The sequence below is a fragment of the Trachypithecus francoisi genome, unplaced genomic scaffold (genome assembly GCF_009764315.1).
Source record: "Trachypithecus francoisi isolate TF-2019V2 unplaced genomic scaffold, Tfra_2.0 Lachesis_group4, whole genome shotgun sequence".
Taxonomy (NCBI): domain Eukaryota; kingdom Metazoa; phylum Chordata; class Mammalia; order Primates; family Cercopithecidae; genus Trachypithecus; species Trachypithecus francoisi.
In genome coordinates, this window is record NW_022681469.1 from 61,463,484 (window position 1) to 61,535,572 (window position 72,089).

Sequence of the window (72,089 nt, forward strand, 5' to 3'; positions counted from 1 at the left end):
GCCATAAAGGACACTTGCTAATATTTAAACTCAATTTCACTATTGAAGTACTGATTCCTTTAAAATTAAGGCATTGTTAACCATATTTCCCAGGAAATGACACATCATTAGTCTCCCTCTCTCCTTCCAAGTATAGCTTAAAAAAGGGAAAGATAGCATCTGTTCATTCACAATATTTTTCACAGCTGCTGTAGTAATAGTACATAATGATAAAACAACTAATTATTGAATATCTACCTAAATTAATACATATACCACACAATAACCCCGTGTAAAATATACTGTAATAGAAAGTGAAAACAGGCAAAATAAAATGTTCAAGCTCAAATATAAATAAACTGAGAGAACCTGAACTCAAAACACATACCTCCACGGTCCAAATTTTAACCGGTGTGCCATACTGCCTCTCTACTTAATATTGCTTTCTATTTCACCATTATCAGAGTTTAAACTGTTACCAAATGTCCTGCTTCTGTTATGCGCTCTCAGAAAAAGTCTCTTTTATATCTTAAAAGATATTCTGAATTGTGTCAATTCATTGAAAGAGGGGCATTTCTCAGTCTTTTAAATGATAGATCAGTTTCCATGCTCTCAAAGCTGTTTCACATCTAACAAACTATGGTTTTTCTGTTTTATAATTTATGTTTAATTTTTTTTTTTGAGACAGAGTCTTACCCTGCCATCCAGGCTGGAGTGCAGTGGTGTGACCACGGCTTACGGCAATCTGGACCTCCTGGGCTCAAGTTGTTCTCCCCCCTCAGCCTCCCTCCCCCTCAGCCTCCCAAGCAGCTGGAAGCATGCTGTATACCCAATCAATTAAAAAAGCTAAAATTTGTAGAGATGAGGTCTATATTGCCCAGGCTAGTCTTGTACTCCTAGGCTCAAGTGATCCACCTCCCTTGGTCTTCCAAAGTCCTGGGATTACAGGCATGAGTCGCCATGCCAGGCCATAAGCGTACATTTTAAATAAAATTATAAACACTTTCCCCTTGCTGATCAAATATTTCTTAAATCAACCAGCCATACTTATAACATTTTAAACTGAAATGTTGGTTATAAAACACTTTCAAATCAAACACAGGTATCTAGGTTTGTCTATGAAAAGAAAAATTATTGCCCAGTATTTAAACTTTCATTTCTTCCTATTTGTTTCTTTCCATTTTATAAGAAAGGAAAAATATGTACATGTATCTTTCAAGAAAATGCCTGTATAAAACCAGATGTAGAAAAGTTATTGAAGGCACAAACAGAAAAACATTGCAGAAATCAATGATCAACAGCTATAAGAAGATGTAGGTGGAAGTTATTGTTAAAATACATTTGTTTGTTGTATGATCTTATACTGATTTTCCCTGGAGTAAAATAAAAATTTCAGAAACACTGTTTTCCTTTGAGTTAGAGAAAATTTCCTATTAATATGAACACACACTGAAATCCACTCCACTACTTAAATAACTCTCATGTCCTATAACACTGTTATTTAATTTTATATTATCCTTAAGATGCCCCTCCCCCTTAAGAAAATGATATTTCTTCCATGTAAGGAATGCTTAGTAACCTTTTTTGAAGTAAGCTGAGAGTTCTTCAGGGAACTATTTTTTTTTTATCTTATGATGTGATCTACACAGCTCTCTTGCTTTGCAGAGTGTGAGTGCTAAGTTATAGAGTTTTATGCTATAGATACGTTCATACAAACTACAGATACATTTCTCTCTCTCTCTCTCTCACACACACACAATCTATCTAATGGTTGAGATCCTATCATTACAGAATAATCAGGCTGTTTTAAATCCTCAAAACTGGACATTGGCAGAGTTCCTCACCTCTACAACTTTGCATGATGTGTCTCTTCACAGAAAATTCATTTTACCACTTATTTGCCCACTGGACTTACTCATTCCTTTACCTTTTCCTCTCTCCTCAAGTATTCATTTGTGAAATAAGGCAGATATACTGTATTAGTAAATACTACTGATTGGAATATGCAGCAGGTCTTCCATAAACAATATGTAAGACAATATATTATTTCAATTTCAATTGTCTCACACTAAAAAGTCATAGAATAGCACTTATGACCTCTAATGGCTTTATTACAGAGATTCTAGCATAATACCATCACTGTAAGCATAGTGTCAATTTATAAAGAAGCAATGGGAATTGTTTAAGAACAAGCACTTTATGGTTATAAGAACAAGAATTATTAAATGGGAAGAGCATGAGTTAGTTAATTGAATTGAAATTATCCATGGATTTTCTTATGAAGCTTGTTACCTTTAAAACTGAATGCATATCAATACTATGCAGACATAAAAAAGAATGAGTTCATGTCCTTTGCAGGAACACCGTTGTAGCTGGAAGCCATCATTCTCAGCAAACTAACACAGGAAGAGAAAACCAAACACTGCACGTTCTCACTCATAAGTGGAAGTTGAACAGTGAGAACACATGGACACAGGGAGGGCAACATCACACACCCGGGCCTGTTGGGGGTTGGGAAGCTAGGGGAGCGAGGGCATTAAGACAAATACCTAATGCATGCAGGGCTTAAAACCTAGATGACGAGTTGATAGATGCAGCAAACCACCATGGCACATATGTACCTATGTAACGAAACTGCATGTTCTGCACATGTATCCCAGACCTTAAAGTAAATTTTTTTAAAAAAGGGAATCCATATCTTTAATGAGGAATCAACAAGCCTAAATAGAGTAAAAACATTATTAAAAGGATATAGTATAAGGACAATATCCTTAGTGAGTATAATAATATTCATTATCCAGAAATTGTCAAAAGACTTCCAAAAATATTTATATGATTATTTATGGCTTTTATTTATTGGTAGCTTCCAAGTTCATCTCTTGACCTAATTTTCTAGAACTGTAATTTTTCAACAATCTTTTTGCCATCTCCTCTATATTTTTGGACTCTGAGAACATGTTGGAAGGAAGAATTATTCCTTTTCCAATATCATTATGACTAGCCTTTAAGCTAGTTCTTAACATTAAGCACTAGGAGACTGCCAATCTTGAATCCTCAGTTCCCATTTCTGAGGTGCTGTTTCTATGACATGGGTTTTAATATATTATGCCAGTGTTGCTTGCCAGAATTAATCTTGGTAAAAGACCGTGATTTCTCTAACTGAATCTCCAGTTACAACACAATATAGCACATCCACGTTTCTAATGTTCCCAAATAAAATATTAGAACTATTGGTCTATGTAAAATTGTTCGATACAAAATCTACGAGAGAGAGAGAAACTAAAGTTTTTTAGGTATTTACAACCTTTAAATAATTGGAATTATTAAACTTCTGGAATGCTCATACTCTATAATTTTGTTACATATATTTATTAAGTGAATTTCAATAACTAAAACAAACAGCCAGTTTATCTAGTACTTTTTAAAAATCTGTTCCCAATTAAAGAGAAATAAATTAAGTTGGAATTATCTTTAATAAGAAAAAGACATTGTAATTTCTGTATTGTTATATACTTAGATAATATAAAATTTTAAATATTTATAAATAAATCAAAGCTATATTTTCTGTATCTCAATATAGAAACTATAATTTTAACATTATTTCTTATTATTTTCTTCTTATATTCTGGAGATAGGATAGACCTTTTAAGTGTAAAATTTTTGTGTCAATTATTAGAATACAAATAAGAAACTTCTGGACAATTTGGATAGCTAAGAGCCATTTCCTTAATATAAATTTCATTTAAATGAATTATTTTACATGAACACTGAGTAAAGTTGAGCCAATTTTTAAATAATAACATGCCAAGTGAAAATGGACACTATATACTGTTTCTTATTACCTAAAGAAGAGAAGTAGTCATAAAATTATGAAGCTGAGAACTCACTCTACAAGAGGAAATTAGGAGCCTGAGTACCTGTAAACAAGGCATTCTCTTGCAGAAATGTTTAGAGAAAGTGTGAAATTTTTGTATCTCTTTTAACATGATAGCCAATTATTTGTATGAATATTAATGCCTATTGGGAATTCATGGACAAACAGGTTTATATATTACCCTTAGTGTTTTAAAATTTTGGTTCTCATAGATTAATAGACTAAATGGTGATAATTTTGGCAAAACCCTTTGAATGTAATATTCTTTTTTTATATCATATATAAGTTTGTGACAAGTTCTCGAAGTTTTTATTTTGGTCTCTACCTAAATATTTACCAACCATAAAAAACAAAATGGAATTCTAAATTTCCCAAATCAGGTAAAATTAGTAAATTTTTCATTTCATAAAATAATCAACTCTATTAAAGAATCCCATTGTATTTCATGTTATTTTTAATTATATTTGACACAAAATCTCTCAAAAACAAACCCATCTTCAAACGTGAAGAATACTTATTATATATTATAAAGATTACAAACACCATCACTTTTAAGTTTATACACTACTAATTTAACATAAAATGATTCTTTACATTCTTGTTAACATAAACTAGTTTGCTTATATTTTTGTTGAAATTAGTACTTAACCTGGGCAACTTCTATTATTTAGAGAGATACAATGTTTTAGTTTTAACTAGAACTTTAATAATCAACATTAGTGTATACCATAGTGGTTAAGCTCAAGGAGCTTGTTTCTATTTGATAAGATAGAACTGGAAACATGAAACAAAAACGATGTGCTAACCCCAATGTTACTGTTAAAGTTCAGAAGACACAGTGATAAAAGTTAAGAAACAGTTTATAGAAGACTAACAGGCAGGAACATTCAGAAATTTACTATAATCTCATATAAATATTTTTGGCCTGTTTACATTTTGAATAATCAGATAAAATTCTCTAAATTTAGGATTTTATTATACATATTTAAGAATAAATGTATATGTAGTTATTAATTAATGTAAACTCAAATTATTTTATTGACTTTAAAAGTTAGAAGAAATTTAGGGATTATCTAGATTAGAAGTCACCAACTGGTCTATACAACAAAATTTGAGGGGCTTTTAAAATGTAGCTACTCAAATCTTTTCTAACTATTCATGTCTTCTTCCCTACTAAATTTATATATATGGAATTAAAGCCTCATCATTTCCAAACACAGTTCAAGTAAATGTGTTTAACACCGAAAGACGTTTCTTTTTCTATTAGCATTTATGCTCTTGCACCTATAGATGTCTCTATTTTTTGGTATGTATATATGCATACATATGTATTTATATACGTATCTATGTGTATATACCTGTTATATTTAAATATATATTTGTATGTCTATATTTATATGTTTATTTATACTTATACAAATATATATTTGCACATATATAATTGTAGGTATTTATAATTGGGTGTGTGTTTGGGGTTATAGATTCATATGCACATAGGGGGATACTTGGGGATACCAGAGAATAAAATGCTAATTATAAAAACCTAATTATGTATTTTTAAGACATGGACAGAAGAGTGAGGGAGATGTCTTTGTGTAAAGGCAAGATAAGTGCTTTTTCTTGTTTCAAAACAAATGGATAACAATATAGTACATTGATTATTCCTATAAATGAGAATAGCGATGATCTCTGGTGAAGAGCATAAGCTATGACTTGGAAAGGAAGGAGATCCCAGAAGGCACTTCTGGTACAGTGGTGCACAATCAGTCAAACCAAAGAATTCCCAAGTTCCTAAACTGGACAATAGTAGCTTGATTGTTTTTGTTTGTAAATGTAACATGCTCTCTGCTAAATAAAAAAAACATATTTAAATATAATTGCAGTATTACATATGTAAGTAATTGTACATATAATCCATAATATAAAACTACTGTACATTAATAATGTGTTTGTACACTTTTTAAATATTGTTCTAGAAATTGTGGAAAAACAATACCATACGGCAATATGCCTGACTCCAAAAAATGAACATTCTGGTTGTGAGATAAAACATTTATATATTAAATCTTTAAAAAATTCTGTATGCTAAATCAATCACCTGAGTGTTTTCAGAGCACAGAAAGAGATAGCAGTTAGAAAAGAATTCTTACAGGAAGTAGGGGAGAAATACAGTACAGAAATTCATCTTCAGCTAGAAAAAAATTACAATTTATTATTATTTGCTTTGCCATTATAAATGGCCAAATGAGAAATCCCTGAATCCTTTCAATAATTATGTTTCTATTTTAATTTTACTAAATAAATATATGTCCAATTGTTGGTTAATGTAAGATCCAATTTATTTCACATAATTTGAGTATAAGAATTAAGTTAGAGATTATCTAGTCTACTGTTTTTGAATTGTCTGTTCTGGAATTTTCTTAAATTCTTAAAAATTAAAAATACCAGCTTTTCAAGGATTCTAATTTTATAGGCCTATGATGGGTTCCAACAATTTCTGTTTTGAGCAAGCTACTCATCTGATTGTGATGTGCAGGATGTGTAAGGTCACTGTTTCAATGAATTGTCCAATAAATACTAGAAAATATGGTTGAGGATTTGATGGAAAATTCTAAGTCTTTGCAGTAGAGTTCAAGATGTAAAATGATAGTTATGGATTCCTAAATTGTTCCAATTCCCCAATTAGATTTTTGTTCAAGTATTTCTATTTGTTATATGAATTTTGTATTTGCCTTTTGTAAAGTGACAGATTTTCCACTCTAATATTTTGTGAGTGCTTTATGGCTTTATTTTTTCTAACACTAGTATGATGGATAATGTATGATACATATTATACAAGCCATGATTCAACTTTGCAGACTAATAATCTAAATCAACAAGAGCTATATTAGCACTACTATTCATATGATAAGTTTCGTTTAGTTTACATGAAATTTCAGTAGAGGTCTAAAGTCAACAATTTATTGTCCACATCAATGTAGCTCTTGGATTTGGGTTCCCATTTTTACTAAGTTAGTGAGAACAAAATTTTTTTATATGCATGGAGAAAATATTTAGGTAGCAATTAAAACAAATCATCTGGAATATGTACTCAAGTATATCTTTAAATTTTATATATCAATTTTTTTAAAAAAACCTTTAAAAATCTCAAATGGAAACTCAGAAAAAAATGATGATGCTCATCAGATGAAAAGTTAAGAAGAGTGGGGGATAATTCTTTAAAATTTGTAATCAAAATATATAATTTTCACTCTAAGATATTCTTAAGTACGTTGACTGTGTGCACCAATGATTTCCAAACAGCAGGTTGTAGTACTATCACCAGCATATATTAATTGGATTAAAGTATTCAAAAAGTCTATTTGAGAATTTTGCTTTTGATGGTAATCAGATCAGCAGCTCTGAATGGCTATACTGCTACAAATAAAGAGGTTCTAGATAAAATATTATGATTAATGCATACCACGGGATATATAGTGTTGATATTTTATGGTCAGGAGAAATTTTTTTAAAAAAAGAAAGAGAGAGAGAAATTGCAACTCAAATTTGTAAGTAAATGATAAAGCTGGCCAGTGACTTTATCAGCACTTCAATCCTGAGGTTCAGATTTGAAGCAGTAGGAAATGAGAGAGCTGAAAACCAGGTACAGAAGCCTCCTTGAAGAAGATTACAGTAGTCTTTAATGGGTAGTGAGACCTGTTTCAAAACAGAAGCAAAAAGTAAACTCTTTTTGGAAGAAAGCATCCTTAACTTTCACTCCAGGATTCCCATTAGATCACTCATATATGAATCAAAACCAAAGATCTCATAGAGGAAAATGCCCCCTTAAATGAGCATTTACTAACACAACCAATAGGATTTTAGGCCTCTAAGTGCTTCATATATTTAAATTATTAAGAGATAAATATAAAATGATTAAAAAGTAAAACATAGACTATCAGGAAAATGAAGCAGAGACTATAAAAAATGATCCAAGCATATTTAAAAAGAATTAAATGTAAATTTTGGAAATTTTAAAAAATGGTTTAACACAATGAATAGGTTAACAGTAGACAAAACATAGTCAATGAAATAATCATTAAATTGAAATGTAAATGCAAAGAAATTGCACAGAATGCAGTACAAAGGAAATACAAATAAAGAGGAATGATTAAGAGAAATGGAGAATCAAATGAGAGTGTCTCATATCTAACTGGTATCCAAGTTCTACAGAACAAAAAGGAAGGAAAATATGTACTGTTTGAAAGCATGGTGACCATATATTTCTAAGAACAGATACATTCACAGATCTAGAAAGCAGAAGGTAGTTGAAGCGGCATATCTAAAAAAGAATCGATATCAGGACACATCATAAAACTAACACTAAAGAAGAAAAGATATTCACAGAAGTAGTATTTGCAGACTTCTCAATGATTGCTACTATTAATTTGTGTTAATTACATTATCTTTCAAGAATATTTAAAATAAAATGTTAAATGAAATGAAAAAAGAGTTTATCTTTACTATTCCTACATTCTAAAGGCATTTATAAATATTGATTTGAAGAAAAGAAAAAATCACAGAAGGAATGTCTGAACTTGAAGAAAGAATGAAAAGCAAAGAAATGGGGCAATGTGTTGGTACCTCTAAACATACAACTTTCCATTTCTGCTTACAATCAATGATAATGAAAATAAGTAAATAGTGTTACTAAAACTACAAACATTGAAATACATATTAATCATATGTATGTCAAAGAGACAAAGCTAATTTAACTATTGTAAGATTTTGAAGTTGACCGGGAGAAGCTTTCAATATTTAATACGAATATTTGTTAAGCTTTTATACCAGTTTTCCAATTATTGTCTTTCAGCTTCAAATCACTCTTTTTGCCCTGATTGTGAAGCTGGAGCGCTCTAACTTTTGAACATTTCTCTTTACTAACTGATATAGTTCTAGGCTTTGTGAAAAGAGAGTTCTGGAGTTACAGTACCAAGAAAAACCCTCAGAAGTATGCCTCTCTTCCAAGTTAAAATCCTCCATTTATTATAATCATTATATATATATATATATATATATATTTGTTTATTTATTTTTGTCATGGGATTCCAGTAATCCTCAGACTGTGTCCTACCCACTATTAGCTCACATTCCCCACCTAGCAGCTTCCAAACAACTCCAGGAAATGACTTCCACTGGTAGTTTGACCTACAACCTCAGGCATGGTCTCAGAGCAGCATTGGTGGACTACTTTCCTGGCAATGCCAGCTGTGTCTTCAAGGTACTCTGTCTGTTTCTAAAGATCAGTTCGGGCCAGAACCTTCGGGCAGTTTTCTTTACCATGAAGAGGCTGCATGTTCTTGTAGTAGCTACACCCTCCTCCAGAGGTAATATTCTCAGCCTTAGAGAGGGAAGCCCTCTCCTAATCTTTTAGTGCTTTCACTGCCCTTTCTTCCTGAGCCTAGAGTTAGTAGCTATTCTTTTATACTTGCTATTTTTGAAACACTTAGTGTTTTCTTATAGCACCTTTGTAATTAACTACCATTTATTAGTTAAAACATATTTATATTGAATTTTAAACTGTATATTATTTTATGGTCTGCATTTTTAACTTGGCAAGTTGCATTTATTTACATTCATTGTGGTTCTCGATATATTTGAATTGACTTGTATAATCTTACTTGTACTTTTTATGTAAAATTCTTTATATTAAATTTTGCCTGTTCAAATGAGTAAGGTTTTTATCTATTTAATGGATTCATTCTGACTGGTTCAAGAAAAATTTTCAGGGTGGCCACTAACTGATAAAAATATAATGTATTATTTTGAAACCAGTGGAGGGAAAAAAAACAGAAAAGAATTCAGTGTACCAAAAAGGGGAAGAAAATAAGAAAAGGAACAAAAGACAAAGATTTTAGAAAGTACAACTAAGATCATAAAAGTCAAATTCGGATATATCCACAACTACAATAAATGTAAATGCACTCAGTTGCCAATGAAAAAAATACAGACCACAATATTGAGTTTAAAAATTATACTACAGAGTTACACAAAGAGCTTTTTACATAGCAAAAATATGAGGACATAGAGAGGTTGAAAGTTAAATGAAGAAGGACAGATAGGTTGATAAATACAAATGGCAGGTCAGTATTAGGTATAAACAGCATTCATATATTAAAGAATAAAAGAAATGTGGTCATTTAAGCAAATAAGCATAGTTTAAGCAAATAAGCATAGGAAGAGATGCTCAACATTTTATTAGTCACTAAGGAAATGCAAATTAAAACCATAATGAGATACCACTACACATTTATCAGAATGACTAAAATAAAAATAGTGACAACACCAAATGCAGGTGAGGATGTTATGGAACTGAATCACTCACACTTTGTTGATGGGTACGTAAAATGGTCTAGCAGATGGACCAAGCTTGACAGTCTTATTTTTAGTTTGTTTTTGGTTTTCTAGTTTCTTGACATAGTAATTTAGATCATTAATTTGAAACTTTACTCATTTTTAGCATTTACTGATATAAATTTAATTTTATGTACTGTTTTAGTTGTATTCCATACTCTGATACTTAATGTGTATTTATACATTGAAGTATATTGATGACAAATGTTTTAAAATCCTCCTCAGACAATTTCAAAATCTGATTCAACTCAGTGCTGAAGTCAATTGATTGCTTTTTCTCATTCCATTTGTGATTTTCTAACTTGTTTGTATTACAGGTGATTTTCTATTGTGTCTTGAATATTTTGTCTCTTATATAAAAAGATTCTGGGTCCTAGTTAAATTGTTTTGTAGCAACAGCTGTCATGTTTAGGTTTAACACACAGGACATTGCTCACTTTCGTGAGCTGTGTTCCCAATGACTAGTTTAATTATCAGACGCTTTGCAATGTTATTTCAGTCTAGTTTGTATATCTGGTGTCACTGGGACTTTTGCTGCTCACTTTTGGTTCTTTCTGAGGTAGTAAAAAGGATTTTCCCAATCCAGCCCACTGGGTGTCGCTCCATCAAGAGGTGAATCTGAAGCCCACAGGGACAAAGTGTCTTCCAAGTCTGATGCCTCTGCCTGCATCTTTCTAGTTACTCCCACTTGCCCCAGTGTTTGCTGGTGGAAGAGAGGAGTCACAGGCATACATGAAGATGCTTCTTTGACTGGCACTTTTTATGTTGAAAAGCATTGCTTTTGCCTTTAGGAGACATAGACCGTTTTCTGGGCCAGGTTCTTGTTGTACTAAGGATTCCCCCTTGCAGTGTCTTCTGCTGTACCAGTGTCCCTAGGTGGGGGAAGAGAGTCTCAGGCCTATGAGGTTGAAAGGTGTCCCAGGGCTTGCCACTTATAGTGGTTGGGTGTCTTTTGCTGGTTCAGTTTACCTACGTTGGTGTCTGTTTGTAAGAGATCTAGTCTCAAGAGAGCACTTCTAACAGCTGCTTATTGTTGGTGAAAATCCTGATTAATCCTCGATTTTTTTTGGACATCCCTGGCATTGTCAGAAGGATTCCCATTCCCTCCTGAGGAGAAATGAGTTTAAGTAGGCTGTCTTCTACTCCTAGGTTTGAGCTCAGGAAATAAAGTCTGGTTTACCTTCTCCTGTTGGGTGGGAAGACGTGAGATGCTATGCCAATTATTTAGGAACAATTATTGTTCCTCAAATCCTGGGGTTCCAAAAAAGAATATATTCTTCCTGTCTTTCAAAGTTCTTCCTAGTTGCTTCCTGTGTTATTTCCAGGGTTCACGGTTTCGTCTGGCAGGGAAGCAGGGAGAAAATGGACTATGTGATCTTGACTGGAAGTTAACCTGCTTTTATTGAAAAGGTATTTAATAATTAGTCTATTCCTAAAAACTCCAAGACCAGGGAGAAGGCAGAGGTCACAGAACATTCTGGACCTTAGGGAGAGAATATTAATTTGCAATTGGTTCCAGGGTTCTTTTTATCCATTTAACTATCTTACCTTTTACAGACATTCACCAAATATTAAATAATCTTTCCTTTCTCTGGAGAAAAGGAAATTAAAAAATCCTTGTTAATTATATTTTTCTTTAAAGTCACAATAAGATTTTCCTTCAAAAAGTTTAATTATCCATTATTGTGACAAATGGCATATGCTGTGGTTACGAAATTTTTGTGAGACATCTTTATCTCAATATTGTCAGTTTATTTTTGTATGATACCATAAAATATCTGCTCTAACCAGTGTATCTGTCTCAAATGAAATAATGGAGCTATGAATTAATCTCATCATTATTGGTTATCTCTGTCATAGGGAACCTATAAAAGGGACATTAATGCCTCCCGAGCTCGAAGCAGACACTTTCGTGTGCAATCCCACAAATGGTATATACTCCTGAACTGCTTGGGGCTGCAAAGTAAAAAGAACTTCCACGGAGGGCCGAAAGCAGTGTGGTAATATTTAAATTTTACATAATGTTGCTTGAGTTGAAACTAAAGAGGTTACGAAACACTGCTCAAAGAAATCGGAGATAACACAAACAAATGAAAAAAACATTCCATGCTCATGGATAGGAAGAATAATACTATTAAAATGCAAAAGCAATTTAAAGATTCAGTGCTATTCCTATTAAACTACCAATGACATTCTTCACAAAACTAGAAAAAAAAACTATTTAAAAATTTATATGGGACCAAAATAGAGCCCAAATAGCCAAGAAAACTAAGTAACACATGTCATCACTTATGAGTGAAAGCTGAACAATGAGAACACAATAATACTGGGAGAAGAAGAACAGACACTGGGGCTTACTTGAGGATGGAGCGTAGGAAGAGGGAGATGATCAGGAAAAAAATAAGCCATCAGTTACTATGCTTATTACTTGGGTGACAAAATTGTATGTGTGCCAAACCCCCATGACACACAGTTTACCTATTATAACAAATTTGCTCATATACCCTTAACCTAAAATAAAAGGTTAAAAAACAAAAGAGAAAAGAAACGAGTTTGAAAATAGTGTATGCCTAATTATGAGGTTTGTCCTGCCCCCATTGTTTCATTCTTCTACCTGCCTTCAAGATATCATTATCATACCCTAAAATCCTTGACTTACATACACTCCATACATTTGTACAAATTTAAAATACCATCATCAAATACAACCTTCATCCTGAAACCAGTATTCAATATTGTCTTGCTTTGTTTTAACTTTATAACTTTACAAAGTGTGTATAATGATGTTTGCAATCTTTTGGCGCTTGAATTATTAACCTAATCTTCCCCTTTAATTAAGTCATTAAAAAAAAAACAATAGCATATTGCTAGGTTCCATGCATATTGCTGGGTGTTACTACTGATCATTTCACCATAATTTCTTCATTTTGACAACTGCATTGCTGTTTACCATTGTTTTTACACAACATCAAGGTCTTGGGTATTATTTTGTATGGCAAGTACTAATTTTTAATAAAAATGACTTATCTAATGAAAGAAGGCCATAGCATAACAATGATGACAGTGAGTCATGAATGTCCAATTTTGTGTACTTGAAGTCAACTTTATGAATTAAATGAAAATGTCCTTTCGGGCTTTTGTTTCCAAAAATCCGACAGAAGCCTCTTTACATTATTCAGAATTTTACAGAGAAACAGAACCAATAGGAGATGGGTGGGTGATGAATGGATAAATAGATAGATAGATAGATAGACAGATAGATAGATAGGTAGGGAATTGGCTCACATAATTTTGAGAGGCTGAAAAGTCCCACCATCTGTTGCCTGTAAGCTGGAGAACTAGGAAAACCAGTGATACAAGTCAGCCCCCAACCAAAGGCATGAGAACCAGGGTTGAGGGGGTGGGGTGGAAATCTACTGGTACAAGTCTCAGAGTCTGAACGTCTAAGAATCAGGAGATGTGATGTCCGAGGTCAAGAGAAGATGGATGTCCCAGCTCAAGAAAAGAACAAGATTTACCCTTTCTCTACCTTTTTTTCTGCTCAGGCCCTCAGTGAATTAGATGACATTCACCCACATCAACAAAGGCAGACCTTTACTCAATCTACAGATTCAAATGCTAATCTATCCCAGAAACACCTTCACAAACACACCCAGAAATAATATTTTACCAGCTATCTGGGCATCTCTTAGACCAGTTAAGTTGACAGATAAAATTAATTATCACAATCTTCTATTACAAAATACCTGAAATGATAAATCTGAGCATATGGAATTGAATTTACAGGTTAGAAGGGGAAGCTTATAGATGTCACCCATGGAGAAGAAACTGAAAGCCAGAGCAAACTCACTTTGCATGGACACTGGAGGCTCAATTTGGGCAGTTTTGCACATGGCCCAAATGGTAAAAAGGCTTGGCATTTATGGTTTGCTCAGGGATCATGGGACACTAGGCACTGAGACTATGTGAGACAAGAAGTTAAAACTGGAAAGTCTGTGCAGAGTCAAAACTCATGAAAGCTGGTACTCTCACTGGGACTAGAACTACATACATTCCACAGCAAGAAAGATTTCTCAGCCCAGAGATCTACTAAGGAAAATCAAAAGTTCATTTAGATAAATTAAAGTCACAAACCTGTGTTTATTTTGGTACAGAGTTCAAATTTACCTTATTTTCATACTGTGGGAATCCTGATGAAAAGATTAATACAAAATCTGATTCAGAGTACGTGGTATTCACAGAGTACAAGACAGAAATAAAGGCAAATGTGTTCTAGAGGGATAATTTTATGAGCTAAAAACAATGGGCTTTTTATTTTTAAAAATCCCTGCAAAAGGTAAGTGCACAAAATGGTAAAATGCAAATAATTTTCCAGGAAATAATAGGACTACCTAAAATAGACAATAAATATAAGTATATTTGAATTACACTTATTTTATATTAAGTAAAATTTAAATATTATAAACCATAAGCAAAGCATAAGGCCATATGAAAAATATAAGATTTGATCAAATGTCATTATTCCTGCCTTATAATTTGGAAATTACAGTAAACACCATGTAACAAGTATTTTATGTAAGGACAGACTTTATGCTAATTATAGTTTATGATCTTACCATTGAACTCTATTCTGCCTTAATAATTATAAACAAATGCAATAAGTAATTTCCCAAATACAGACAACATGGCCTCTCAAGTATCCCTACATAGTAGGAAGCTCTCTACAACTTAGGCAAGATAAATTTGCACCATTCAACAGCTCTATTTGAAGGAAAACAAACACTAATCTGAACTACCATATAATACAGGAAACCAATGAAAGTAATGATCTCTTTCTCTCTGTTTTGAAAACGGATTTAGTTTGCAAGTAACAAGTCAGGGTAGCCATTTGTACAAAGGTTTGCTAAGAAAACCAGAAATGGTACTTGAATTATTACTCAAATCCTTCCTTTTAATTTGGTTGTACTTTTTGGAAATTAGGTTGAAAGACTGGAATATATCCCTTAACTGGCATAATGGGATTTAAAAATCATTCCTTTATTATGTTTTCTTCTTAGTTTATGGGATCAATTTTCCATATGGTATTTGTAGTACTTACAGGAAAGTTTGTATTTTGGCTTTCTCCCTTGTAAAACACATGTTCTTGAATTCTTGGAATCTGATTGAGCATCCTCTGTCTCAGAGGATGCCCAAAGGCTGTTTTTATGCTATCTCTGGGGTTTATACATACACAGCCTCCAGCTCGACTTTAATTATGTTAACTTAGGAGGGCTTTCCAGTTGAGGAACTGTGGGTGGGCATCCACATAATGTCCCTTTTGTCTCTTTTTCCCCCTCATACAGACTCTTTTAAAATAAAATAATATAAAATAACAACAAAGTAATAATAATGCTTCCCACCCTTGCTTTCATCCTGGCTTCTAAGATTTGCTGCATTAGAAAAACACAAGTAAAGTAGTAAGGATTAAGCAACATCATTAAAAATGGAAGCAAATTCATATTCAGGTTCAAACAAATCACAAAAATAAATCTAACATCCCTCTGGCTTTATTTCTACATTTTCTTGTTTGGGCCAAAGAAGAAAAGAGAAAACTGAGAAAGAAAACTTTCATGTGTATGTGTATCCAATGTTGTTGTCATCCTAATGTTCAGAATCTCATGAGAAATCTGTTTCCCTTGCAAGTGCAATTTGATGTCTGACACACACCACTAATATATTAAGATGGTATGAATGTTGACAGAAAGCAAAATGGCACTGAAGCTAACACAAAAGTCTCTGCTAAATCATAATCTGGAATTTCCTTTGTTATAGTCTGGCAAATTTCCCATTATTAAACTGGAGTAAAAATATAATACTACTGGGGATTATCCAGTATTAATTTGTCCAAATCTTTTCCATGCCCCTTAAGTTTCCAATACAATTTATTTATATTCAGCACATGGCCTTGTGTACTTTAATGAATTAATACAGGGCATTCCAGATTAAATCCCTTAATTTTTATCCCCTAACATAAAATTTCAATGACCGTTTGTCCATTTTTAACAAAAATACACCACATGTCTATCATACTTTACCTTTTACAGGCACAGTTTCTCAAGTAAGCCTCATAATAGCTCGAGAAGTTAGATGGGAAACAAAACATTGCTCCTATTTGATGAGTAAGGGAACAGAGACTCTGAATAGTAAATGGCTTGGCTAAGTCACCAGCCTGGTGAATGAGCAAACAGCTGCCAGCCACAGGCTTCTGCCTACCAGCCTACACATTCTTGAGTCAGAATTTGGGGTTCAAACTTTGTCTCCATGGCAGTTCCTAGACAAGGAAATCCCAGTTACTTTCTTGTAAAATAGAAATGAAACCTTTTTATCTTTTATATTTTTGTAAGAATTAAAGGACATGTTCTATACAAAGTATTTAGAACAGCAACTAGATGGTGTGTTGTTAATAATTGTTTTTATTTTTTCCTAAGAAATAATGTTTTTCATCCCTTTGTAACCTTAGTACCCCTACTTATATTCTTTTTCTCATTATAGTCTATAAATATCCTTCCTCCTTTAAATATTCTAACTTACTCTCTACCTCAGATCTTTTCCACCTACCAACATTTTCAGGATTCTTTCTTATACATGCAAAAATGAACATTATTACTCTAAGTAGCATCTTTTTTTTTTTTATCCTCTACTTACTCAATTTTTTTCTCTCAAAGAACCATGCATGAATCATGTAACTTTCCAGCTGGAAATGACCTTCCAATTCATCACCTTTGTTTCACTGATTAGGCACATAGATCACAGAGAAGTTACCTTTTTTCTTCGTGCAAGAAAAAAGGCACCACCTAAGAAGTAGAATGAAGCCTTGAAACCCAGGCAGGTCCCCTGATGGGAGGGAACAGTGCACTCTTTCACACTCCCACACTCGTTCTGCTTCCACTTATATACCAATTATCCATCAGTTTGTGCCTTTTGACTTTTAGCTTCACTACTCTTCTACAAAAAAGAAAAAAAAGTAACTTTTGGCTCACTCTCTTCAGAATACAAAACCCTTGACTCCCTTTTACACCTCCAGTTTGCAATAGAACACACAAAGTTGAATTTACCTTTTAGTTCTGGTATGCACAGGAGGCAAGAGGGTGGGGGTCCCTGGTGAGGGCTCCACCCTCAAGCCTGGAAACCCATGGCCCTAAATAAGAATAGGCATTCCTGTTTTCACGTCCAAATGTTGCCTTTTCCAAGACCACTCTGGCCCGCCACACCCCTATCCTGTACCCATATAAACCCCAAGTTCCACTGGCAGAGCAGCAGAGAGGCACAGCAGAGAAGGAGAGGAAAGGCAGACAACTGAAAGTGGAGAGAAGAGGCAAATGAGCGTCAGAGACTACGGATAGATGTGGCTTAACTTCAGACAGCATGATTTTGGACAGAAGCCCAGGCAGAGGCGCCCAGGCAGAGGCAACCAGGCTTCAGGAGAAGATTATCTTCCCACTCCATCCCCTTTCCTGCTCCCCATCCCACTGAGAACCACCTCCATCACTCAATAAAACCTCAGCATTCACTTTCCTTCAAGTCCGAGTGACCTGATTCATCCTGGATTGTGGACAAGGACCCAGGTACCAAGAGGGTAGGGTGAAAAAGGCTGTCACCTTGACTTTCCACTGAGCTGGTTAACACTTAGCTGTCCACGGACAGTAAATGCTAAAAGAGCACTGTATCACCCCTAGACACTGACATGGGGCTGGAGCCCAAAGGTGCTTGCCCTGGCTCCTGCACCTGCTGACCTGCGTGCTCTCCCTCCCATAAGGGGTTTGAGTTAGAAGCAGCTGAGCAAATGAGCCACACGCCTGTCACAAGTCCCGTGAGGGGTTTAGGGAACTCTTCCATTTCATTTCTTCTGTTAAAATATGCCAAATTTTTAATTCTTATCTTACCTACCAGAAATGCTCTACCAAACTCTCATTTCACCCTCTTTTCTCAAATGCACTTCCACCTTTGGTGACTAAGTTCTCTCATTTGGCTTCAATCATAACATCACTGTAAATCACTTTATAAAACTGATTAATCAATTTAACATACATTTCTGGACTCCAACTATGTGACAGGCCCTATGCCACAATAGAAACTTTAAAGGCTAGTGGGATTGATTCAGTGGTGTGTTCTTACTTAACAACTGACTCAACCCCCTCTCCAAAGAAAAAGAAGTCTCTAATTCATAGAGTTTGCCAAATTTCATGATGTAAATATTTGAAAAATATTTAAGCTACCAATGTGTTACTAAATGAAACGTTGGGAAGAGACACTAGTAACAAACACAATCCAATATGAGCTCATTCCAACATGTCAGTGAACTTGTGAATATTCAATGGAAAAATTCAAATAAACATATATTTATAAACTTCATAAATGCTAAGTCTAACTTTGACTTTTCACAAGTATTTGCAAAGAACCTACATTAATTTTCCATTACAGACCCCCAAATCCTCACAATATTCATCATACATTTGTTTTTTCCCTTTGCAGAAAAAAACGCACTAAAAGTATTACAGCAGATATTACTGAAAAGAAGCCATTCTTTGATCTGTGTGCACCTTTAAAAACATTATTAAACTTCATTCTTTAGAAAAGTTTTGGGTTCATTGAGCAGAAAGTAGAGAGTTACCATATACTTCCTCTTCCATACATGCACAACCTCCCCACTACAGATATACTGCACCACAATAGTACATTTGTTGTAATCAATGAACTACATTGACACATCATTACCAACTAAAGTCTATAATTTACATTAGGGTTTACTCTTGGTGTTGTATATTGTATGGTTTTGGGCAAAAATATGACATGTATCCACCACTGTAGTATCACACAAAATCCGCTGCCTAAAAAATCCCCTGTGTTCTCCCAAGCTAAATCATTCCTTCTTCTCTCAAACTCCAGAAACCACTGATATTTTTACTACATTTATAGTTTTGAATTTTTCAGAACATGATATAATTGGAATCATATAGTATGTGGCCTTTTCAGACAGGCTCTTTTCACTTAATAATATGCTTTTAGGTTTTCTCCTTGTCTTTTCATGACTTGACAACTCATTTTCTTTCAGCACTGAATAAAATTCCAATGTCTAGATGTACCACAGTATATTTATATATTCACCTACTTAAGGCCATTTTGGCTGTTTCCTCCTGTTGGCAGTTATGAATAAAGTGGAGCAAACATTTGTATACAGATGTTGTATTGACATACATTTTAAATACCAAGGAACACAATTGCCAGATCATACAGTAAGAGCATGTAAGAAACTACTGCACTCTTCCAAAGTGACTGCATTGGTTTGCATTTCCAGAGCAATGAATAAGGGTTCCGGCTGCTCCACATACTCATTAGCATTTGATGTTGTCAGTGTATTAGAATACTTTTCATCATTCTAATAGGTTTGTCATATTTTATTATTGCTTCAACTTGTAATTCCCTAAAGATACATGATATTGAACATCTTTGCATATGGTTACTTGCCATCTGTCTATCTTCTTTGGTGAATTATCTGTTCAGTCCTTTCCTCATTTTTTAATCTGGTTGCTTGTTTTCTTATTGTTGATTTTTAAAAGTTCTTTATTTATTTTGAATAACAGTCTTTTGTCAGGCATGTCTTTTAGAAATATTCTCTCTCAGTGTGAGTTTTCTTCACATACTCTTGATGTTGTAATTCCTAATAAAGGGAGATTTGATTTTAATGAAGTCCAGATGATCAATTCTTTATTTTCATGTATCATGCCTTTCATGTTGTATAATATCTAAAAGGTCATTCCCATCCCAAAGTCCTCTATTTCTATGTTATCTTCTAGGAGTTTTACAGTTTTGCATTATATATTTAGAGCTACGATCCATTCTTAGTTAATTCTTTGAGGAAAGGCATGAGGTCATCGTCTAGGTTCATTCCTTTGCATGTGAATTTCTGGTTGTTCCAGCATCATTTGTTAAAAAGGCTATCTTTGCATGACTTTTGTCAAACATCAGTTGACTATATTATGTGGGTCTATTTCTGGACTCTGTTCTGTTATTCTGTTTTATATTCTTTCAGCAGTACCACACTGTCCTGATTACTGTAGATTTATAGTAAATTTTGAAGTCCCATAGTAGTATCAGTCTTTTTTCTCCTCCAATAGTGTGTTGACAATTCTGGGCCTTTTTCCTCTCCAAATAAACTGTAGAATCAGTTTGTCAATATCCACAAGATAAATTGCTGGGCTTTTAACTGAGATAACATTGAATCTATAGATCAAGTTGAAAAGAATTGGCATCTTAAAAAATTGAGCTTTCTATCAATGAACATGGAATAACTCTCCATTTATTTAGTTTTTCTTTGACGTTTTAGAGTCAGTTTTGTAGTTTTCCTCAAATATATCTTATACATATTTTGATAGATTTATACCTAAGTATTTCATTTTTAAGGGTGCCAATGTAAATGGTATTGTAGTTTTAATGTCAATTTCTACCTGTTTGCTGCTGATACATAAAATAAAGCAATTGACTTTAATATATTAAACTAGTATCCTGCAATCTTGCTATAATGGCTTATTAGTTCCAAAAGTTTTTTGTCTATTCTTTGGGGTTTTTTTACATAGAAAAGCATGCTATCTGCAAACAAAGAGAGTTTTATTTCTTATTTCCCAATCAGTATACTTTTTAATTCTCTTTCTTGTCCTATTGCATTATCAATGATGTTGAAAGCAGTAGTATAAGAACAAATCCTTGCTTTATTCCTGATCTTAGCAGGAAATCCTAGTTTTCCACCATTAAATGTGATATTATTTGTAGTTTTTTGTAGATTTTAAAAATCAGTTCAAAGAAGCACTCCTCTATTCCTGGTTTGCTTAGAGATTTTATCATGAATTAGGGTGGATTTTATCAAATGCTTTTACTGCATCTATTGATATGCTCCTGGTATTTTTCTACTTCAGCCTGGGATATGATGGATTACATTCATTGATTTATATATTTTGAACTAGTGTTGTATACTTTGGATAAACACCAGGTCATGATGTATAATTATTTCTATAGATTTTTGGATTTGATTTGCGAATTTTTTTGAGGATATTTGCATCTACATTCATAAGAAATATTGGTCTGTAGTTTTCTGAATAGTGTCTTAGTCTAGTTTTGATATTAGACTAATTCTGGCCACATAACACCTTTTTAAAATAAATAGATAATTGTGCTTTTTCACAAATAGAACACAAAATTCTTACAAAGTACTTCTGATAACTTTGTCTAGAAATGGAACCAGCTTGTACTGTTTGTAGTTAAAAACAAGAGAGGTGACTGCATATTAACATGACTAAAAATAAGCAATACGTTTATGGTTCTATAGAATTACTGCCAATTATTTTTGCCACAGTGAGGTTTCAGCAAGGGTCAGAAAACTTCTATTTACAAGGAGGCATATGGTTGTGAGTACAATACTTTGGGACTATATCTTCAAAGTTTGACAAAAATTAGTTCTTATCATAAAAGAAAAAACTTTGTCATTTATTTTATCAGTAGATTCTGAATGTTTCATAATATTGTTTTGGGTAGAAAACAAAGAAATGCAAAGCAATCATTTGTTGTCTTTATTTTTTCCTCTTCTTTTTTGGTGGGGGGATAATTAAAATTTGGGGTGTTAAAAGTAAGACCATGTTCCTTACTTTAAAAGATCTTAATGTTAGTCCTGTATTAACAAGACATTCATCCTGATTTTGGTACCTAATTCATAAAGATCCAACCTATTTCTATTTCCCTTTATCTGTCTTCAAATGGGTTCCCTTTCAGTACTTGAAGCCTGAATCATAATTTCACCTAGGTCCTATTTGTACCTAGAATTTCAGTCTCTCTATGAAACCACTCAACGTCAAGTAAAACTCAACTAGTGATTGTAACAGCTAAAACAATAATAAATACTAAAATGTATTCACTATGTCTCTGGCACTGTGAGGGATTCACATTTTTATTTAATCATCTGCCAAACCCTTTGAGCAAGTATTGTTAGCAGATGTCACTTGTGAGTAAACTGAGGCCCACAGAGTTAAGTAACTTTCTTAAGATATCCAGTCCATAAGGAAAAAAATGGGAATGTCTGCCAGGTTTACATAATGCCAGAATCCATGCTTCTAACCATTATTTTAAACTGGCTTTCCAAAATAGAAATTGACTAAGATGACATACATGATTGCTATGATTTGAATTGCCCTTCAAAAATATATGTTCGAGTGTTATCCCTTGATACCTATGAATTTAATATTTTTTGGAAATATATTAGTTGTGTATGTAATCAAGTTAAGATGAATCATATTAGAGTAGTGTGTACTCTTAACCCAATACAATATCCTTATAAGAAGGGGAGAATCAACATAGACAGAGATACACAGGGAGGGCATCATATGACAACCAAGGCAGAGATGACAACAAAGACAGAGATGGTAGTAATGTGTGTGCAAGCTAAGGAATACCAAGTCCTTCTAGCAACAGCAGATGCTAAGAGGGAGGCATGGAACAGATTACTCCCTAGAGTGTTCAGAGAGAACATGGCTCTGCTGACACCTTAATTTTAGACTTCTAGCTTGCAGAACTAGAAGGGAATACATTTCTGCTGTTGTAAGCCACTCCTAGTCTGTGTTACTTTGTTATAGCAGCCCTAGGAAACAAATAAGAATAATCAAGTACACTCAGCATTTAAAGCTAATAGGATGCACATATTTCTCATATTTTCAGAAATGTTTATAGATCATTAGGAAAGTATTGTTATAGAATATAAATCCCATCCCCAAGATTATAATGCCACGTAAGTAATTAAAATTATTTTCAAGTTCACGCATCTAAAATAATAACAATAATACTATGTGAATTATTGTTTAGGAAATAAATATACATGTTTTTATTTAACGATGTGTTATATATGCTTACTTTTTACTAATTTTGCTAAAATTTAAATTAAATAAAAGATTCTGTATTTAGGGTTAATAATATATTATGGAGAATAAGTCCTGTGATTTATTTTTTTCCCCACTTAATAATGGAATAACTTACAGAAGAATTTGAAATTGTCAAAACAGGAAATGCCATTTTATGCCCATTTTTGTGTCTTGGTTTTGTTTAATTTCAAATTCTCTCTCTGTATATACATATATGTATATTATATATATAAATATGCACACATGCAGATACAAACATATATCTATATGTGAGTATATATTTGTGTGTGTTTTCCAAGAAATACACTGGTTTCTTATAATGATATATAATACCCTCATATAACATTAATTCATTAGCCCCAGGACAGTTGTATTCCAGTAAAAATAAAAGATGAGGACAAATCAGAGACAATGTTCATCTCAAGTAGTTGATTTAATAAATCACTTAATACTGGAATAAAAATGCCAATACAGATAAATTTCAGATTGCACAGATATCTCAATACCATTTTCTGTGATTTTCAAAACACAGTATTATCTTTTATTATTGTCAAAGCTGAAATAAATATTTGTTAAAATAAGTATTAAACTTTACCAAGAAGCCTCTGGGTTTCCTTATATTTTATCATTTACCAATACTGTAAAAAATATCAAACAATTGGAAAAGCACATAGTTTCAAAGAATATTAGCTGGTAAAATTGAAACCTATAATTTTTCCCCAAACCAGTTGCTTATATAATTTTTTACAAACTCTTATAACCTAAATAAAACCATGAGAGCGTTAAACAAGTGTCTTGATACTAGAAAAAGATTGCTGTTGCCAGGTGTGGTGGCTCAGGCCTATGATCCCAGCACTTTGGGAGGACAAGGCGGGCAGATCACAAGGTCAGGAGTTAGAAACCAGCCTCACCAATATGAAATCCCGTCTCTACTAAAAAAAATTAGCCAGGCATGGTGGTTTGTGCCTGTAATCCCAGCTACTTGGGAGGTTGAGGCAGGACAATTTGTTGAACCCGGGAGATGGAGGTTGCAGATCATACTACTGCACTCTAGCCTGGGCAACAGAGCAAGACTTTGTCTCAGAAAAAAAAAAAAAGATTGTTGTTTGCTATAAAAGCATGCAACATAAAGATGGGAAACTTGTGGAAATTCCAACTATTTGGGAAAATCTGACTATCCAGGAAATTCTGCATTAGGCAAAATAGATTATACCATGTTGCAGTAACAACTAAAACATGAAATCTGATTCACTTAACTTGGAACAAGGTTAATTCTTCCCTATCACAATAAGACATGTTAAGAAGCTCACCTTGGAAAATTTTTCTCAAGGAGTGACTTAGAGATCCAAGTTCCTTTCATCTCGTAATGTTTCTGTCTTTAAAAGATGACCTAAAATCACCTTGCAAAGGCAAAGTGGACTTTACACTTGGGTTTTTATTGCAGGCTTGGGAAAGAGCATCTGCTATATCTGAGTCACATGGCCCCAATCTCACTGAAAAGAAGTCAGAAAATGTAGTATCCCTCTGTCGCCATAAAATAAAACAGGATCTGATGAGCACAAAATAATTTATCTGTCATTAATTCAACTACATGACTGCAAAGCTGCACGTTTGAGAAACCATCAGTAGTCACATTGCTTTTGAAAATCAGTAAGGCAAGTCTAAGTTTCTTGTGTGTAAAATGATAGAGAAATATAAGTTTCTCTTAGGTTTTCTCCAGCTCTAGAATTCTCATACTCAGTGACAATAAGTACTTAGGCCATAATGCATTTTTTTCTGCTCAGAGTCCCTAAGAAATTTATAGATAGATAGACAGATGGATAGATTTACATACAGTAATTATGTACTTAATTATTTACTGATTATATATACATATATATGAAAGAAAGTCTATGCTTATTTCATAGAGGTAAAAGATAAGAAAGAATCCTGCCTTCAAGGACTTAACTACTTCATAAAATAATGTTTATTATTATATAAGCCAGAAAGATTTCTGTGACAAAATATAGATATAAAAAAATTGCTGGGACACTGAAAAAGAACAATTAATTTCCAATTTAAATATCTACTAGAACTGTGATGGGTTTTTCCTTCTTCTTTTGTTTCCTTCAGCTTGCATTTTTAAAAATTTTTTTCTCAAAGTGTGATCTCATATCTTATAAATAAAATCTGTAGAAGGTTAGTTCTTTACGCTATATTTTTAAAATTTTTAAGTTATGCCATATTTATTGCATGCAAGAAATTGACTTACAGTTTCAGTTTTATATTAATATAAACAAGCTAAGAAACATTATGCTTTTAAAAAATATCCAAGCTTAGTGATTTTTTATGCTGAGGCTTTTATTCCATAATCTCAAAAAAATAGAACATTTTTGAAGCGTTTATCAGTCACACTTAAGTGGTTTCTAGTTTTTGTTTTGATGAGGCAATGACAAAAATCCAATCTTAACTATGTACACACAAAAGAACAACAATTTTCATCACTTTCTTCTCCAGTTATGGAAATGTTTCTAGTTTATTCATTTGTAGGACACTTGTATAGTGCTTATTACTAGGAGCCACTCAGTACTTTATAAATATTTGCTTTTAAAAACCTCTTATCTACCTTCAGAGGTAGGCACTATTATTATCACCATTTTACAATGAGGAATCAAGTTAAGAAAGGTTCAATAACTTGCCTACCTTCACAAAAACCGTAAGTGGTGAACCTGGGATTCTTAACCAAGCATTCTGGCTGAAGAATCTGTGCTCTAAACATCATGCAATGGTATAAAAGAAATGTTGCAGTGTCATTGTCACTAAATACATATACATATAGTTAATAGCTCTTGTGGTGAGTAGGCATCCAGGTTAAAGATAAATAGATTCAGTATCCATTTATTTTTATTTTTATTTTTTGCCACAAAAAGCTTTCCAAGAGAAAAATAGCCACAGACAGACATTCAGCTCTTGGTAATGCCTTCAGGCTTCAGATGGTCATTTCTGAATTTTCTAACATCTCTCTGTTAGAAAGCAAAATTTTTAAAATTTCTTTTCCAAAGAGGCAATTTTCTTATAAAACTAGATAAATTTAATGTGGCTGTTGCCATGTACTTTCAGACTAGTTCCTTAAAACAGTAGTCAGTTTTAAGAGTTTGACTATTCATAAACACATTCAAAGAAAGACAAACAATAATTTATGTCATTGTATTAGTATTTTTAGAGGTAAAGGAAATAGCTTATATTTGTACATGTCCAGTTTAAAGTACTATACTCCAGTTCACAAATAAAGAGCATGTGTTTGGTAACAATTTCTTTAAAAGAATCACTGAAGAGACAGTGAGTATTTAGAAAATACGTTCTAAGGAAATTTGTCATGCTCTTTGCAGGAGACAAAAGAACCTTCAAATTTTTTTATCCAAATTCTTGTCAGCAAGTACATGATGGGGTAATAGACAATATATGATCATGCTATTTTTTATATATCAGTAAAAATATTCTTAATTTTTCTTCAGATCTAGGCAGGAGCATTATTGGTGAATATTGATTTATTTACCATGTGTGTTACAGATACAAAACTTTTGTCTCTGATCAGATAAATGTACATTTCCTTGTAGTTATCTGCTTTATTTTACAAGAAAGGCCTCCTTCTATGTGGTTTCCCTAATTTCCATAAGGTGCAACACTAATAGCCAAGAGAAGCCACCAAGGTCACACCCATTTAAAAGGACAAGTTTTCGTAACTTTATAAAAACTTGTTTCAGATATCAGGACTCAACTCATAAATTATGATTGGATAAGAAAATCTGTTGAAACTTCTTCAGCTTATCTGGTCTCAGAACTATTTTTCAATTTTCCAGTAAATTGTTTTTCTTCGCTTTTTATGAATGACGTGAGGCTCCTTGTCTTGTCACAATGCAACTTGGCTGGATGCTTCTAGTACAACTTCTCAACCAACACAATACTAAATGACCTACAGCTTATTTTATTACAATAAATAGTGCCCTTCTAAACATTAGGACCACATCTGATTTTCACTAATGAGCACTTTGTTGAAATATTCAGAATGCCTTGATGATTTGAAATTAGGTACGATGTAAACATTGTAGTCATTAATTTCTAACCATTGTCATTGCAAAAATGATCTATTAAAAATATAGTTATTTTTCCATATTTCTTTTACAAAAGGTATACTGAAATATGCCAATACTACCTAGAGCTGCTGTGCAGATTTTTGTGAAGTAAACACTATAACATATGTTGATAATTAGCATCTCAATAACAATTAGCAGCTCACTAATATAAAATAAAGCCACAACACTGTCATATCATCATCTATGCTGAAGTCAGAAACAAATCCCACAACAGGAGGAAGTAAACAATTCCTTTTCATGAAGTCAACTTGCAAAAGTACACCAGCCTGTGCATTGCACTCAGGTTTAAAGCCACTTATCCTCAGGCATTTCGGGTTACGGCCAGTGAAATGGGCGTGAAATAGCTGTGCACTGGTCTATAGGTTATGGCTGTTTTCTAAGAGTTCGTAATTTTAGATTCTGAGCCCATATTCAGCCAAATTTTTTTCTTTAGGAATTGTCTGCAGCTTAGGTGGATGTTAGGCCTCTCTAGGGAAGTTTTGCGTTTGTTTCTGCCAGGAATTCCTCAAAATAAAACACCAAGACCCCTTTTCTTCTAATGTCTTGTCTGGGTTTTCCAATACTTTGTAGTGTGCATAATTCAAACCCAATATATGAGGATGCTTTTTCTGCTTAATTCAGAGCCTAGTCCTAGATGGGCAAACTTTCTTATTGTCTTCCCAGGCTAGCATGTGAAGGTGTCCTTTCCAGGTTTTCATCCTAAAGGACCGCTTTATGAGGTTCCAACTGCCTGCCCTTATTACTCCCAAAGTTGTACTTCCTGTTTCCAAGTGGCTGTGAAAACCTAAGCCTCTTCTTTACAGAGAAGATGCTCTCAGGGCACATGGCAGCTTTGAGGAGGCTCTGTTTTTGGCCTCTGAAATGTGCCCTAAGTATTTTTTAGGTCAAATTTCCACATTAAAGGATAGTTATATTCCATCATACATTTCTAAGTGTTTTCTGCCAGGAAATTCTTTGGAATATTTACCTTCTACGTGAAAATGGAAATAAATTGTAAATTTTAATACTGCTGATTACGGTGCTCCTGGTGAGGCAGGAAAATAGGGTCTGGAGGCAGGGAACATAAGACCAATTCACGCTTCAGCTATGACAGGAAATATCCTCTCCATATAGCGAAGGCCAAGTAAATGACTTTGTAACTTTACTTCATCCTCTTCATTTACATAGGGTATACCCCAAGTAAAGGGTACTTAAACTCTCCAAAATTCTGTAACAAGGCCTTTGAGCCCCTATGCTCAGGCCCTCTCCCACACTGTGGAGTGTACTTTCTTTTTTTTTTTTTTTTTTGAGACGGAGTCTCACTTTGTCACCAGCCTAGAGTGCTGTGGTGCAATCTCGGCTCACTGCAACCTCCAACTACCTGGTTCAAGGGATTCTCCTACCTCTGCCTCCCGAGTAGCTGGGATTACAGGCATGTGCCACCATGCCTGGCTAATTTTTGTATTTTTAGTAGAGATGGGATTTCACTATGTTGGCCAGGATGGTCTCGATCTCCTGACCTTATGATCAGCCAGTGCTGGGATTACAGGCTTGAGCCACCACGCCCGGCCTGGAGTATACTTTCATTTTCAATAAAACCTTTCATTCCTTCCTTGCTCTGTTTGTGCATTCTGTTCAATTCTTTGCTTAAGAAACCAGGAATCTGGACACCCTCCACTGTTAAGGTATTTTGGAGAGCCAGCCAGGAGGAAGAGGTTAGCCCAAAGTTTGGGATTTTTCTCCTTTCTCCTTTTCCTTTCTGCTCCATACAGGGGAATTTCTCCCTCTCTCTCTCTCTCTCTCTCTCTCTCTGCTTGTCTCTCTCTCTCTCTTTGTGTGTGCGTGTGTGTCTTTCTCTCTCTCTTTTCCTTTCCAACCTGGGACTCTTGGTGGGCAGCGTGTAAACATGGAAGCAACTGCAGGTTTCTGGCCATGGCCAGTGAAACTAAGGGGTTTCCATGCGGAGATGCCTAACTGCCAACACCAGGTTTGTAGTCTGGGTCTTTTTGATTTTTGTTTCCTTTCATTCTTTTTCAGTCTTTCAGTGGCTGTTTATAATTGTTCTGCTGCAAAAGGGGAAGGACTTTTTAAAAAATATTTTCTGCAGGTGTTCCTTGATCCCTGCGTGTGGTACACCTTAGTGCAAACTCACACATGTTTCAGGGAACTTAAACCTTCTTGTCTTATGCTAAATTCTTCCCTTATCATGCTAAACTGGCTAAGGACAAAAAGGCCCACCTGGTATTCAGTTCTCATTATGAGAGGTGACTAGGTGCTAGCAGCCCTCTCTCGCACACGGTGCCACCTTGGCCTTGGCATCCACTCTGCCCACGCTTGAGGAGCTCTTCAGCCCGTGGCTGCACTGTGGGAGCCCCTCTCTGGGCTGGCCGAGGCTGGAGCCAACTCCCTCTGCTTGCAGGGAGGGGTGGAGGGAGAGGCACCAGTGGGAACCCTGGCTGCATCCGACCCTCGCGGGCCAGCGTGAGTTCCGGGTGGGCGCGGGCTGGGCAGGCCCCGCACTTGGAGTGGCCGGCCAACACCGCCAGCCCTGGGCAGTGAGGGGCTTAGCACCCAGGCCAGCAGCTGCCAAGGGTGCGCCAGATCCCCCAGCACTGACGGCCTGCCCTCACTGCACTGGAATTCTCTCCGGGCGTCAGCCTCCTCCCAGCAGGGCAGGGCTCAGGACCTGCAGCCCACCATGCCCAAGCAAGCCCCGCCCCCCCACCAGCTCCCACATGGCCCGAGCCTCCCTGATTGGGACCGCCCCCTTCTCCGCGGTGCCCAGTCCCATCAACTGCCCAAGGGCTGAGTGCGGGTGCCTGGTGCTTGCACAGGATCCACTAGGGGAAGCAAGCTGGGCTCCTGAGTCTGGTGGGGACTTGGACAACTTTTATGTCTAGCTAAAGGATTGTAAATGCACCAATCAGCACTCTGTGTCTAGCTTGGGATTCGTGGATGCACCAATCAGCACTCTGTGTCTAGCTCAAGGTTTGTAAACCCACCTATGGATGCTCTATGTCTAGCTAATCCAGTGGGGACTTGGAGAACTTTTGTGTCTAAAGGATTGTAAAGGCACCAACCAGCACTCTGTGTGTAGCTCAAGGTGTATAGATGCACCAATCAGCACCCTGTCAAAATGGACCAATCAGCAGGATGGGGGTGGGGTCAGAAAAGGGAATAAAAGCAGGCTGCCCCAGCCAGCAGCGGCAACCTGCTTGGGTCTCTTTCCAGGTTGTGGAAGGTTTGTTGTTTTGCTCTTTGCAATAAATCTTGCTGCTTCTCAGTCTTTGTGTCAGCGCTGCGTTTATGAGTTGTAACACTCACCAAGAAGGTCTGCAGCTTTGCTCCTGAGGCCAGCTAGACCATGAACCCACCAGGAGGGATGAACAACTCCGGGCAGGAAGAACGAACAACTCCAGAGGCGCCACCTTAAGAGCTCTAACACTCACCATGAAGGTCTGCAGCTTCACTCCTGAAGCCAGTGAGACCACAAACCCACCAGGAGGAAGAAACTCTGAACACGTTCAAATATCAGAAGGAACAAACTCGGGACACACCATTTTTAAAAACTGTAACACTCACTGTGAGGGTCCGTGGCTTCATTCTTGAAGTCAGTGAGACCAAGAACCCACCAATTCTGGACACAGTTACAGTTCATGGCTATTCTTAGGAAGCTCATAGTATGCTCTGGAGGGGAAAACCGGCATGCGCCACTGGTACCCACCTCAGGTCAGATTGGACCCCACAGGAGGACGCTCCAGGGTTCCTACAGACCTCAACCTGCCCCAAGGGGATGCTCTCTGTTCTCCGCAGAGTTTCTGAGGTCTAGTACTAAGCCCTTCTTAGAATTTTCTCTCACAGTTGCAATGCTGTTTGGCCCCAACATTGTTTGGAATCTGGAGTTTACTGTTGAATGGGGAAGCAGAATGGCATTGCATGTATCCAGGCTTTTGTTCTGAGGTTCTAAGCATGGGGACTGATTGTGTGACACCCTCCTTTGGTACTGTTTGGCACCAGGGCTCTTTGGAGTCTGGGGAGGTTTGGCCTTTAAAGATCAAACTGCCAGGCCGGGCGCAGTGGCTCACTCCTGTTATCCCAGCACTTTGGGAGGCCAAGGCGGGTGGATCATGAGGTCATGAGTTCAAGACCAGCCTGGTCAACATGGTGAAATCCCATCTCTACTACAAATTGAGGATCCCTTCGGTCTGCTGCTGCACTGTGAGACCCCCTCTCTGGGTTGGCCGAGGCCGGAGCCGTCTCCCTCTGCTTGCGGGGAAGTGTGGAGGGAGAGGAGCAGGCGGGAACTGGGGCTGCGCACGGTGCTCGCGGGCCAGCATGAGTTCTGGGTGTGCGCGGGCTCCGCAGGCCCTGCACTCGGAATTGTTTGAACCGGGACTGGGATGTGGAGGTTGCAGTGAGCCGAGATTGTGCCACTGCACTCCAGCCTGGGCTACTACAGTCCAGCCAGAGCAAGATTTCATCTCAAAAAAAAAAAAGAAAAAGAAAGAAACAGAAAAATCAAACTGCCATGGAGAATGCTTTACCCGAAAGTTTGGTTCACAGCCTTTATTGGATTATCTACTGGGGCAAAGTAAAACCAGCAAGCTTGTATTGCTATCCCATGGTTAAGGTTCGAAGCTACTAGATCTTCATTTGTGTGCATATACATGTCAAGATGTGTTTGTTTGTATGTACACTTATTATATGTTTTACCAAAATTATCTTATAATAAGTGTAAGCAATTTTCAAGTTCACGTGATGCAAAGTGTAACTTTACTAAACAAGCTAGCTTTGAAATTATTGGTGAAATAAAAATAGAAATGCCGTCAGAATTGTCAGCATACATTTTTGTCTGAATTTTATGTTCGTCTCTGCTAGATATTTTAAAATGTCAGTGTTAATTCAAGCTGGGAGCTGCTTGGGGAAGCCTGCCTCCCATTCTATTCAAACTCTCAATGAGATACATACATATCTGATTGTTTCCTCCAGAAAGGCTAATTAGAAACTCAGAAGAATGCAACAATTCCTCTCACACCTACCTGTGACCTGAAGCCCCAACTCCCCTCCCACTTTGAGTTGTCCTGCCTTTCAGGACCAAACCAAGGTTCATTTTACATATGTTGATTGATATTTCATGTCTCCCTTATTAAAATTAAAAAATTAAGTACAGTGATTGGGATAAATGTTTGAGGTAAACTTTTTGCGTAAATTAAAATCTTTAAGTTATGCTTAATGCTCATTTAATATCTGGGTCATTTCCAATTAAGAAAGTGTTGTAATATGGGCAAGTATGCTACTAAAATTGTGGAGTTCTTATCTATAAATGCCCATATCTAATAGTTCAGGATTTCTTGCTTTTTAGGGTTTCACTAAAGTTTTAGTTTACTAAGGATAAAATTCTGGTTAACACGTAATTCTGTATACAAAATGTGCCAGAAAGAGTTTTGTTATCAGTAGAAAAAGAATAATTTTGTCTAATTCAAAAGTTATCTAAAAGTTAAATTACAGATTTAAAAAGGTTATTTATGAAACAATGTAGTAAGGAATCATTAAGTAAGGGAGAAAGATGTGGAAAAAGTTTATATAATAAAATATTCTTAAGAACCTGATAAAGAATTGGGGACATTTTGCTAACTAACATGTTCATAGTTAAAGCTCTTGGTCTTGATTAAAGTCAAATAAGAAGTATCATTAAAAAATGCATCAGCAGTTTGGCAATTCTTTTTTTCATATAGTTAAGCATGAAGCTGGATTTAGCATAGAGCCAAATATCACATACATGCTTGCTTTGCTTCATGCTATGTTTACTGTTTTGCATGGATAGTGCTAGAGTACTTATTGGTCATGTGTCTAAAGTGGATTTCTTGATTGCACAGAATGTATAATGATATTGGTGAACTTAAGGATACTGAATTGTGTGTCAGGAATGAAATATTCATTATGTGGGTTTTGGGGGCCCTAGGTAACACTATAGCCTCCAGGGTAGATTAAGTAGGAAAATTTAGGGTTGGTTTCCTGTTTGTTTTTGCTTCTAGTTTTCATTTGTTTGCTGTTTATTCTCCTCTGGCTTTGCTTGTGTATCCTTATATATAAAAGCATGATGCTTTTTAGTTTCTAGTGGAAGGCTTGTATTTGGTTCTGTGAATAGTTATTTTGTTTCCTATGCATTTCTAGCGAGTCATCATTCATTCCATTTATCTGGAATTCCTAAGGTACCTTGGTCAGGCCGCAGTAATTAATGGAGCACACCAACTTTTTATCCTTACAAACTAACTTTTTGGATTTTAGGCTTTCTAATAATTTAAGCGTGTTGAATATACTTTCATAAATAGAATTGGAGTCATACTTCTCTCTCTCTGCTTAATTTCTCCAAAATTTGTAAACCATTTGTGAATATTCTTAATTCATGGCAATATATTTGTTTGCATACAGTCAAGCAGGGTCACTAAGGCTGTTCAGGGAGAGAGAACTCTGAAACCCGGCATGCCAGCAAAAAGATAAAAGTTTCTTACCAATCTCTGGTCTCTTTCTTTCTGTGCAAACTGGTTAATCTCCTCTGTAAAGTTTTAAATTAATTGATTTAATAATAGTAAGAGCTTAAATCAAATATTTTGCCAGAAGAGTAGAAAACGTATTGCCTCTTATTTTACATGACTTTAGCAGTCTTTGGGAAATAAAGACGGTTTTACAGATTATTGGTAAAATACAGTGTATTCAAAATATAAATATGTGGTCTAAATTATGTTCAAATATTAGGTTTTCTAAATGTTTTCAGGTCATAAACTGCTTCTTTGGCTTTTGAAAATTGTTTCACTTGCCTGCTTTTCAAGAGATAAGGCCAGGAGAAATGTGGAGTTGGCCACACCCCTAAACTATGCTGGAAATAGTCAAACCTTAGAACACAACTTACCAGGTTTTACACTAAAGTTAAAATTGCTAAGAGTTGCCACTGTAACTTGCAATTAAGACAACTAGAAACAGTTTTACATGCAAGATGTGTAAAAACAGTAGAATGTATTTTTTTGTAAAAGGTTATAAAAGATTTTTGCTTCTTTAAAATTTCCGCATCATCATTTTGACAAAATAAGTACTTTATGGTAATATGGAATTCCAAAATCAAACTTCAGTTTCAAATTTGTCTTTCTTAATGCCTGGTTTTCTGGATGGATCAGAGGGCCCCTGAAAAATCTAGAAATGAGGTAAGTAGGGGTATTTGTCATGTTTAGGTACATGGAATTGCCAAAATAATGTTCAGTCTTCTTTAGGTTATATTTTTGTGAATAATACTAATATATGTTCCGAAATAGTATGGGATTTCTAAAATAGTATATGCTATCAATTATAATTATGGTTATTATGCTAAGTTATTGTAAACCACAGATATAACCAAATTTCCTTGTATAAAGCTACTGACCCAAGGGCAACAAAAATTAACTAAACACCAAGAAAATACTTTGTCAGATTTTTATGTTAAACCAGCTGATACTGAAATTGTTTAAATAGTTTATAACCAGTGCTTGATCCCATATTCCTGGGCAGATAATTAAAGCTTCATGTACATTTGGTCACTTGGTGGGCCATTTAAACAGTTTGTAAAGGGATTTCATTCAATTGTCACTGTCAATGCATGTTTTCTGGTTGTATAAAAGTTTTCCCATGCAAGAGGGCTGATGTTATAATAGATTATTATGCTACACTGTATTTTCACCAGGTAAAAAAAACTTTTTATGGTTTGGATCCTCTAAGAACATCGGAGAAAGACTGTCCTTGCCATCCACACTACAACAAAACTTCAGGAACTTGGGCTTTGGGTTCATAGTTTCACAACTGAGATCCCACCACACTTTTGGAACTGTGTACCCATTGGATTGTATTTTACCAATAATCTGTAAAACCTTAACAAGGGTAAAGTTAACCAGGGACATTTCTCCCCAGAAGAACATGGCATCCTTGATGTGAACAGCCTTTCCCAAGTTCACAGGTTAAGACTTTTACTATCGTGAAACTCTTTTCTTTGAATTTTTTTTTTTCTTGCTTATGCCTCTACAAAGAAAAAAAAGCATTCTGTTATGTGCACTTATGGGATTATACTTTTATTTGTGAAGGAGTTGGTCACCAGCCTTATACATGGATAACCTTATCTTTGATAGATAAAGATGAAGGCCCAGTGTAGGTAAGAAACTTTAATGGTACATACATTGCCTCATAATCAGTCAAAAACAAAACATTAGTTTCCTCTTAATCCACATCATGGGTTAAAGAGTACACTGACAGGACTCCTTCACTCTTCTAGAAGGGCATCATTTGTTAGGTCCTTTTTCCATGGTTTAAAGTAAAAGAAGCAATGATTAGAAATGTATACCTCATGATAGGCTCTATAGCTAATTCTACTTTAAAGGTTATCGTCACACAACAGACTTTGAATTCTCTTGTGAAAATTATGCTAAATAACAGAATTTAGTAAACAGAAAAGTACCTGTGCAGCTGCTGACACTTGTTGCCTATGGAGAAATACATCAAATGCAGATTATAAAAATTCAGTTGTAGAGGATTAATGAAAAGACCACGTAGTCAAGAGAGTAGACTCTTCATTTAGCTCATTCTTTAATCTATTTAATTTTAGGTGGTTTGGTTTATGGGGACCCTGGGTAAGGAACATACGCTGAACTATTGGTATTATCCTCCCAATAGTCATAATAATAGTCTCCCTGGTGAGCTGTATTCTCTTAAAGGTTTTAAATGCTTGCAAGCAGCCATCTCTAGAATGTCATATGATCTCTTTTCAACAGGAATGACAAGAGCTGAAAGAAATGTGCAACAATAAGGACACTGTAACCTATAAGTGACGTGCTGAGACCAGAAACCCAAAATGATGGTAACTAAGAGTGGTGCTAAGGCCTTAAGTTTTAGTCACACTCTCACCTAAGTGAGAACCTGACCAAAAAGGGGGAATTTTTAAAACAAAATTCTGGGAGGCCATTGTTTTGGACTCAGCTCATGCACCAGGCCCCAACAGACCAAACCAAACCAAAATGGAGTCTTTGTGCTAAGACTTTAAGGAAATACATGGATTCGAGAAAACACCAAGTTTTGTTTTTTCTTCTGCAAATCTTTATAATAAACGTTTCTGACAGCATAGGTATCCACTCCCTGAAGTTCCCATTAAATATTTTAACCAAATTCATTTCCTCTCACCTAGAGACTATCCTCCTTCAGATGATCATGCAACAAAGGTTCCAGCCAGTTCCAGGTGAAGACACCAGCCCTGGCCATCAAGAAGCTACCCTGCCTCCACTAGATAGAGCAGGATGAGTTCTGTGATCCCCAGCAGATAGGGACTATGCCTCAAGCCAGTATGAGCAGTTACAGAAAAAAGATCATCGGTCCCTCTGCCTCCCACAAAGATTTATGGGGATCGCATCTCTCAGGGGGAAGATGAGGCAGGAAAATAGGGTCTGGAGGCAGGGAACATAAGCCGATTTACACTTCAGATATGACAGGAAATATCCTCTCCATAGGTCAGTAGGCCAAGTAAATGTAACTTTACTTCATCCTCTTCATTTACATAGGGTGTACCCCAAGTAGTGGATGTTTAAATGCCCCAAAATTCTGTAACGGTGCCTTTGAGCCCCTCTGCTCAGGCCCACTCCCACACGGTGGAGTGTACTTTCGTTTTCAGTAAAAGCCATCATTTCTTCCTTGCTTTGTGTGTTTTGTCCAATGCTGTTTTCAAGAGGCACCCTCTACCGTTAATACTGGGATCAGCAACAGCAGGAGGCAGTAGCAATTTGTTCTTTCATAGCTTAACTTGAGTTATCTATAATTACATTTGAAACAAATTTGTAGATCTTACAATCCCAAATGGAGCATCTTAGTGGGTGACATGCAACCTGGATAAGAATAACTATACCAGGCTGCAAGCTTTTTGAAAGCAGGTAAGTTAGTTCTCAGAATGACCAGAGGCACTACCATACAGTTTGGCCCAACGTTTGTACTGTATTTAAAAAGTGAGGCTTCATGTAAAACGAATGCTTTGGGCCTTGAAGGATAAGAAGAATACTAAGAGGTACAGGAGGGAGTAAAGGATGCATTAAACTGAATTCAAAATCCAGAGTTCTTAAAGCTGGTGGTATGATCCAAGAAGAAAGCAGATGTGTAGACGTCATTAGGTAATGACAGTAGCCAAGAGAGATTTCAAATATCCTTGAAAGTCACAGTAGTTAGGAATTGCCTTTATTATAAAACATGTGATATGGCCAGGCGGGGTGGCTCATGCCTGTTATCCCAGCACTTTGGGAGGCGGAGGCAGGCGTATCATGATGTCAAGAGATGGAGACCATCCTGACCAACATGGTGAAACCCCATCTCTACTAAAAATACAAAATTTAACTGGGCGTGGTGGTGCATGCCTGTAATCCCAGCTACTTGGGAGGCTGAGGAAGGAGAATCACTTGAACCTGGGAGGCGGAGGTTGCATTGAGCCGAGATCATGCCACTGCATTCTAGCCTAGGTGACAGAGCGAGACTCCGTCTCAAAAACAAACAAACAACAACAAAAAAAACTGGTGATAATTATTTGTAGGATGAAAGTGGGATGTGTGCTGAACTTCCCTTCCTTTTAAAATGTTACTTGAAAATCTAGTGCCTGATTTTGTCAAAACAAAGACGTGTGCCACCCAATTCCTGCTTCTGTGAAATATGCATTTTCTAGCAACCAGTTTATCATAATGCAGTTTATTATCATGACCTGAGTTTTCTTAGAAACATGAGCTTCAGATCAATATATCAATTGGCAATAACAAATTTGAAGTTGGCAATAGCTAATGGCATCTGTAAAATTTATCTCATTAAGACGTGCTAACTAACATATATTTGGAAATTAGTTTATCTGGGAGGACATAGCAGAATCGTGTATATGTGTTTTTTTGGGTGCTATATTAGGAGACTTTTGTTGTTATTTTAGAAACAAAAGGTAGACACTCTGTACCAGAATTGCTTCAATTAAAATTTTCAAGGCATAGAGATCATGTGGAGAAAAATATTTAATCACATGGAAAATCATCTATGAAAGATTTCCAGATGTTTATAAAATAATGATTGCTATGATTTCAGATACTTTTTCACCACAGGAATCATGAGAGTAGTCTTTGTGGTTATGTTTTTGTCAAAAAATAGAAGAGTATTGTGACTAAAGGGCTGGGACTAAGGACTGGCTCTACTTTCAATAACCATGCTAGGTTCATTATTTAACTCTGTAAACAAGAGCTTCTTCACACATAAAATGTGAATATTAATTTGCATGTGTTGCCAAAAACCTTCAGAAAAACCTAGTGCCAATTCAATTTGAATTCCCAGAGAAATGAGCTGTCAATTCCCCATACCATTTCCGACAAAAAATATCATCTGCTTTATTTTATAATTCAATACAAAAATAGAAATTAGATTGTTTCATTTTCCTTTCTTTACTTGCTAGTAAAGTTGGTAATATTTTTCATATATTAACTTTCAATTCCTGTTGAGATTTTTTCTTTCTGATTTATAAAAAGCTCTTTATTGACTAAAATATTAATATTTGAAATTATAAATGCTTCAAATATATTTGTGCTAATGTTTTGTTTCCTTTTTAATTTCCTTTATGCTATTTTTGGACGGAGGACAGGTTAACTGTCTCTGTAGTTAGACCTACCAATCTTGTCCTACATGAGGTCCCAACTTGCTTAGATGCCACACAGGATAATTTGCATATAATAACAATTGATGCTTGCCTTGTGATGACTCTTCCTAAATTAACATTTCATAATTATTTTCATGTTTCTTCATATTAAAGATTATATTACATATTAATTTTTTATATTTTTAAAGTAGGAAATGGTGTTCATTGTTTTCCAAAATGGGTTCTTACTCTAATCACATTTATGTAATAATTTGTCATTAACCTACTATTTTATCACTTGGATCCTAGACTTACTATTATTTTCCATTGATATATATATACGTATCTATCATTTGCTAGAAATGTATATTTTAATACTATAACTTTCTAACATTTTTGCTAAACCAAAATTGGTATTTCTCTTAGGATACTTTGAACAGCCATTACAAAATACCATACACAGCATGGCTTAAACAAAAGAAATTATTTTCTCACAGTTCTAGAGGTTGAGCAGTGTTCAGTTTCTGGTGAGGGTTCCCTTCCTGGTTTGCAGGTAGCCACCTTCTCATTGTGTCCTCACATGGCAGAGAGGGAGACCAAGCTCTCTGGTGTCTTTTCTTACAAGGACACGAATACCATCACATCATGTTCTCACCGTCATTTCTTCATCTAATCCTAATTACCTCCAAATACAAGTACGAGTAGTTTCCAAATGCAGTCACACTAGAAGTTACAGCTTCAATGTGTGAACAGAGAGGGGAGGTATAATCATTCAGTCCATAACAGTATTAAACTTCCATTTATAAATAACATAAATTTTTGTTATTTGTTTATTCTTATAGATAAAATTCATCCATCTGCCCTGGCTTTATGTAATAATATTCTATTGTGTGTACCTTCATATGTCAGCTTCAGTCTTTTTTGAACAAAGTGTAGTATAATAAACTTTATCGTACTAGAGAATTTTGGCTTCAACTTATTTTTTCTAAATGATGCATTTTGATAACTTCTACCTAAAGTTTGGTTGAAAGTATTTTTAGAGAAAAAGTATTTAAATTTAGTAACAATATCTTCAGCAATGTTAAGCTAACCCATCTGATGGTGGGAAATGTATAGCCTTTTGCCTACCCTCAAGAAATCAAGTATTCTTTCCTGAACCAATCCTTCTAGTCCCATAAGAGAACAAATTTGAATGATTTTACAGATGAAGAACAGAGATCGTTTATTCTCATACTTATTGGAATGTAGGAATTCACACATGAAATGAAAGTGACACTAGTAAGTTTGCAGAAGTGCAACTATGAAGGACATCTACTGAGAAACTGTACCTTAGAGTGTATTGGGATTATTATTGAAAGCTGGCATAAGGAGAGTAGGTTTATTAGCTTATGACATCCTCTGAGTCATTGTTGAAGCCATGAAAGTCACTTTATTAAATTTCTCCCTACAAAGATTTTTGGCCGGTGTATTGTGTTTTCCAGACATAATAAGCCTAAAGTGGGGATTGTAACACTGAGTCATGACCGCTAACTATTTTAGCTCACTAAGAACACATATGAAAGTGTTCACCATGCAAGAGTACGCACAGGCTCTAAACAATGTTTGTGGTTTTAAATATTTTTTATGAGAAGTTATTGTCTTTTCCATAGGATCCAGTGTTAGAATTCTTACTGTTCTCAAGTACCAAAAAGAGTGTAAACAAAATCATAAGATAAAAAAATTGGCACTACCTATAAAGCAAATTTTTCTTTCTATATGCTTCTGCCAACGAAAGTAATGTACAGAATTTTATTGATGTAAGCCTTGAACAAGCCAAGTAAAATATATTCTTGCATTAATTAAAAAAAAAAAACTTAGAATTTTTTGCCTCTATACTTCATGTTTGTGAGACTCTGAGGCTGATCTCTCAGAATCTTTATTAGTAAAAAATATTAAGATATTTCTTCGTTGAAAACCAGAGAGGGTGAGAAGAGGTAGACAAACCACCGAAATGGATTAAAATGTATCAAAGTAACTTCTTAAAGCTCTAGGACATATGTTTGCTTGCTTATGGAAATATGGTTAACCACAAAATAATCCCTCCAAAAACTTCTGAAATACAACCAGAGGTATCAGCACCCTTCATCCAAGTTCAGATTTGTAAGACAATCAAATTAGTTTAGAAGTCACACAGGCTAATTTGCATATAATGACAATTGTATCAATGTATGTTACAATTAGAATATTTTTGGACCAATATGCTACTCTCTCAATTTAGATCCATACCAAGGACTCTGAAATATAACCATTTACAACTTCCCCTCATTTTTATTTCTCCAGAATGTGCTTTCAAAGGGATAACAATGTCAGAAGCAGTGACTCATTCTTACCAGAACATTGATGGTCACCTGAGCAGTACCACTTCTCTGTCTGAGGGGATCAGGGATGGCATCGTTGTCCAAGTCTGTTACTTTCACAGCTATCTTGTACTGTGATTCCGTTTCTCTGTCTAGTGAATCTAATAGCTTTATCACTCCTGATGCAAAAATAAAGGGAGACCTGTTATCCCAGGATTAGTAAATATTTGCAATATATTCTAAAATGTTAATTCTATAAATGAAATTATTACAATAATGAATAGAAATTAACTAATACAAATAAATTCATTATATATTCATACCCCTAAAGTGTAATTATAACAGGTATTAAACTATGCACTATTTTACTCACCTGTTAAGTCACATTCTTGGATACATGGAAAAGCACAAGTGCATAGGCTTTCTGAAGATCAATATAGCAAAGATCAAAGCTTTAGTGCTTTGCCTTAGGTAAGTAAGAATTTATGGATACAGCTAACAAATCCAGGTGAACATTAAATAGTTCAAGAGAAAGTTTTTAAGATGTTCTCATGATCACAGTTTCTAAATAAAATACATTTCCAATGAGTGTATATGAGATCTTTACTTTTATGATTAATTGATATCAGTGTTTTTACAATACCTGTATCTGGTTCAATGTAAAATTTGGGAGGTGTTCCCAAATTGCCTCCAACAATGGTATATTTCATATTATTAAATGGCCAGTCTGCATCAGTAAATGTAACTTTTCCAACCAGCGTATCAATTGGACTATTTTCAAATACACTGAAGGTAAATGCTGATGCAGTTCCAATTGGATTCAGTTCATTTATGCGACTCACCCTTACAATGACTGTAATAATTGCTATGGAAAAGAAAGCACATAAAAATGCAGCTGAGGCAATAATGTGTCTTCTTCAATAATCCTTTTTATCTTTTCTTTTTAATTAACACCTCCTATTATATTACATTTATTATATTTTATACTAAAATCTCAGTGTGTAAGTTTTACATTTATACTGATAAGTTTTATTAAATTATTACCTTTTCAATCATAGAGCATTCAGAAATAAGTTTAGGAGTGAAACATTCCATTGATTCTTTTCGAACACCTGTCAAAGCAATTGTCTTTTATAGTGTGTTTATATATAAATGCTACTATTCTGAATTAAAGACCATAGTTTCCAAAATCTGACAAACTATTCACTAATTGAAATATAATCAAAATGCTTCAGTATAATAATGAAAGAAATGCAATTTACTATGATAATCTGAATATTAGTATTTTCTCTAAAGTAGAATAAACAAATAATTCCTTGAGAAATATTTTAAATACACAAGTATTCAAAAATGTTTATTTTTTGACATTGTATTTTAATAACTGTAATATGCTGTATTAAACATTTGGGTTTCATTCTCTAGTTTGTTTTTATGTAGACTCAGTTTTTAAATAGCTGTGCATGAGCACTAAATAAGTTAATATAATAATAGATTGCATACTTTTTTATAACAGATTATTTAAATACTTATAAATACGACAAACTTCTGAGACCCAATTTTTAAATGCACTGGGTGTTTTCTATGTCAAACTATTTTAATATTTCAAATTAGTAATTTCTCACTTGATAGTACAGGACTTCCTTCATCAGACACTTTCACAAACAATGTATGTTTGAAATGCATTCCTGCAAAAATAGCATTATCAAAATCCAGATGTCTAGGTCCAATCTGTAGATGAAAAACAGTGTATCAATGGTTCACTTTGTTTTCTTTGGTTAAATATCTCTTTTGTTATTTATATGAATCCAAAATGAAGACATACGAAACTGATATTGGTAACGAATTAGTAAAAATGATATTCTAGAACAGCATTGTCCAATAGGAATATAACATGAGTCATAAATGTGTGCCACATATGAAATTTAAACCTTTCTAGTAGCCATATTTTAAAATAATACAAATAAACAGGTAATATTAATTTTAATAAAGTATTTTAGTCAAACATATCCCAAATGCCAGCATTTTAAATTACAATCAATATCAAAAATATTGATGAGATGTTTACATATTTGTTCATTCTAATTCTATGAAATTATTTGCTTAATTGAAAACTGTAGCATATCTTAATTTGGACAAAACACATTTCATGAGCTCCAAGGTATATGTAGCTAGTGGATTCTGTACTGCAAAGTTTTATATAATATACAACTATAAGTTTATTGCAAAACTAAGATGATATTACTTTATATTCTGGCACTTTGTAATTATTACCATACATTGTAAAAGTATGCTAAGAGCAAAAGTAGGGTATCATATTTATGTGCATTTGTTCACACTGATTCATTTGTCATAGACTGCCATTTTCTTATGCATTATCTTCATAAATAGTTACTATGATGTGTAAAAAGTAGTCGTCGTGAATTTGTGTTCTTTCAAAATGAGTTAGATCTGGGTTAGTATTAGTGGAAATAATCTGTAGGCAGCAAGCTTTGAATTGCAAGCTTCAAAATTACACAAAAACAGAACTTGAGATCCATTCTGCTGGGAGAGGTCAAAGCATCTCATATTTTTGCTCTTTCACTTTACTCTCCTGGGAAGAATGTGCATGGCAGGCATGATGCTTTCAGGATCTTTAATAACATTAAATACAAAGGGAAGTGGCAAGAGTCTTCCTCCTCACAATCCTCAGGGTGGTTGTAGCCTAGAGCTGGGGCCATCCAAGGGGAGGAGTGGAAAGAATGTGATCGCGTGCTGTGTCTTCAGTTCTTCTGAAGGCCTTTTTGTGCCTCAGCCACATTCGCATTAACTATTTTTTCTCAATAAACAGCCAATACCTATTAAGGAGGGAAGTTATGTGTAGCAACTGGATACTGAGTTTGTGCAAAAAGGATAGGTGAATAAAACTGTTTTCTCAAAATTCTACAGTGTTCCCAGAATTATAGAAATCAGAGTCCGTAAATGAAATAGTCAAATGGGGCAAAATAGTTTTTTGTGAACGAAGTAGCATATTAAGTAATCTCTAAGGTGCTTTTCAATATTAGAATTCTGTAGTCTATATTCTAAATAGATAAAGTAACAAAGAGAACAATGGCACTGAATCATATATCAGTCAGGAAGTTAACAATTTACACCAGTAATTATTTTGTAAATTTATTGTATGCCTTTTCTATCAATATTAAGAGAATATGAAAATACAGACATAAATTTAACAATGAAAAGAACTACAACTACAATAAGGAAATAGCCAGAGGCAGACACAGCATCTATGGAAATTCTATATGTGTCAGAGATAGCATTAGAAGTCTCTGTAGAAATATCACTGTGAGAGTAGGTGCTCCAAATAGTGAAAAATAATTAATTGCTTTCCTACTTTACTGCAGACCACAAAATAAGTTCTTTTACATTTAGAAAAACTTAAATATGAAATGCCACTTGTAAAAATATTTACGAGAAAATATAGGATATTTTCCAAAATATCAGAGTATATCACACCAATAATAACAAAACAGAATGGATAAAGACATGATTATGCTTTTCACACAAAGGAAACACAAATATTTAATGTCTATTCACATATTTGGTGAATATATGGAATGATGTGCAATCTGATTATCAATTAGGCAAAAACATGTTAAACGATGTGGCAGTAGCAGTTATTATAAGAATATTGCTCAAAAGCAATGCATATCCATTTCAGGTGACAGTATAAGGTGGTATAACCTCTTTGGAAAGCAACTTGGCACTAACTCATACAGCTGAACATTTAAATACATTATAACATGGCAGTTCTGATCTGGGGGCACTAAGAGAAACACACAAGAATGCTCATTACAATGATATACATAACACACAAAAACCAGGAGGAAATTCAAATCTCTACCAATGGGAGAATGGTTATAGTCATACAATGGAATATTAAGATATATAATGGAACATTACAGCAACTAAGTGACTGATAGACAGATAGATGATAGACAGATAGATGATAGATATGATAAACAAGTACTCCCTAAACAATAATGACTCAAACACATAATGAATCAAATATCAAGTTACAGAAGACTGCATAGGTATACCACTTTTTTAAAGGTCAAGAACTAAGCAAACATAACAAGGCTATCTAGTAATATGTACATTGATGACAAAACTATAAAATCCCCAAGTCAATGACAAACACAAAATTCAGAATACTGGTTGTGTCTAGAAGACAAGCAGAGGGATGGCAAAGGGTAGCAGCACAGCTGTTAGTAATGTTCAATTTCTGAAGTGAGATGATGGGCTCAGGGGTTCATTTTATTGCTATGCTTTATTACTTGCAAATATGTTACTTCTGTTATCTAATATCAAATATTACATCATAAAATAATAATTTAAAAAATGAATTGACTAGTAAAAATATATTGGGGTGATTTTTCAGGTCAATGCTCATTAAAGAGAAATAACCTCATAAAATACATGATTAGTAATACTGACTTAAAGAAATATTCCTTTTTATTATTTTATTAATAAGTTCAATATATTGCATATGAAATCATTTGGATTCATTAAATAGTAATTCATTGTTAAACATTACAATTGTATGGCTATCACTGGCACCCTGGTGAATATCATTCCTCCATGAGTAAAGGTAAATTTAAAGTTAATAGCTACTAGTCTACTAGAGCTGTAATCATTATTTTAACAAAAAATTTTTGGTGCTTATTATAAATCATAGTTTTGAGTGATTGCTAATCTTTTTATCTCATTAATATAATACATATGCCAATGTATGGCATCTAAGAACAAATGTTTTATTTTTAATTTTAAAAAATTATATTTTAATTATGCCCTTTTATGAGTTTAAAACTCAAACATCATTGGAGAGCCAAACACATGTTCTTTCTATGTTCTTCTAGTAAATGTTTTATTCCCTAAACATTAAAATTGTGTCAGTTTCTTTTTTTACACACTAGCTTCTTTTCTCTAGCTTCTTTAAGATAAGGATGTTGCTACTTTATGACTTTTTCTGAACTTAATCACCCTTTGAGAAAAATGCTATTGTTCTCCTTCCAATAATAGTTGGAAAAAAGAAAAAGAGGTTATGCCATATGCCAGGGAATTTAATAAAGATCAATTTTTCATAATTTTCAGGCAAAGGTAGAAAGCCATCATAAAATACTCTGTATCAATGGTTTCGCTTCTAGGAAATTTATGTGGCTGGTTTTATGGGTTTAGTCAAATTAGAACAGGCCCACTACAAAAATTTTGTTGTTTACTCATGTATTTTGTATGCTTGTTTTATTTGTTTTATTCTTGTTAGAGTTGCATGAATAAGGGAGATTCAAAGAAATGTTTTTCATGCCATGATCTTCATATTCCTAATTGAGGATATTTTTGATATTGTATTATTTTCCATCATTATCAGGATACAAATGTAACATATGTAGTTTACAAGTATCTGTTTTGATATTCTAGTCATATCAACAATATATTCTAATTGCAAGGAATTATGAAAACGTGGCATTGATGCATCTGGCAATAATGTTAGTAAATCCTGTCAATGTCTTACAAAAATGACTTTTACAGTATAATTTTGTTCATTTTATTTACTCATTCAGCATTTTTAGTGTTTTATTGATACATAATGTACATATTTTGGGGTACATGCAACAATATATTTGTATAATTTGTAAAGATCAAGTCAGTGTAATTGGGATATCCATCACCTTAAATATTTGTCTTTTCTTTACACTAGAAATATCTATATTATTTTCTTCTGTTTTGAATTATACAATGGATTATTGTAAACTACAGTCACCCTACTGATCAAACACTAGGTCTTATTTCTTCTACCAAATGGTAGATTTATATCCATTCATTGTTCATTAATCTATCTATATATATATATCTAAAAACATTGAATATATGTCAGAAACTAGTTTAATAACAGATTTTTTCTTTTACCATCTGATGGGAGAAACAGATGGAATGTGTGAATAGTGCTATGGTGGGAGAGATACAAAATGATGCAAGAACCCAATGAGATGTGCCTGTGCCTAATCCAGACAAGAGGGAGAAGAAATATCAGGGATGGCTCTTAAAAGAAACAATCTCTAAACAAAGCCATGAGAGCTATGCAGAAGTGTGTGAGTACTGGGGACACAACATAACTGAGGAGGAATTTCTAGCAGTATGAATATCATGAACAGCAGGACTAAAAGCAAGGTGAAGGACATCCATTGTTTTAAGATTGTGAAAGTGGTTCTGTGCATGTCAGCCACAAAGTATAAGACAGAGAATGATAATGTTAGGGGTTTGTATGGAATGCAACTTGGATAAAGGTCCATTTGCAATGAATTCAGTATCAAAATAAGGTAAAAAAGAAGTGCTGTTTCCTGTGTCTACTCATCCAAACCGTGTTTGGTTTCTTATCTGTTAATGAAAACAAACTCAACATGGGTTTGAACAACTTTTATCATAGCAATGTTCAGCCATTACCCAGGAATCTTTGTTGAACACAATGTCTAATCAAACCCCACCTATTCTTTTAAAAATATGTGAGTATAACAACATATAGCCTGACTTAGGTCTCAAAATTTATTGGAAATAAAGTTCTAGATTTCTTTAATTGGTAAAATATTTGAGCTATGGCACATCCCAGAATACAGTAATAAAGTATGCATATTATCTTCATATACCATTTTTGATAGTTATTGATTATATTTATTAAAAGTAACTATGGTAGTGATATGGACAGGAGACAGGGAAATACTGGGTAGAAGAGGGTGGTCCCCAGCTAAGGCCACACCCCCAAGCCTGGGACTATGGGCCAAAGTGAGAACATGTATTCCTGTTTTCCCATCCAAATGTTGCCTTTTCCAAAACCATCTTGGCCTGCCCCACCCCACATCTTGTACCCATAATCTCAGGCTCCACTGGCAGAGGGACAGCAGAGCAGCAGAGTGGCTGAGCAGCAGAGAAGGAGAGAAGAAAAGCAGTAGCTGGACATCAGAGAGAGCAGCTTGACAGTGGGACTTCAGAGAAGAGTTTGGTTGGGGCCAAATTCCAGAGGAAGACCACCTTCCCACTCCATCCCCTCTCCAGCTCCCCATCCCACTGAGAGTCACTTCCACCACTCAATAAAATATTCTACGTTCACCACTCTTCAGTTTATTTGTGCGGCCTGATTCTTCCTGGATGCTGGACAAGAACTTAGGTACCAAGAGGATGGGTGTGAAAGGCTGTCACCCCGACCCTCCACTGAGCTGTTAAACACTGAAGCTGTACATGGACAGCAAAGCTAAAAGAGCACACTGTAACACATGCCCTCTGGGGCTCCAGGGTCACAGGTACCCCCTTAGAGGCCATGGTGAAGCACAGAGCTGTACTCCTGCCAGTGCCCAGAGGCATGAGTCACAGCCACCACATTGGCTCACCTGCGTGCTCCCCATCCCGTGAGGGGTTTAGAGCTGAGGGCTGAGTAAATGAGACACCCCCTTCACAAGTCCTGCATAGGGGTCAAGGGAATGAACCCGTTTCAGTAGTTTTGACACATTCCAAAGAAATAGACAGTATTTTATTATACAGCCATTTGTTTTAGGAAATTTATATCCTTCCTAGTTCAGTTCCAAAGATCAAAACTGCATTCCAGCATTCATCTCAAACTAAGATATGTTTTTGGTAATTTAAGGTTCAATTAAAAATCCAGGAACAAATTCTGCCATCAGCTATTTGAATTACTGTAGTTCATTAAGAATTTTATAATCATGAAAATATTTTTCTATCTAAGGTTAATCACAGGGACACAACCAGAGAGCAACTTAAAAATACTTACTCTCAGTTCATTGTTTGTGAGGGTAAATGTTACATTTGAAAAGGCATCCATAATCAAATGATATGTTATATTGTTATTGGGAGCATTTCCATCCTTATCTGTACAAGTTAGAGAGACTAAAAGTTTCAATTGGGATGTTTTCAGGACATTCAATTCTGAAATGAGTAGAATATGAGAAAAATGTGGTATAGCATGTTAATCTAGATTTATGCAGATGATAATATTTAATAGATGTTTAAAAATGTGATCTTTTAAATAATCACTTCTGCCAATAAGAAAAGTACATTGATGAAAAAGTGTGTAAGATAAGAAATTATTTGGCATCCTTGCTGAGGCTAAGGGAATTGAATTGCTATTATGCTAGATGAATAAGCAGCAACTTTAGTATTATGCACACATATTATCATTGAACAAAATGGAAATTAGTATCTCAGATTAATAATTTTATATTTATAAATCCTAGATCTCTATGTGATCTCTTGAAATTAAATGTCCCATACTTTTTCTTTACTCAGATAATATATACTTGTCTCCCACTTAAAAATAAGAAAACAGAACTATTGACTATTAAATTTGATAGTTAGCAGGGACTGTTTATTCTTACCAATATTCCTATGTCCCTCTCTATATCCCAGTTTCCCTATAGCTACTGCAGTAGGCTATGTGGGATATGCTAGCAAATGAAATGCAAGTGGAAATGCATTATATCAGTTCTCAGTATGATGATTAAAATCTGGGGGTACCTTCCACATGCTGTCTTTCTCACTTCTCTTCATGTGGTTGGGAGCACAAGGCAACATACTGCAAAGCCAAACAATTGAGTAGTCCAGGATCCCTGAGTCACAGCATAGAGTGCCACACAGTAGAGCCCACCAACCTGCACCACTCTTTGCATAAGGGGCAAAGAAATGCTTATTGGGTTTAGCCAGTGATATATGCGTACGTTATTTTTTAAAACAGCAATCACTAGTATCTTGACTAGTACACAAAATTATAATGATATTTTTCTCTTTTTTAAAAGAAAATATCTAATGTTAAACATTTAAAATACATTACAATTAAAATAATAGAGGAATAAAAGGTGAGTTGTCTAATTTGTTAATATGAAAAATGTTTTAGAACAAAAATGCTAACACCCTCCAATATGAATCTGTAGACTACTAGCTGAAATAGAAAGTAAAAGCAAACAACTATTGGAGAGGCTACAGAATTCTTGTTCTTTGGCCTTTTGGTTTTCAGCAGAACATCTCTGACAAAAAGTTTACAAACAAACTAAAAGTTGATTTTTGAGTATAATGGAGCAATGGCACCATTTCAGTATGTGTATTTTGGGCATTTTTATTATAAAGTGGTCAAATATACTCCTGCATTTGTATTCATAAAATATTGTTTTCAGTGGGAGAAAATAATTCAAGGGCAGACCACCAAAAATCTTTTATAATGTATTATAAAATATCTTTTCTGCTATGAAAGTGAACATTTTAAGTAAGCAGGAGCTTTTATTGTTGAACTTGCAGGACTATCAAAATTCTACTGCATATAATTTATTTTAGGTCCATCTAGATAGTCTTTTGTTGCTGGAAGCACAGATTACTATGGTTTTCCTCAAATTTTCTATATGATATATAATAGTATAATATCAATATTACTTAAGTGATCATTATCATTGGTGATCGTTAATTATTAACAGATTATCATGTGATCTATCATTAATTCTGTAACCGCATACTGTTGGAATGAGATATGTTACTAGAATATCAAAGAAGAATATGTTACCAGATTACTCCTAGACTAAGTTAAGTCTTTCTAAGTTAAAGACCTCTTGTATTCTGTAGAGAGCAATATACTAAGGATCAGAAAATCGAGGTTTCAGGATCCAGCCCACTGTGTATTAACTGTGTAATCTTTGTGAGTAAATTAACTCCATTTTAATAATAGAAATAATATATCATACTTGCATTTTAAATTTCTATGTAGTTTAAAAGCTAGAACAAAGAAAGTAAGTTTGTATGTGGCTTTAGAGGTATCATTAAGTTAATGTCAGTAAAATATAAAATGAACTATAACCTTGTATTTATACAAATACATGATTTCTCATATAATAGCTCTTTTAACTCCCTGAAAGCATGAAGCTAAATAAAATAATCCTTTGGCTTTCTAGCTTTAATTTTTATACTTTTTAAATAATTAATAAAGTAGATCCACTTGTACCAGGGAGGAAATGGAAAGAGAAGCTTCATAGTGTCTGAAAATAAAGGAAAGAATGAAAGGCTTCGGCTTCATTCCAGGGATGGTACGATGCTTATCCATTTGTTTTTCTCCTACTTTCTCTGTGCCAAAATCTGAAGACCAAAAATTGCTATCATAACTTACATGTAAATATCCTGTGAGCATTGAGGTGGATTGTCATTTACATCTTGTAGAAACACTGTGATTGTCCCAGTTGTTGAATGTATTCGTTCATTGTCATAAGCTCTAAAATATAATACCCAAGACTTTGGGGTGACTATGTCTTCATAATCCAAAGAATAGGCAAGTGTGACCTCTCCTGAATCTAAAAGGCAGGCAGATGCAATTTTTTTCATTACACATAAAATGAGTAAGTTATGAATTAAAAATAGTGGCATGGTTAGTTCTAAGGATAAAATAAAGGTCAGTCATTGATCTGATGAAACTCACACGCTAGTCACAACTGTGGATCTGTAAGGAATGGTGGTTGGATAAGTGACAGGGAAAGAGAGAAGCCTTCTTAACTACATATTTCAGAACATATTTCATGGGAGGGTCATGGTGGGTGGGGTAGGAAGCGCAGAGTGCAGGCTAGGCTGAGTGTTGAAAAATGAGTACAGGAAATCCAGGCAGAGACAACTGAGGTGGAGTAGGGGTGGTGAAGAGGGTGTAGGTGGAGTTGGGGACAGTAGGCAATGAGAAAAACAACAGAAATCAACAAAAAGAAAAGCTGATAATGTTTTCATTGAGAATTGCTTTCTAAATAATTTTATCTCATCTATATTTGCAGAGCATGTAACCCTTATGTGAAATGTGCTCTCTCCTTTATAACCTTGATTTTTAATCTAGAGGTAAAAATATAATTGATGCTCATTCTCATTTCTTACATTCTTACCTTTCTAGGTATTTTGGTTGTCTAGAATGCATTCTCCAGTGGATGCATCAGGAAGAACTAATAGGAGATATTGTTTCCCATGTTCTCAAATATTTATATGTTGTCTTTTATATATGAGGTCATTTTGCTGAATGTAAACTTGTTAAATCACATTTTGTGTCCTTGGGTTTCCTAAATATGTTACTCTGTTAACTTATAGAAAAGTCTTCTAACAATTTATTAATATTACTCCCTTGTAAGTGACCTACTCTTTTTTCCTAAAGGCCCAAATACTTTTCTAAAAAATTAACATCTAATAGTTTATTAAAATCTGGCTCAGATTCAGCCATTATGGATTAGTTTTTCCAAGAACCTAGTTTGCCTTTTCAAATCTTTTATTTTAGGAATTTTTTTTGGATGATACCTCTGAGTATTTGTCAGAGGTTTGCTTCTTCAGGAATTTTTAGAACATGATTTAAAGTATTGGCTCTTCTCTGCTTTTCTTCTATAGCTATCATTCTTTTCTCTTTCATTTCTGTTTTACTATAATTATTAAATTTTAAAAATAATTACAAGTTCATGTAAGAGTTTTGTTTGTTTTTTCAGAACAATTTGAGAATAAGTAGCTGACCTGATGCCTCAATATACATTTCCTAAAAGCAAGGGTATTCTTCAAACAGCCATGGTACATCAAAATCGGAAAGTTAACGTCAATACATCTAACACCAAGACCTCCACTTAAATTTCAGTATATGTCTCAACATATTTTATAGCAAAAGATCCAATTCAGAATAGCATGTTGTCATGTGTCTTTAGTCTCCTTCAGTATGGAAAAGGTCTTCAATCTTCCCTTGAGTTTCATGACTTTGAACTTTTTGAAGATTACAGACTAGTAATTTCGGAGAACGTCTCTCAAGTTGGGTTTGCCTAATGTGAGCTCATGATTAGATTCAGGTTATGTAACTTTTGATTAAATATCATAGAAATTACACTGCATTCTTATTAAATGTTATCAGTTTGTCTCATTACTGATGAAGTCCATTTTAATTACTTGACTCTGTGAGTATCTGCCAGTTTTCTCTACTCCAAAGTTGCTATTTTGCCCTTTGTAAATGGTAAGTTTTTGTAGGCTGTGTGCAGTGACTCACGCCTGTAATCCCAGCACTGTGGGAGGCCAGTGTGGGTGTATCACAAGGTCAGGAGTTCAAGACTAGCCTGGCTAGCATGGTGAAATCCTGTCTCAACTAAAAATACAAAAAAAAAAAAAAAAAATAGCTGGGCATGGTGGTGGGTGCCTTTAGTCCCAGCTACTTGGGAGGCTGCGGTAGGAGAATCACTAGAACCTGGGAGCCAGAGGTTGCAGTGCTGAGATCATGCCACTGAACTCCAGCCTGGGTGACACAGTGAGACTCTGTCTCAAATAATAATAACAATCATAATTTGAAAAGAGATATTTTGAAACTATGTAAGCATCTTGTTTTTCATCAAACTGTCCATTTATCTTTGTATTTATATCCAATGGACTCATGGAGTCTCATTTTATAATTTATAAACTGTATTATTTATTTTGATGTTTAGATTGCTCTAGAATTGGGAAGGGGGAACAATTCAAGCTGATTTCTGGCATTTTTGTTTGTTTTTGACATACCTTCATCATTCTTTGAGCATGTTCTTGCTTTCTTGCTCATTTTATACTTTAACTACTGTGGCCTCAAAAAGAGTCATTCCTCTAAAAAGCTTCTATGGGGAAAAATGGTATTTAAAACGCATTATCTGAGTAATAGCCGTACTCATGGCCATTCTGATATTATGCTCCTAAGTTCTTTCACTCTTTAAGTAGGGACACAAAAATGTATGCATTTATGTTTGCGTGTCTCTGCATATATGTACACATATAGTTACATCAATGTTAACCACACACACGCATATACACAGATATACATGTACAAATATATATATATATATATATGGAAAAATATAAGTTCATTCTGATACCTTTAATTTATCCCCACATGGTTCATTACAGTTTTCTCATTTTCCACAATTGTTACTCACATCTCTGACCGAAGAAACCATCCCTCATTTATCTTTAGTTTTTTATCAATTCCCCGGTATGTAATTAATCACCCATCTCTGCTACCATCCCCTTTTCACTGCCAGTTCTGGCACCCTTTCTTTATATATGTATGTGTGTGTGTGTGTATGTGTGTGTGTGTGATATATATATATATCTCCCCCCTTAACTTGTGACTCACTGAACCTTCTCTCCACAAGTCATCTTCCCTGTCCCTCTCAGATTCTGGCTCTCTACCAGGAGCTCTTTTGGCTGATATGATAGATGGTTTGTGTTTAACTCAGCTCTTTTCATGTGTGAAAATGTACATCACCTCTTAAAAAGAGAAGACATCTTTCTTTTCTTCCTCTTCTTGTTTTATATTTATGTCGTTAGGGCTAGAAACTCCAAACTTTTGGCCATGTGGAAGGTAGTTAAGAGTTACAAATGTCAAAATCCAGCAGATTGAATTTAAGTGCAGATTCTACCACAGAAATCGGCTGCATGAGCTTGGATAAATTAAAATATTTTCCAGGCATCATGTTATGTGAGAATTAGGATAGTAAAAACCCAAAGGGGTTATTATGTATGCAAAGTTATTATATATGTGATATAATAAATATTCAATTTATGTTTACGACTGCTCTGGTTTCCACAGGAAAACTTACTCCTCAAAGAAAAAAAATAATCATACAATAAAATCCCAGGAAATGCTATTGTGAGTTTGAATTGTTTGGGAGCCTCCTGTAGCAGCCAGATTATACCAACCATTTCCATACTTCTGAGAAGGAAGAAATAATCATTTCTACCTCATGAAAATATGCTAAAGATGCTGCTAAATATTTTAAAGATTGTTTCATCTTGATAGAATAATAATCAGGTTTATTTTTCACTAGTTAAAAAACACTTTAATATATTTTATAAAATCATGCTCCATAAAATTTTTACCTTCATTTATAGAAAATTCTTTTTGTGTCCCTATAAGCTCATAATGTGCTGAGTCCCCCATGTTTCAATCAGTCACTGTCAACGTGACCAGCTTTGTTCCAACAGAGATTTTCATAAATATTTATAGGTGCATCTGGTATAGATCTGTGGGACCAAATGATGTTTTTTATCAATCACTATAAACAAATGTCTCTTCATCTATGTTACACAGCAAATATTTTAAATTTCATATAATATGTATCGTGTAACAGTTTCAGGTCTGGCCTTCTTAATGGTTTTTCATTGTACATTATTAAATCTATTAGAAAATGTTTACATTTTATAAAAAGAACCTAAAAGTTTCTTTTACCTGTATCATTTTTCAAGTCCTTCTACTGATTGGTAAATTGTACTTTATTCCAGATTACAAAATACTACAAATGTTTTTGCAATGATTTTCATTATCTTTGTGTTTGGGCATATGTCGATATCAGCAAGTGCTTATTGCGCAAATTCTCTTAAATACCTACATTGACTTTGCAATATGAACATATCAATGTACATTTTCTATAATATTTTATTATTAAAAATAAATACCAGAAAAATATGAAGCTTTGGATATTCCACCAAAAAAATATTGATTCTCTTTTGTAGTTTCAAGGGCAAAATATCAATGAGTTGGCTTCCAGTGCATGTAAAAAGAACAATAAAATACAACTCATCGAGGTTTACCTTCTAGATCATTTAAAACATTTTAAAAAAATTAACAGTGGAAACAATAGCCAAACACTGGTCTTTATCCTGCTATGAGAAAAATTTCTGTGGCTTAATCTTATCAATTAAATATTTAGATTACTCATTGCTTACATAAGAACAGGACTCTCATCATTGACATTCTGGACGTTGATACTGATGGTGCCAATGCATAACTCCAAAGACCGGTTTTCCCTATTTCTCACAGCAATCACTAAATGGAAATGCTAAAATAAATAAGAGAAGATAGAATGTGGGTTTTTATAAAGTGCTTAAAATATGCAGTTTTGGCCGGGTGCGGTGGCTCATGCCTGTAATCCCAGCACTTTGGGAAGCTGAGGCTGGCAGATCACCGGGGGTCAGGAGTTCAAGACCAGACTGGCCAACACGGTGAAACTCCATCTCTACTAAAAATACAAAAATTAGCCAGGTGTGGTGGCAGGTGACTGTAGTCTCAACTCCTCAGGAGGCTGAGACAGGAGAATCACTTGAATCTGGGAGGCAGAAGTTGCAGTGAGCCAAGATCATGCCACTGCAGGCCAGCCTGGACAATAAAGAGTGAAACTATCTCAAAAAAAAAAAAAAAAAAAAAAAGCAATTAATTTCCCTTTACATAAAAAATACTTTAAAAATAAAATTGAAAAACACTTTAGAAAATTGGAAGCATAAGAATGTAGACCCACACCCCAAACAGTATAAGGCCATTTGTCAAAAAGAGTATCTTTTGTACCTTTGTACAGATTTCTGCAATTATGCTTCTAATTTTCATGTAACTTAGATCATATTTTCCAATGTTCGTTTTGGGCATACATATCAGATTTAAATTTGTAGAAGTACCAAAATAAAAGAGTAAGCTTTATTGTTTAGGAAAAACTAATCTGTGCAACTAAAGAACTATCTTACTTTTGGAAAAATTAGAAAGAACACAAATCCTTTAGAATCCTTAAAAAATCTAATGCTTCATTTGAAGAGATGATATTACAATGCCTCAAATAATGAAGAAATGTGGTCTAACAAGGTAATCACGAATAAGTGTGATGAAGTCAAACAATGATTTTAATTTTGTTTTATTAAATGTAATTCTATGGCCAATAAGCAGATTATATTTATAAAGAAAAATAACTCAAAATTATATTTAATCCTATGAGATTATACGTTATTGGAACTTCTATTTTGGGTATATTTTAAATAGCTGAAAAAATGTCTGAAGATCACAAGGAATATTTAACTAAAATCTGACACAACCAACAACATATTACCATTTAATTAGTGTTGTCCAGAAAAAAAAATTTACTATTTGTTCAGTAAAATAGTAGGAGAAAAATGTATAAATTGCTTGTTTTGAAAAAATATGGGAGAAAAATGAAATGTGTGGTGGCGTAGAAGTTGGGATAAGAGTATAAACACAGCATTTTGCATACAGAAGGTATTAAATACAATGTTTTTGAACCAATGAATTTATTGTTTCTTGGTGTTTTACATTTTATAAAGCACTTAAAATTGGTAGCTAGAGTTCATGCTTTTATTCAAGAAATACTTCTTGGCCACTTTTGATGCACTGTGCAGAATAGTAGAGAAAAGATCTGAATTATAAATAATCTTACCATGGATGAAGTCACATTTTAGTGGGGAAGACTGACATGTAAACCAAAAAAACAGTGAAATTTTACCAGTGAACGTTTGCTTTTGTTTGCTTTTAGAAGAGGTTGTTGGAAATGTAAAACAGTTTGCCACAATCCTTCTAGGATACTACTGAAAAAAAATTATATGAGGGACACACACACACACGTGGGTTCAGAAAGAAATTCGTAATCAAGATTATACTAATTATACTACCAATACATACATATTTGGTGTGAGAATTGTCAAGGCATGAAATTAACATGTAAGCTTGCTGAGGCCAGTGATGCCCTATTGAGGCCCAGCAGACAATTTCTCAACTGTCCAAATAGATTTTGTATACCTTCTAAAGGTGACTTCATGGGTGGGGAGTAAAGAAATAAGTAAGTTTTAAAAAAGCACCATGAACTTTAGTCAGAGAAGAGGTAAAAAATCAGGACTCAAATATCAAAATTAAATGATTGGTAAATTGAATTCAGCACTATATATTGAAGACGATCTCATATGGGATTGGTTACAGGTCAGAACACAAGGATGCTATAAAAATTAAAAAATGTATTAAAGTAACTCAAAACATTGATAAATTAAGGGAAAATAAGCAATATAATCATCTGAGTAGATGAAGAAAAATTATGAAAGTCAACATCGAATTTCTGATAAAACCTCTAAACAAACTAGGAATAAAAAAAATAATTTTCTTTACTTAAGGAAGATTACCCACCAAAATTCTACTGTAAAAAGCATTGTTGTTTGAAACAATTAAACAATGTCTTTTAAAATCATGACAAGACAAGGATGCCTGCTATTACCATTTCTAAGAAACGTTGTTTTGGAAGTCCTCATCAGGAAAATAAGATAGATAATATAAATAAAATTTTATAAAGATTAGAGAGAAAGAAACAACTGCAAATTTCCACAGATATTTTATGAATGTTAACACAGAAAAATAAAAGATCACTTCAAAATTATTAGAATCAATGTAAAGTTTTAGCAAGTTTGCTGTTTTTAAGAGTAAGATACAAGATCAATAGTTTTCTATAAAACCAGAAATAACAATTAGAAAACAAGTATTTGCAATAAAACTCAAGGAATATTAAACATATGATGTGTAAGAACTTTATAGAGAAAATACAAAATGTTATTGAAGGATTCAAATAAAATTATTAAATAAATACATGAATTTGCTAGGTTTATGATGATAAAAATGTCAATTCTCTCTAGTATAATTTATGAATTAAGTACAATTAAAATCAAAATGTTGGCTGGGCACGGTGGCTCACACCTGTAATCACAGCACTTTGGGAGGCTGAGGTGGGTGGATCACCTGTGGTCAGGAGTTCGAGACCAGCCTGACCAACATGGCGAAACCCTGTCTCTACAAAATTAGCCATGCCTGATGGCAGGTGCCTATAATCCCACTAACTCGGGAGGCTGAGGCAGGAGAATCACTTGAACCTGGGGGGTGGAAGTTGCAGTAAGCAGAGATTGCCCCATTGCACTCCAGCCTGGGCAGTAAGAGTGAAATTCCATCTCAAAATAAATACATAAAAATAAATAAATAAAATCAAAATGTCAATATGCACTTTCTAAATAAAGTTAATCCTGAACTTTGTGTGAGAGAACAAAGAAACAAAAAGAAAAAAGGCAATTTGTTTAGGAGTGAATGGAAAACAGCAAAATTGACTATACAAGAAACGATCCTCTAGTACCAGGGTGAAAAGTATTCTTATAAGCAACGAGCCAAATGTCCTGGAAAAATAGCTGTTGCTTTTTTTTCTTTAACTCTCACATAGTGAGATAAGTTCTGGTAAAAATATTTGCAGTTTAGAAAGTCATGTTTTAGTTAAGATGATGTTAAACAAACAAACAAATACCACCACCACAACAACAGCCTGATAACAACTACTGGAAATGTCCAGAATTGCTTAAAGAAACTGGAAAACATTTGAAATTTAAATGGTCTCATTTTCCAGGATGATTTGGTAGGAAAAAATGATATGTTACGTGTTTTCTTCTCCTTATACCTCACTCTTCTTTCCAATTATTCGCAAATTTCAAATGTGATCAGGACATTGCAGGGAAAAAAGGCCACACCAGGTCTCCACAATCACATAAAGCCAAAGAGAGAGGCACTTCTTCAGATAATTCAAGACTAAAGAAATGTACTTTTAGTGAATTACCCAGAACATTGCCTCTGTTCCATGCTGTTGAATATGGAGACAATCCCTTCTCCAACTTTTATATACACCCACAGAAACACCCACAACGATTGAAATGATATTTAACTAAGGTCTAATGGAAAAGTACACATAATGAATCATATAAGCGTCTAAATTTATTTTCTTTTAAAATCAATTTCTGCTTGATCTGGGTGACTATGAAAACGCAATTATATAAATTTGATAACTTTGTATTTCAACTTAGGTAAACTTTTAAAAATTATTTTATTGAAGGGTATTTAAAGGTATTCATTGTTTTATATTTAGTCTCACCTTAGGATTTGTTTCATAGTCCAAAAAGGTTCAGTGGTTTTAGAAATGACACCATTACGCGAATCCAAAGCAAAGTAGGCAGTGGCATTAACTGAAGAATATTAAAAACTGCAACACACACATACACACACAAACATGGTTAATACATTATTAAGCATGAATCCTGAACTGCCAGCTTTGATGCAATGATTTGGCAAGGTGTAAACCAAAATAAATTTTGTGAAGACAGTGCCTATAAATTAAAATCTGAACTTACTTTCAGTTCCAGACTTCAAAAATAATCTACATATTCTTTCACATTTTAGTTGTATTTTTTCCAATGCATTTTATACTAAAATACTAGAGCATTTTTGGTGAATAGCTTTCAATAATTTCATAATTAGTTTACTTTCAAGTGTTGCATTTACAGATTTTTCCAATATATATAAAAAAAAGCTGTTCCCTCTTGAATATATCTAAAAGAGGATATCTAAAGGAGGAAGTATAGCTAAAGGAGGCACTGAATTATTTGGAAAAAGCCATTTGATTTCATCTCTGAATTGATTTTCTGTATGGCAAAAATAAAATATTGCCTTGCACAAAGCTATTACTTTTATGGGCATCGGCATGTTTCTCTCCATTATTATCAAAACAAATATTAAAGATTTTGAAAAGGATTTCACAAAGAAATTATACTATAAACACTTACATCCAGATTCTGGCTTATAAAAAAACCCCCAATAAAACCTGAGAGATCTGATACCCAATGCCATTTCCAAAAAATGCATATTAGCCATTTTGATGATCATATTGACCATCTTTCATTTGCCTGTAAGTGAACAACCAAAGTTGGCTTATATTGGACTAAAATCCTCTTAAATATCCTTATGAAAATAATCTCTTTGTTTTTCCCATTATGGTTAATCATCATTTTCCAAATTTTTGTTTTCTCTTTCCTAATGACTTTTACAATAAAATCCAGATATTACATTAATTTTTGGTAATGCAAACTATGCACGTAGACACATAAATATAACTGATACTATTGTAGACACCCATCCACCACACATATGGACATATTTTAGTTTAAATGCACACATCCACATACCCCAATATCCTGACTCTATCCTCCCAACACACCCACTAACACATTCACACAAATAGATGAGCTGAGCCTGGTATACCAGGAATTACATTGTTCCTGTGTTGTCATCTGTCCTCAGTCTGAAACTCACATGAGCAAAAAAATGTAATCAAGTGTATTAATCAATATCTCATTATAATCAGGTAACCAGAAAAATTATATATAGACTAAATTCTCCACAGAGCTTTCTCCCAAACTTTTTAGTTTTAACCATAGTCCCAAGTGATATTTGTAAGTGTATCACTATAGCAAGCATGAACAAACAGAAAAAAACTTAGTCTCTTCTGTGGAGAATTTGACTCACTAAATTTAGGGCAGAGTATTGCAGTGTATTAATCAGATTTATGATATATTGCATCATCAATAAACCATTTTTTTCTTACAAATATAATTAGATTATAGGTCATATGTATACCAGAAAAATTTCTGAGAAAGTATACAGTGATGAATAATCTTAAATTTCTTCTTTACCCCCACTTAAGCTGTAACCATCTTGTTATTTAAAATTTATTCTCTCCTCTTTATGAATTATTGCTAAAACCAGAATTAATATGAAGACCTAAAATATCCTTTACTCACATTGTACGTATAGTAAAGAAAATATAACTGATTGGGATGAATAAAAGGCAATGAACAATGAAAGAACATTCTATTCATGCTCATAAATGTCATGAGATAAATGCCAATAGATGTAAGCTCTAGTTTTTCACAATGCTTTCAGACCATTTGAAATCTGTTGCTTTCATTTTGAAGCCAGAGCATTTTAATTCTATGTTACTACATCAAAAGGTTTAAGTCTCCTCTCTCACTTCAGTGACTACCATACATATGAAGAACACTTTAATTAACAGCCTGGCAAGATAATATTTTGTGCATTAAAAATTGAGCACTCTTTTGGGTTTTTTTTTTTCATCCAAGTTGGGCAAAAATAAATAGATGAAAATTAAAAAAAAAACTTACTTCAACTTCCTGTCCTAGATCTGGATCTCTTGAAAGAATCATATATATAAAAGTAGATGCAGGAATATTTTCAGGAACAGACACTGAAACACCTATACAATTACACAATTATAAACAATAATTTAAATTCAAATGTCTTTCTTTCACTTCTTGCTTCATGATGGTACCATAAATTACCATGCTGTATTTGCTGTATTTTCCTTAAAACGGTCTTCTTCATATTTGTTTCAGAGAAACAAAAAACCCACACAAATACTTACTCCCATTAACATCAACATTTAAAAGAGCCATCATAATTCAGGTTCATATTTCTGCATTTAAACTTTGGGCTACTATATGGAATGGGATATAATTGCTCAAAGTCAATGGTCACTAAGATAACGATTTCTACTTTTATTATTTTATATTAGGATATTGAAGCTTTTTGTCTCCTTTCACAATCACGTACAAAAAAATAGAGCACAGCCTGTGAAGACAGGAAGAAATGCACTTGAATTCCTGCTCCATCACTATTTTCACCTGTACAATGGGGATAAAGTACATCTCCAATCTTAGAGTAGTTCTGGAGATTAAAATACTATACATAACACATCTCGCAAATGCTCAACAAATGCTACTTGCCTTTTTCCAACCACAGCTCCTCATCCTTCTTCCAATGCTACCAACCATGATTCTGTGTAATCCCAAAATCAAATAACATAAATGCACATTTAGACTACTGATAGTTTCTTTACCTGTTACGTGATTCTACAAATACTTCTTTTAAAAGAAAAAAGGCTTACTGTTTACTGTGCAGCTGAATCTTGGATATCAAATCCAGTGAATATTGTATCACAATCTAGTCTGGGTAGTCCTGTAAAGGTCTCATATTGTTTGACTTTCTAAGGATATTATAGAACAATATCCTTAGAAAGGATTGGTGTGACTAGGACTTGCTTATTTTGAACCTTTGTTTCAAACTGAACATGTGTAGGCAGATTCTCTAATTTAGTGATTTGTTCTGGTTAATTACAGCAACTGGATAATTAAACCCAGTAAATGATTTGAATATGTATGTGCCAAATCAGCAGCTTGAAAATCATGTCAATGTCTTTTCTTTGGTAATTGTTGGTCACAGAGACCCACAGAGTTGCCTTACTTTAAACAGAAAGTGACTTCTTGTCCTCTCTTCTCTTATGTCCCAAGACCCACAGCCCAGATGATGGAAGAGAAAGACATCCCAATCTTGATGCTTCCCTAGCAATTTATGCTGGTTTAGCCAAACTTGTGGTAGAAATTGGGTCAAAATGACCTTCTTGAGATCCATGTGTATCTTTTTAAAGTTTACTATAATTTTGGAGGACTGAAAGGGAATTACAAAAAACATCAACTAAATTGTTTCAAAGTGGTCCAAAAGATCATATCTTCACAAACACCAAACCCATTCATTGGTACATTGCCAAAGCTCACCTAGGAGATTTTTCTTGGTTAAATTTAGTTTCTGTGAACAAATTTCTTTAATATAAACTTCTATTTTTAGATAAGTTTATTATTATGTATATCAGAAGATTATGTTCTGATTCAAAGTAAGACATCTGTGTGTTGTGCATTTTGGAACTTTTGGGTTTCCAAAAAGATGTTTCTGAAGATTGAGAAGAGATAATTCTGGTGGTAAGACATAGATAGAACAGCAATGAATGGGCATCCAGGAAAAACAAAACAAAAAAGAGACTATTTTAATATGGTTTGCCTTGTTCCACTTGCCCTCAACTTCTTTTTTGTCTTATTGCCTCCCAGTTAGTTGGGTAATTTATTTTAATAGAAATAGAGAAGGAAAAGCAGGAAAACAAAGAAGGTAGAAGGAGTAAAGTCTTTATGGTAGATGAGCAAATAAAGTTAGAAATAAATGGAGAGAAAAAAATGAAAAGACTAATAGAGCAGATATAATTGTTGAGATCCAGTGGAACCAGCCAAAATTAAATCAAGCCAATCTATGTTTTCTGAGATCCAATCATGTGCAAGGTCTCAAGTATATTCAAATGTTTTAAAGATTGTGTTTTTAGGTCCTCATGAAAAACACAAATACACATAAGAGTGAGGTTAGGGAACAGTATATGAGGTTGTGATTGGTTTGACACAAAGTATAATAGCATATTTTATCATTTTATACACAAAGACACACTGATTCCAATAGATGATGCATGCTTTCTTTTATGAGGTAAGTAAAAGAATAAAATTTGATTTACAAAACTTAATTTATCAAACTTTTCAGGACTATGTCTATTGTAATCATACTGAAAGCTACCTCTATATATTACTTTAAATCTATTATAGTTTGTTCAACTGAAAACTTATTTTAAGCAAGTATTTTTGGAGGCAAGTGTAGCAGATGAAATAACTACATACTACTAGGAGTAATGACGACACTTAAGAGGCTGAAATTTTATAAATCAGGTAGAATTTTTAATTTAAGAAACATTAAAAATTAATAGTGGAGCATGTTTACTAAAATCTTGGAAAAGAATAATTTATTAAAATCATACAAAAATAAATAGATTATATACAAATGGTATATATGTTTATAATTATCTATTTATATGTGGTATATATATTATTGTATACACCAAATTAAAGGAAATGTGTTTATAGTTTATCATGTATCATTTCATGCTTATTATTTTTTGAAGATAATCTTTAATGGTTCGATAGCAATTCATCAAATAGACAGTGTCTTTTAATCAATTTCTTATTCTTAGACATTTTGGTTATTTCAAACCTTATACTATTACAAACTTTGAACATAAATCTTGATTATATCTCCAATATTTCTGTAAAGAAGAATTCAGGGAGAAATACTCAGGTACAGATTATAATCATTTTTAAAATAACTGTTTATGAAATAGTATTCTAGGTGGTTATTCTAAAATCCCACTTTATGAAAGTGATAATTTCTGTATACCCTAGCCAATGCTTAATTTTTTCCTATTATTTTCATATTTTGGCCAATTTAGTAGGTGAAAATTGTATTTTACTGTTTATATTTTTATGTATTTGATAACTTGTGAGGCTACATATCAATCCATATGCTACAGATACACTCAGAATAATTTTGTCATTACTCCTATCTGCTATCTATCACACACAGAAAAAACGATAATTTGAACTCAAATTTGAATTATAGTAACTTTATTTTTTTTTCTTTTTAGGAACATGCTATGTCTCACTTTATTTGCTTTTGTTTACTTCCCATTTATAAAACTAGAAAGCTTAAACTACAATTCCAAGTTATATTTTTAAATTTTATTATTGTCTCATGAATTTTATCAATAAAATTGACTTGCATTATACCTGCTCCCGTAGAAAAACTTGGATCACAGGAAATAGGATCAACTACATTCTCCACAAAAACTGTAAACATATACCTGCTGGTATTATTCCCATTATCTGTTGCCTCAATTTCCAAAGAGTAGATTTTGGAGTTACTTGGGTTGTCAAGATTCAAAGGCTGAAGAAGAGTGATTGTTCCTGTGACTAATAAAAATAAACCAAATGAAGAAAAATGACCAAACTAAGACAATTAAGTCTATGTTAACTTATTTATATTAATGATGTTTTAATTCACTTAACGTATACTTTTTTCATACACAAGAAAAGCAACATTTAGCAATTCTATGTCCATTGGAAATACTTTCTTAAAAGCTTCTGTTGAGTGAGATGGCTCACGCCTGTAATCCCAGCACTTTGGGAGGCTAAGGCGGGCGGATCATGAGGTCAGGAGTTCAAGACCAGCCTGACCAGCATGGTGAAACCCCATCTCTACTAAAAATACAAAAATTAGCTGGGCATGGTGGCACATGGTGGCACATGCCTGTAGTCCCAGTTACTTGGGAGACTGAGGCAAGAGAATTGCTTGAACCGGGAGGCAGAGGTTGCAGTGAGCCAAGATTGCACCACTGCACTCCAGCCTGAGTGACAGAGAGAGACTGTCTCAAAAAATAAAATGAAATAAAATATAAAAAGCTTCTGTTTATGTTTACATTGTAAATATAATTAAATATTAAAAATGGTTGCATATTTTTCTTCAAGTTTCTAAATTATCATTCATTTACTAAGCATAGATAGCATCCCTACTTAAAACAATATCAAACACAAACCAGAATACTTTAATTACAATAAATGCTGTTTTTGAGCATGAAAAATTAGTCAAACCATATTAAAATCTTAATCATTCATTGCTTCTGCCTTCTATCTTAACTCAATCTTATTGTGTACAAAAATGAAAAATGATCTCAAACGTCAAACTTACAAAAAAAAAAAAAACGGCAGCAACAGAAGTGGCTCTTTATTCCTGGTACCATCACCTATCTTCCCTCCCAGAATTTCTTCTTGTTCAAAAATCTTCTACCTTGACCCTATCCTGAATGTCTCCATAATTTCCACAAGGCCTTATGGAATCTCTTCTAAATTTTCTCTAGCTAGTACATCATTATATTTAATAATGGACTTCTTATCCCACTGGTTTTTGGATCTTGAAGTTAAATGCATAAGTTGCCAACAACTTTCAGGATTCAAATAAATTATCTCAAATATTGAATGATTAGTATGATGGCTTTGTAATGTGCCACATTTGCTAAGCCAAACTGTATTTCTCAGAATTCTATTTTGTGTGTTTGTCAGTTTGGTGAGACACAGGGAAATTCTTGGCCAACTTGGAGGGTAGAAGGGTAGCAGCAGCCATTTTGTTTGTTACGCATATTTTTGTTGATCTGCTGTGTTATTGTTGGTGTGAACTAGCTTCAGCTAAATCTGAAACTGCTTGACCTACTGCTGGATCTTCTTTCAGCTTCTCTGACTCCTAGAACAGGTCTGTATACTCAGCCCTGTGATGAAAGGCTCAGCTTCTGCAGAACACCCACACAAGCAAGGTCAGAAGCACAAAGAACTAACATGGGTTTCAATTCATTCTTATGGGGCCCAGCACATGCTTGTGTGTTCCAGACTGCCCTTAACCTCCCCAACTTTGTATGCATCTTCTCTTCCTTACTTCCTGCCTGAGGGGTGAAAGCTTCAGCATCAGACACAAAGTCTTACAGAGACTACTTAACTCACTGCTATAGTGTAATTTTTTTTTTTTTTTCTTTTTTCTGTGAGATGAAGTCTCATTCTGTCACCCAGGCTGGAGTGCAGTGGTGCAATCTCGGCTCACTGCAACCTCCACCTTCCAGGTTCAGTGAGTCTCCTGTCTCAGCCTCCCGAGTAGCTGGGACTACAGGTGCCCAAAACCATGCCCAGCTAATTTTTGTATTTTTAGTAGAGACGGGGTTTCATCATGTTGGTCAGGATGGTCTCAATTTCTTGACCTCGTGATCCACCCGCTCGGCCTACCAAAATGCTGGGATGACAGGCATGAGCCACTGCGCCCAGCCTACAGTGTACTCTCAGTGGTTAATTTTCCCTGGTTGTACCCTGATTGATAAAACCAGCTAGTGTGACAACCCGTAAGAGATAAATAGTTCAGAACAGCAATCCTGTTCACACAGGCAGAAATCTGTTCATAACAAATACCCAAAACCTAGTCATTCTGGAAAAGTCCCAATTTTCTCAAATCAAATTGAAAAGATAGACATGACATTTCATCCTATAACTTATAAGGATGCACAGAGCATTTGTATTGAGTGCCTCTGAAAAATGATAGCCAGTTATAAAAGCAAGGTATTACATCACCTATTATTTCACAAAAATGTCATTTTCAGAAACAGGAAAACAGCAACTGTCAAATACCACATGTTTGGGGAATGTTTTATTCTTCATATTTAATTTAATTTTGAAAGGGCAGTTTTACCAGCCGAAGATCTAACGGAAGTGCAGAGATTAGATAGTGAATGTTTGGCCAAAGTAGGCTAAAAGTATTTATTTAAAACTCACAGGGGTCCAAACCAAACATTTTCTGCTGAGTCTTAAAGGAATAAATGATACTGCTATCTTCATCTCGATCTGTTGCTTTTACTCTTGCTATAATTTCTCCAACAGATTTCTTCTCAGTCACATTAATAGAATCCAAAGGAAATGGCCTTAAGAAAAAATGGCAATAAAAAATTTTGAGGATGCAAATTTGAGAATTCTTACACACATAATTGCCAAGTTACGATAACCTGGAAATAATCTTTTGGATTTATCATATCACCTTTCTCTTGTCAAGAATTTAAGAAGTCTCAAAGCTATTCAAATACTGAACAAACCCATTTGTGGCACAAAGTTATTTAACTTTTTGCAAAAGCATTATTTTTTAATCATATAGTCTCTAGCACTATGCATGTCAAAGACATGGCATAAAAGAGATGGAAAATGAAAAACAAAATGAAACAGTGCACCTCCATTATTCCAGATATTCAATGCATGGAATAATTGGCAAGTGAACATAAAGGACTAAATATATTCATTTGCATCTTGTTATCTGATATGATGAAATTCTGTCCAAAGTCACCACTTATTAGGGCAAGTTTCCAGACAGTTCTTGTAAATATATTGCTTAACCTCTTCAAGTTGTACGTAAAAGTCCTTGATCAATTTCCAAAACATTTCTGAAAGTTACATTTAGTTCTTATTCAGCCTTTCAGGCATCAGACATTTATTGATAACCTACCATGTGTCACCCCAGTTAATGCACGTATGACTAAGTGTTAGCCCTTGTTCAGATCTCACTGCTAACAGGAAACACAAGGATAAACAGCTATAATACTAGGTAATAGATGCTGTCAATTTGCTGCAAATTTTAAAAAGAGAGAAAACTAATTCTGGGGATAGAAGAGGGGTTCAAGGAAGTCCTCAAAGGAATGTAAATTCAAAGGAAAAGTGAGTGATGCCATCCCTTGAGCAGCCTTCTTGATCGCAGTAATCTAATATGGTTTCTTCTCTACAGAGTGTTTTCTCATTTGTGCCATAATATAATGTAAATTATAATATTTATATTCTGGACCACATTAAATATTTCTCTTCATTAATTGTTACTTAACGTGCAGTATCACTTGAGAGATGGAAAAAGGTAGTTGAGGGCAGTATTTTGATAATTTTTGTATTGTTTATAATATCCATCATTAAATTCTACTAAAAAGTAAAATCAATAAGTTCATGCTTATTGAAGACATGAAGGCCGTAGAAAATTTTTCCTAAAAGTTGATGGTGACTCTACTACAAACAGTTAGGAAAGTGATTCATACAAATCAAGGATAAACTAAGCTCCAAATTACCTTAAGTTGTTCAGATAATATAACTTAAAATGAATTTGGGGAATCAAACAATGAATTATTCTCCTTAGTCATCTGTAGAGATATAACTTAGTGATATAAGGAAAGTAACTTGAAAACTATTTTTCTTTTTCCCTTTCATAATCTAAGAAGTATTTGATTCCTCTTAGATTGCAGTAATACATTTCATTACTACATTTTGAAGCATAGAAAAACATCTAACATTCATTGCGTTCATTATCTGCAAATAGTTTTGAATGCCACAACTATGCCTCCAGAGTATGAAAGTAAAATATTTTAAATTAAATACTTTAAGCTTAAGGTCTACCTTTCTTTTTATTTAAAATTAATGTAATTATTAAAAAGCAACATAGCAACTATGAATAATCATCAGGAAAGCAAAAGAAGATACATCAAGATCTTTTACCATATTACAATGTTGGTAACTTCTAAATTTGCTTTCCAGTATTTTCTAATGCATATTTTACTTATTTTCAGTGTATACCTTAATCATTGATACATAGTCATATATTTTAACAACATCAAGAAAAATTTCTGTGTAGTTACATAATCTTTATTATCATTATTTATAACACAGTCGTCCTTGGTATCCATGGGTTTTATATTCATAGATTTAACCAACCATGGGAACAAAAATATTCCCTAAATATGGTATAACAACTACTTACACAGCATTTATACTATATTAGGTATTATAAGTAATATAGAGATGATTTAAAGTATACAAGAGGATGTGCATAGGTTATATGAAAATAAAACTACTGGCATGGTGGCTCACACCTATAATCCCAGCACTTTGGGAGGCCAAGGGGGGTGGATTGGATCATTTGAGGTCAGGAGTTCAAGACCAGTCTGGCCAACATGGTGAAACCCCATCTCTACTGAAAATACAAAAATTAGCTGGGTGTGGTGGCGCCACCTGTAGTCCCAGCTACTCCACTCAGGAGGCTGAGGCAATCGCTCGAACCCAGGAGGTGGAGGTTGCAGTAAGCCAAGATTGTGTCACTGCACTCCAGCTTGGGCAACAGAGTGAGATGAAAGAAAAGAAAGAAAAGAAAAGAAAAAAGAAAAGAAAAGAAAAGAAAAGAAAGGAAGGAAGGAAGGAAGGAAAGAAGGAAAGAAAGAAAGAAGGAAAGAAAGAAAGGAAGGAAGGAAAAGAAAAGAAAGAAAATAAAGCAAAGAAAGGAAAGAAAAAAAAGGAAGGAAGGAAGGAAAGAAGGAAGGAAGGAAGGGAGGGAGGGAGGGAGGGAGAGAAAAAGAAAATAATACAGCATTATAAAAGATTCTTGAGCATCCATAGCTTTTGGTATTCAGGGGAGTCCTGAAATGCATGCCCCACAGACACCAAGGGCCAACTGTATATGGGAAAAGTTTATTTTAACCATTCTCCTATGTATACACCTTGAAATAAATATGCTTACTCAAATTGAGGCTTCTCATCATTTATGTTTCTAATCAAGATAATTAGTGTCCCTTGACAGAACAGACCTGTTGTATCTATTGCTCTCAGTACAAGATGGAAAACCCTGAAAAGAGTTTTTTAAAACTTTACAAAATACTATTTTATAATACATATGTACTTTCACAATATGCATCCTGTTAGGTTTTTGTTTTGTTTTCTCCAACTAGCTTATTTTTCTTCTCATTAGTTAAAAGAAACACAAGTGATTTCTTACTTGCATTTACTTCTCTTTCTTACTTAGATTCATTATAAGTTGCTTCATTTCATATGCCATTAAATTTCACTCAAAAGTCTGTGTAGCTTGCCTCATCCAGTGCACTGAAACTATTGACAAAGCAAGCTGTTTGATGCTAAACCCTAGACATAGGAAGATGGGCTACTCTTTGGGATCTATGACACAAGGAATTTCTGAAGAGTTGAGAATGTCATCAAACATTGAATATTCTTCTCCTCAGCCTGTCACCCTTCTCACCCCTTAGAAACCATTTACTCATATCAGGAAACGCCCTTTTGTAAACAAAAACAAAAACCAAACACCGCTGAGGCAGTAAGTATCCACTAAAAACCCTTTTTGAGCAGATCTTCAATAAAACTTTACAGTGTATAAAGACTCCATGCTGAGGAAAGGGCTGACAATGATTGTACTAAACTTCAGTCCCTTGGATAGGTAATTACATGTCAGATGTCATAAAATGAATTGATCAGTTATGCAGTGGAAAGATGAAAGTGATCTTAAAGGACTTAGTAGGAGATAGGTTGAATGTTGGTCAAGGCAGGAAGTGAAGAGGCCCAGGAAGAATCAGAGATGTGGAGGTGAACTGTTTATATGCATGATGTCCATTTATCTTCCACCTAACCTATCTCATATTGTAGACTTAATACTCAAGCTGCTTAAAAGATATGTATCACTGGCCTCTCCACCATCCTCTGACATACAACACATCAAATTGAAATTTAAATAGAATTCATTGACTTTCTTATGTTCTTTCAGGCCAGAAAGTTAAGATTTGTAACTATTAACTCTTCCCTCGAATTATCTTATCAGCAGCAAATTCTCTATTGTTATTCTAATCTCTTGCATGTTCCCCTTCTTCCTATTTTCTCAATTACCTATTTTCTCAATTTACTATTTCCATAGAAATAGTAATTTGAAGACACTTCTGAAAATAGAAATTTTTTTACAATGTTGTAAAACATTATTTTACGATCACAATAATACCAACCTTTATTTATCGAACTGCCCATTTCATTTCT

The 72,089-nt window shown here is 34.3% G+C and overlaps 1 protein-coding gene across 1 annotated transcript; it reads right to left on the bottom strand.

Moving 5' to 3' along the window:
* Positions 1–11,426: 11,426 nt before the first annotated feature.
* On the bottom strand, positions 11,427–43,007 carry LOC117072996 (desmocollin-2-like). The gene is made up of 4 exons (XM_033193486.1): positions 42,908–43,007; positions 41,929–42,150; positions 41,319–41,464; positions 11,427–11,586 (listed from the first exon to the last, which is right to left on the bottom strand). The coding sequence occupies exons 1-4, from the start codon at positions 42,966–42,968 to the stop codon at positions 11,575–11,577; spliced, it is 441 nt and encodes a 146-aa protein (XP_033049377.1). The 5' UTR covers positions 42,969–43,007; the 3' UTR covers positions 11,427–11,574.
* Positions 43,008–72,089: the final 29,082 nt, after the last annotated feature.

Coding starts and splice junctions, on each gene's coding strand:
- LOC117072996 (XM_033193486.1), bottom strand. CDS start 42,968: ATGCATTTCAAACATACATTGTTTGTGAAAGTGTCTGATGAAGGAAGT. Junction 42,151..42,907: donor AGGAAGTCCTGTACTATCAA/GTGAGAAATTAC, acceptor TCTTTTCCATAG/CAATTATTACAGTCATTGTA. Junction 41,465..41,928: donor TTACATTGAACCAGATACAG/GTATTGTAAAAA, acceptor TTTTTGCATCAG/GAGTGATAAAGCTATTAGAT.